General features: G+C 41.9%; 1 protein-coding gene across 1 annotated transcript; it reads left to right on the top strand.

Moving 5' to 3' along the window:
* Positions 1-10,566: 10,566 nt before the first annotated feature.
* SLC1A2 (solute carrier family 1 member 2) lies at positions 10,567-59,503 on the top strand. The gene is made up of 10 exons (XM_056850878.1): positions 10,567-10,702; positions 17,302-17,454; positions 20,272-20,522; positions 28,817-28,979; positions 30,453-30,579; positions 35,856-36,089; positions 39,181-39,375; positions 39,708-39,842; positions 51,423-51,654; positions 59,353-59,503. Exons 1-10 carry the CDS (start codon positions 10,573-10,575, stop codon positions 59,425-59,427), a joined length of 1,695 nt encoding a protein of 564 aa, XP_056706856.1. The 5' UTR covers positions 10,567-10,572; the 3' UTR covers positions 59,428-59,503.
* The last annotated feature ends 8,816 nt before the right edge of the window (positions 59,504-68,319 follow it).

A 68,319-nucleotide genomic window follows, 5' to 3' on the forward strand; every position in this document is an offset into this window, starting at 1 on the left:
CCCAGCTCCTTCAACCTTTCCTCATAGGACTTGGTCTCCAGACCCCTCACCATCTTTGTTACCCTCCTCTTGTGAGCTCATGTTCCTTTTTTGTGGCATACTCTTTGAATTGAGTGCTTTGTTTACAGTGGTTAAGAAGGCAATGATATAAAACTTGATTAGTAGTTTTCTATTTTTAGGATCTGATTACTTATTCTGCAGTGAAACCCCTTCTCTTCCCAATGGCATTTTGCTTACATTGCCAGCTGTTTACACATAGAACTTTATTTGGGATTATATACTCTTTATATATTTATTTTAAACATTTATTAGCCACCTTTCTACCTTATAGAAACTCAGGGAGCATTACAATACAAATAATAATAACATACAATAAAACACATAAATTAAACAAAAACATTAGTTAAAATCAACAATTTAATATTGCCGGTAGGCAGTAAAACTAATCAAATGCCATCATGAGTAAAAGTGTGTTCAGCTGCCTCCTAAAGATCAAGGGTGAGAAGGCTTAGGAACACATCCCTGGGGATGTTGTTCCATACCCATTGGGCTGCCACTTAAAAGGCCCTCCTTCATGTACCCACCAGACAAGCTTCTTTGGTCTATGGGATAGTCAAGAAGACTTCTACCTTTGATCTTAGTTCCCAGGCAGGAACGTATGGGGCAAGATGGTCCTTCAGAAACCCTTGTCCCAAGCCATGTAGGGATTTAAAGGTAAAAAACAACACCTTGTATTGCACTCAGGAGTGGATTGTGGTCACATGATCCTGTTAACTGGCCCCAACCAGCAGTCTAGCTGCAGCGTTCCACACTAGCTACAGTCTCTGAACATCCTTCAAGGATAGCCCCAAATTCAGCACATTGCAATAGACCAGTCTGGATTAACGAAGGCATGGATCACGACAGCTAAATCAGACTGAGCTAGGAACGGGTGCAGCTGGCACACCAGCCGAAGCAGTATGAAAGCACTCTGAACCATGGCAACCATCTGATTTTCTAAGGCGACCACCGTGTAAAGCAGCACTCCCAAACTGCGAACCTGACTTTTCAAGGAGAGTGTAATCCCATCCAGGACAAGGAAGATCTCAAGTTTCTAATCTGTCTTTCTACTGACTGACAGAAGCTGTGTCTTGTCAGGACTAAATTTCAGTTTGTTCACCCTCATCCAGACAATTAGTGACTCCAAGCACAGGTTTAGAACAGCTTCCCTAGAATTAGGTGGAAAAGAAAGGTAGAGCTGATTATTATCTGCATTTTGTTGACACTGCAGCCCATCTCTCCTGATGACCTTTCCCAGTGGCTTCATGTAGATATTAAATAGCATGAGGGATAAGATTGAACCCTGTGGGACCCCACAGGCCAATGACCATGGGGCAGAGCAGGAATTCCCCAGCACCACCTTCTGGGACCAGCCTCTTAGATCATTCATGCATGGTCGCTTTACCCTCCTTTATTCCCTGTTTCAGCCAGGATCAAATTTTTCAGTATGGACATCACCTAATTCCTTGGAAGCTCAACACTGTTTCAACGCAAAACGAACCCGGCTTTTCCCATTCCTCTTCTAGCCCAAATTAAACTGTTCATCCTGGCTCATTCCAGAGTCACAGACTATGCATACTCTGTTCTCGAGTTGAGCTTCACCCCACCCTTTTCCAAACCCCTCTTCAAGGCAGCATGCAGATAGCCAAACAAGGGAAGCACAGAAGATTGACTTCTCTCACAGCCAATCACAAAGCAGTGTGTAAAGAGGCAGGGATTCAAATGCTTCCTGCTACCTCAGAGCTCTTTCTGAGCAAAAGAAAGTATTTTTTAAAATGAGGCTTGGATTTCTCCCCCCACCTTCTTTCAGATTGCTCCGTTTTTTGTTTTTTGTTCTTAAAATGCTTTTATATGGGGCAGTTGGGTCTGGGGGGAGACCAGTCTTTAAATGAATCAGTTTTTAAAATCAACAGTAACATTTCATGATCCACACAGTTAAGAGCTTTGTTAATCTATGAAACACAAGCTAATTTTTGGTTTTTGTAGGTTATCCGGGCTGTGTAACCATGGTCTTGGTATTTTCTTTCCTGACGTTTCTCCAGCAGCTGTGGCAGGCATCTTCAGAGGAGTAACACTGAAGGACTGTGTCTCTCAGTGTCAAGTGTGTAGGAAGAGTAATAGTCAGAAGGGGGTTGGGTTTGAGCTGAGTCATTGTCCTGCAAAGTATTAAAGGTAATGTGCAAATCATTGTCCTGTAAGTATCAAGATAATGTTCTAATGAGGGTGTGGTATGTTAATGTGGAACCACTGTATCCTGAAGTGATCTGTTAACATATGGAATCCAAGGCTAATCCGTATGGCTATTGTGGACTGTAGTCTTTGTTAGTCTGGAGGTTTTCAGGACAGGAAGCCAAGCCTTATTCATTCTTAAACTCTCTTCTTTTCTGTTAAAGTTGTGCTGATGTTTATGAATTTCAATGGCTTCTCTGTGCAATCTGACAAAATAGTTGGTAGAATTGGCCAGTCTTTCAGTGTCTTGGAATAAGACCCTGTGTCCTGTTTGTGTCAGTCCATGTTCAGCCACTGTTGATTTCTCAGGTTGGCCAAGTCTGCAGTATCTTTCATGTTCTTTTATCCTTGTTTGTATTCTGTGTTTTGTGGTCCAGACGTAAACATGTCCACAAGGTATACGATATACTCCTGCAGAGGTGAGGGGGTCTCTTTTGTCTTTTGCTGATCGTAGCATCTGTTGTATTTTCTTGGTGGGTTTAAACACTGTTTGTAGGCTATGTTTTTTCAAAGGTTTCTCCATCCTATCAGTGACTCCTTTAATAAATGGCAAGAATACCTTTCCTAAGCGAGACTGTTTTTCCTGAGTTTTCTGAGTTTTGTTTGGTTTAATGGCCTTTCTGATTTCATTTCTGGAATAGCCGTTTGCTAGCAGTGCGTGATTTAGATGATTAATTTCTTCCTTGAGAAACTGGTTCACAGATCCGTCTTGCACGGGCCATTAATGTTTTGATTATTCCTCTTTTCTGTCGGGGGTGGTGGTTGGAGTTTTTGTGTAAGTAGCAATCTGTGTGAGTTGGTTACCGGTAGACCTTGTGACCTAACTGAAAGTTTGTTTTACGGATGACAAGTGTATCAAAAAATGGGAGTTTACCCTCAATTTCTTTTTCCATGGTAAACTGAATTTTTTGATGGATATTATTGAGATGGTTTAGAAAGTCCATTAATTTTTCTTCACCTTGGCTCCAAATAGTAAATGTATCATTCACGAACCTGAACCAGACTGTAGGTTTGTAAGGTGCGATTCTAATGCTGTCTTTTCAAAATATTCCATGTAAAAGTTTGCTATTACTGGACTGAGAGGACTTCCCATAGCTACTCCATCAATCTGTTCATAAATTCTTTATCCCATAGAAAATAACTTGTTGTCAAACAATGGTAAAATAAGGCTGTTATATCTTCCGGAAAAATCTGGTTAATCAATGAGATTGTGTCTTTTACTGCTAGCAATATAACACGCAAGGAGAGAAACACCATCAAGACCCTCAATGCAGATCCAGAAATCATTATTCTACTAGCTGAAAAAGGCAATGCCACGGTGATCATGAAAACAGAAGAATACAAAAAGAAGATTGAGGAACTTCCGGACCCTGCCACATACAAAAAACTAAAACGAGATCCAACTTGCAAAATTACCAGGAAAACTAGCCTACTGATCAAGAATTCCACTCTTCATCCAGACATACACAGAAAACTATGCAAGACAGAAGCACAACCACCACGATTATATGGACTACCTTAAATTCATAAGGATTCCCTCCCACTCCGACCCATCGTGAGCGCCATTGGTTCCCCAACATATGAATTAGCTAGATATTTGACCACCCTCCTACAGGACCACATTGGAAAAACCACTTCTTACATCAAAGATTCAATTCATTTCATCAACAAAATCAGTCCGTTGAGACTCAATCCACAGGATATATTAGTCAGTTTTGATGTTGTATCCCTCTTTACCAAGGTTCCAGTAAAAGACACAATCTCATTGCTCTCAAATGCAGCTTTCACTTCCTTTTCTAAAACTGTAGGTTCTTCAAAAGATTCTTCTTGGAATGAATCTGTCTTTTATCTGTTCTGTGTGTAGTTCTTCAGTGTATTGTTCCCATCTTTTCTTTATTTTGTCCTGTTCAGTTAATGTTTTTCCATGTTGATCTTTCAGCATACCTAACCATGCTTAAAATTTCCCTCTGATTTCTTGGATCATATGGAACAGATCTCTTGTTAACAGATCCCTTAGATTTCTCAAAATACATGAGCATTCAATTAAGGCTTATGTTTTTGTTTTTGCTCATTGAGGGGGTGAGACTAGTGAGAAATGATATAAAATGTCTAAGTACAACTTTCCTTGACCTGGATAGCCCAGACTAGCCTGATCTTGTCAGATCTCAGAAACTAAACAAGACCCATCTCTGAATGACTCCTGCCTTGAAAACCCTACAGGGTCTCCATAAGTTGACTGAGATTTGATGGGGGGAAAACTCCGTTCTTTTGCTCCAATACTTTTGACAGGCCAAATTTTTGAAATGTAACAGAAATATGATGCCATGTTGCTGATATCACTTTTGACTATTTCAAACGAAATTATTCTGTGTGGGTTCCACTGTAAAACAAAACAACAGTGAAACATTGTAGGGTAGTAGTACATTGTGTTGGAATCAACCCTGTGTAATAATGATTTCCAATGTTATCCTAACACGCCTATTGTGTCTGAACTGTTTCTTGGAACATTTTCCATTTTCTTGGAACTTGGGGTGAATTTGTTTTACAATATTTTATTTTTCAACACAACACTTACAAACATATAAAGATACACATATAAACATAAACAATAAGATTATTACATTATATTGGGGCTTACTTTGCAATTACATTTCAATTCTTTACCTTTTTGACTTACACTTCTCTATACTGGAATCGTATTTTCATATCTAATAATACATTTTCTATTCTTAAACATTTGTTACTGAGATTTTTGTATTCTATTTAGGGTTGCCAGGTCCCATACCCGTTTTTGGGGCGGAGCCTCAGGAGGGCGGGGTCTGGGGAGGGGAGGGACCTCAATGCCATAGAGTCCAATGGCCAAAGCAGCAATTTTCTCCAGGTGATCTGATCTCTATCAGCTGGAGAGCAGTTGTAATAGCAGGAGATCTCCAGCTAGTACCTGGAGGTTGGCAACCCTAATTCTATTCTGAATTTTTTACTATAAGGTAAAAAAAAATCCATTTTTCATAGAATTCAGAGGTTGATCTATTATGTATTAAAGATATTAATTTTGCCATAGTTGCATATTCTGTTAATTTGTTTATCCATTCAATTAATTCTGGATACTCCTCTGCTTTGCACTTTCCTGCACTCTTGCCACTGTCACCATGTACCTAAATAATTCATTATATATTTTTGGCATGTAAAAACCTTCTAAAGAGAAACAACCTTCTTTAAGAAGTCTCTGAAAAAAAGGACATCAGAAACCATGAAGAAGATTTGGTACTGAAACAACCTAATTATGAATACTTCATTGTTGCCATCCAACCTTATTTTCCCCCAAAAGTTACTTTGGTTGGAAGAGGTCTTTTTAGTCCCATGGGCCATATTATTTCAGCTTAAATGCCCCCAAAAATCAACCATGGTCTCTCTCTATCAGATACCCTGCAGGTCATAGTCTTAATATAGATTCTCAGTAGACAGCTGGAAACTGAAACCTTAATCATAAGTAGGTCATTGGTGTGCAGTGGCAAATAATATAATGTTTTGCACAAATGCATTTTGATGTTGCTGTTCCAGAATAAAAGAATATTATTTCATAGTGCTTGTTGAAAGAAAAGGAATATGCAGAAATAGGAAGAAAACTACAGTAAAACATATAGCTGTGGATAAAAATGATGGTCTTTGATGGACTTAAACTGTAAGGAATCCTTTTGTATGGTGCATTACTAAGGTGAAGTAGCTGTTCCGACAGTGCATTTGGAAAATGTTATGATTATACCATGATAGGGTTGCCCACTCCCTCTTTCTGTGGTGCTGGTGCTTTGTGTGGCTGCTGGGTTCCCAGGCTGCTAGTGCAGCAGCCAATCACCTCCCACCTCCCACTAGGCTTACCAGGTCCCTCTTCTTCTTCAACGGGAGGTTCTTGGAGTGGAGGGGGGGTCGCGCGCTCCCAGAAGTGCTGCACTGCAAAGTGCCGGTTTCCACTCAAACTCCCAGTTTGAGTGGTAAAGGCCTGTTGCAATGCGGCACTTCCGGGTGTAAAATGCACCACAAGGGGCTGTTTTCCACTCAAATTGCCCCTTGTGATGCATTTTACAACCGGAAGAGCTGCATCACAACAGGCCTTTGGAAACCGGCCCTTTGCAATGCAGCACTTCCGGATGTGAACCAGAAGTGACCTGTCCCTGCCTGCACAGATTGCCAGCCAACCCTCAGCTGGTCAGCGGGCGGCCAGGTGGATTGGCGGGGGTTTGCCCGCCACCACCTGGCACTTGGCAACCCTACCTCTCACACACACACCAATTGTAACTTTGTACAGCTGCTGGTCTCCTGGGCTGCTCCCCCTACACATAAACAATGCTCTGTGCTTTGTGCAGCTGCTAGGCTCTCGGGAGTCTTTGAGCACAACCCTCACTAACTTATGTGGTGATGCTGCAGCTGCTGTACCCCCCCCCCCCCCACTGCAACATGGCTGCTGGCCATCTTAATGCTGAAGAAGCACAGCCTGGACCTGGCAAAGGCCTAGGCACTTGGCAGCCATTGGTGTGCAGCAGAATTGATTGCTAAATATAACCAAATGCCCTCCCTGAATTCCCCCACTCACAAAAGCTCATGCCAGTATTCCACACTCTCTATCAAGACTTTTCAGATCTACATTCCTTCTTCTCCTCCTCCAAACTCAGGGCCGTTTCAGATTACCATTCTAAAACAGATATTATCCATTGTTGGCCTGATTCCAAGTAAAGCGATATAGGGACAGATGTTTCATATAGCTCCTTTCAATCTGTGTATAAGCCATATCTAAAGTGCTCTGAAGTGCTCTGGTATTTCAAATAGTGCTTTGCTTTCTGCCCTGCCTTTTTTCGGGGTTTTTTTTTTTTTTTTGCTTTTTAAAAATTGTTCTAAGATTAGTGCTATAGCGCTAGACCACCATAGGAATCCAATGCATCTGAATGCTGGTGATGTAGCACTGAATTGCTATATCACTAGAATTCAGATGCATTGGATTCCTGTGGTGGTCTAGTGCTATAGCACTAATCTTAGAATGTTACAAAAACAAGCCAAAAAAGAACCCAATGAGAAAAAAGGTGGGGGGGGGAGTGCGATCTTTTTTGGAAGCGCTCCAGACATTTTAAACAGCAGACTTCAGCGATTCAGAAGCACAAAGACGAGCATAGAACAGGAGAAAGCAGTTTACATAAAAACGGGCCTGAGCCCCGCGTTGCAGATGGGACACAAGCAGCTTTGTCTGAAAAGGTTAAAAAAGTCCGTTAGCCGAAATGGTTGTGTCAGAAATGGTCCAAAAAAATCTGTTAGCCACTGGCTGCTAAAATGGGTTTTAAGAGCAGTTTGAAAGGGGCCTCATACCTCTCCTCCTTCAACTGCTCTACTGCACTTGTTGTGTTTCACAGTCCCTCTCATTGCTTTCTAAACCATCCACAGTATTCGAAACTGCTCTTCTCTGACAAGATCTTTCACAGTTTCCAAGCTTGGTAAAATACTTAGTTTGCAGCAAAAGACTTCAATAAGATAGCACAGGCAACCGAAATAGCTGCTCCATTCCCTATTTAAGGGGGAAATTGCCCAGCCAAAGCCCAGTAGTTATTTTTCATTTTCAAGTGTGCACACCGTTATGCCCCTACTCAAACAGAAGGAAAGGTTTCGTAGGAATGATGGTTCCTGGCTAAGATATGTTGGCTGTTTAAAGAGACAGGTCCTACAAGGACCTCAGGAGCTCCCCCCCCCCCCCCGCAGGGCCGGATTTAGGTTTGATGAGGTCCTAAGCTATTGAAGGTAATGGGGCCCTTTATATGTCCAGCTGTCCTTTGTCAACAACAAATTGTCGCTGTTTTTTGTGTTGAATATATGCTATATGGTAATTTATGGACCTAATAGGTATCTAAAGCCATTTGCACATAACAAAATATGTATTTTATCAAAGTAATTGATATTTTAGGGAGCAAACAAGTGATATTTCAGGGAGCAGGCTAGCAGGCGGGGCCCATTACTTACATCATAGGAGCCTACACAACACAAAACACTGTTGCTGAATGTAGTTTTTATTTTATTTGTTTTTTTTTCTTATATTTTGGAAATGTACATCCAATTTTTTTCCTTTAAATTTTTAGGGGCCCCCCAAGAGAGTGGGGCCCTAAGGTATAGCTTGTTTAGCTTATACGTAAATCTGGCACTGCCCCCCCCCCCCCCCGCCTTTAAACAGGAACGTTTGTGTCTTGGGAGAAGCACTGGGAGAAGCAGCAAGCAAGCATTCTGCAAATCATTGTCGAAGGCTTTCACGGTCAGAGTTCATGGGTTCTTGTGGGTTATCCGGGCTGTGTGAACGTGGTCTTGGTATTTTCTTTCCTGACGTTTCGCCAGCAGCTGTGGCAGGCATCTTCAGAGGATTAACACTGAGAGACACTGTCCTTCAGTGTTACTCTTCTGAAGATGCCTGCCACATCTGCTGGCGAAACGTCAGGAAAGAAAATACCAAGACCACGGTCACACAGCCCGGATAACCTACAAGAACCGATTCTGCAAATCATTCCCAAGATGGGCTCAGATCACTTGGGAGATGGCAGAAGCATTTTGAACAGAGGAAGTTTTCAGGAGCTCCTGTTTGAAGTACATTAGCATCATTATCTGAAGCTAGATATTAAGACATCGCTAAGCAGAAAACCTAGACAGAGGAAGCCTGGACACAGTAGCAGTGTTATGTTCCTTGGCTATCAATTCAGTCACCTCAGTATTATCTTGTTAGATAGATATAGATATATACAGAAATGTGTGTGTGTTTTATAGAAACAGTGCAAGGAAACATAAATGGCATGAAAATAATTACTAAGCTTGATTTGCACAATGGAGAAGCAAAATCAAAATGTAGATTTGGGGGTTGAAATTGTAGGTATGAGAAAATCAAAACCATGCCAAGGTTATACACAATCCACAGAAACAGAAGGAACAGCAGTTTACTGATGCCCAAATGGTCACAGTTCTTGAAAACATGAATGCCATGATTTGGTGCATAGTGTCAGGACAGTAGTCAACTACTTTGAAAAGAATGAGGTAAAAAAAGTTTAAAATAGTGTAAACGTAGAACCATAGGGCTAGAAGTATCACAAGGCTGCTGGCTGCAGTGATGATAGGTCTGAAGGGAAAAATAGGGTGCTTGCAAGTGAACTCTGTAATGCTATTTTCTTAAAAAGTTGGAAAGTGCAGGGAAAGTAGAATCAGGTTTCTCCTCTCACTCTGAACTCCCACGCTGTAGTACACATTTCTTCTGTTTCTGTGGATTGTAGCTAGGGCTGTGCATAACCTTGAGATGCTGTTGTAGAGCAGTATGAGTGAGCTTTTCAAAGGGATAGATGGTCACACTTAAGCCTTTTATGCATGGACGTTTCCCGCGGTCACCCCCCACCGACTACTTCTGGGCTTCCTTTTAATTATGCATGCCTTTTCCATTTGTCAGAGGTTGCCGCGCTCTCCCCATGTGTTTTGCCTGCATTTTCCAGATTCTAGCTAAAACAGCAACTGGAAAACACTGGCAATACGTGCAGGAAGAGCGAGGCGACCTCTGATGGTCAGAAAAGGCATGCATAATCAAAAGGAAGCCCCAAAGCAGTCGGCGGCGCTAACTACTGGGAAACATCCCTGCATAAAAGGGATCTGCATAGGCTGAGAAAGGATATTATGGCTGACTGCCCAGAGGGGCCATGCTTGTGGGTGTGTATGAATGTGTGTGTTTGCCTACTCAGCCATGCAGGACAACACCTATTTTTATTACTACTAATAATGTAAGCCTGAGCAGTAAATAGCCTAAGAAATTAATACTAAGGCTGCCACATGAAGTGGCACGTTTGGAATTGGCAAGCCTCTCACTGTCTCTATTTTGAAACTCATAAAAAAAGTTTTTGTCTAATTAAAGCACATATTTGGGTTTCATTAAAAAGTTAACATTGGGATAGCAGCTGCGATGAGGCAGATGGCACTTGCAGTAGAAAGAAGAGGCTGCACCTCAGTCTGTTAAGGAACTGGTAAAAGAAATGCTTTGAAGGGAGCCAGGCTGTCTCCACATCATTCATGCAGAAAGCGCTGGGCTTCAAAGCGCTCGTTATGTTAAAATGAATAAGATGGAGAAGGAACTCTGGAAGAGAAGCAATATCAGCATTTTTCTAGCAATTACTATCCAAGTTTGCTCCATCATTTATTTGGACTCATTTTTAAAAGAAAAGAAAAGTTTTAAAACACATGTATTTTTCCTCCCCCCGCCCTCCAAATTTACAACAGTTGAATATTTCTTTTTTCCCCAGTGCCAACAACATGCCAAAGCAGGTAGAAGTACGGATGCTTGAAAGCCACCTGAGCCCAGTGGAACCTCGTCGGAGAAATCTGTGTGTACGGCTTTGCTATTCACTCCGAAAAAATCTGCTCCTTTCACTTACTGTATTTGGTAAGTAGGGATACCTGAACTTGTCCATTTTCAGTTCTTTTGTGACCCTTTAATGTTCAATAATCCTGCTTCATCCCTCTCCTTAGTTACATCACCTTCCAGGACATTCAGTTGCTGATTTAAGATTAGCAGCTCTCTTACAAAGGGATTTCAAAGGGAGATTAGAGAGACTGCTGAATTACAACTAACAGTGAAGCTCAAGACAATGCATTCTCCTGGATTGAATAGGGACCTGGGATTCCTGTATGATTACCAATGCTGATTTCTCGATGCCCTCTGCATATCACGCCTGATCCAATCGCACCTGCTAATGTCATTTACCTGGTATTGACATTTACATGCTATTGCCATTGGGTGGCTGAATTCACTCTTCTCTACTTAAGGATAGATGGACTCACATTCTAGCTGTATCTGAAGAAGGGAGCTGTGATTCATGAAAGCTCATACCCTCCCAGAATTTTTTTTAGTCTTTAAGGTGCTACTGGACTCTTGCTCTTTTCTACTCCTCCGGTTAGTTGTTTCCTTAAAAATTCAAGTCTGACTATTTTAGACTGCTGCTTTACATTCCTCTTACACCTGCCATTTTTAGCATGTAGGGAATTTCTAACCAATGCTAAATTGTATAAACTATTGTATAATTAATTATTAAATCAACCAGCAATCAGCTATTCAGTTTTTTTTTTAAAAAAAACAACGTTTTTTATCTTGTTGAATGCTCAAAGAATTCTAAAAGGAAAATGAAGCCAAAGTTTCCCCTTTTCAAATGCGCCTTAGAAAATTTAACAATTGTGGGATCATACTCTGGTGAAAGTGAGAGGAAGTGTCAGGGTAAGGCGGTCTATTAGGTGTACCTAGGCAGTTGCCTAGGGTGTCAAAGGTAGAAGAGCACTGAAACCAACCCTATCACCATCCTGCCTGCCCTCAATGTTCAATGTGCTGTGGCAAGTGGCAGCCCCGGATGGCACCCCTGGCCCGTGACCCAGTGAGCAGCCCGCAGCAAGTTGGCGCCTTCCCTCCCTCCCTCTGTCGGGGGTTGGATCTGTTGGTGGGCCAAGGGGCAGGGCCCTTTCTGCCTCCCAGTCCACCCATGTTGGGAGGTGTGGCACTGTGGCAAGCCTTAGCCACACCCCCTTCATCTTTTGCCAAGACTTAATTTCTCCTTGAGCATTTATCATATCTCCATATGTTATAAAATCATTTTTTCCCTCACATTCTTATCATAGTATGCCTCTATGGGAGACAAATAGGCACCATTATTTATGTCTGTTTTCCTATCAAAGTTCATCTGTTCTGTAAGTTCAACAAGTTGAGTAGCCACTGTTTCATCCCTCAGCTGAAAATAAATCTGGTCCAATAAAGTTCAAACGAAAACAATGAATGTGAGAAATTTTGCATTCCCATTGTTAAATTATCCTGGCAAACTTTTTAAACCCAGTTTGTGAACATATTACTGTAAAAACAAGAATATGTAGTTAATAATGAAAAGATGGTTGTCAGCCTTAGAAGCAGCCGAGAGAAACCTTGATTCATCTAACACTGTGGTGCTTTTAAGGCTCCTATGATACCAAGTGGCGGGTCTGTCTTTAATATTCTCTGCCCTGTAACAATAGGAGCTGTTCATATGCTGATATTGATGATCTGGTCACAATTTAAAATGGGTAGTATTTCATCTGTATTTCTTTGCAGTTTGTGGCACTCGTCATCATAAGGGCAAATGGCTTGTGGCCACTTCTGATGAATGTTCAAAACTTACTGCACCCCTCAGGTTCCTTAGCAGTCTCATTCAGTTCAGGAGATTGTGAAAGCTATAATTCCCATCAATCCTGGCAGGAAGGAATACTGGGTGAGATTGGGAAGAGTGATTTACAGGGGAAAAATAGGCCCCAGTAAGGGCCGATCATCTGTTTAATGAATCATTTTCTGCAACTATTACTCCACCTCCTGATTCAAAAAGGGTTTGTGGCTTGGAAAGGATTAAGAAACTGGCAAGGAAAGGAGTGGGGCACCTGTGGGGTGAATGTGAATGAGGGCAGGGAGTAGGGTTGCCAGGTCCAGGTAGGGAAACTCCTAGAGATTTGGGGAAGGAGCCTGGGGAGGACAGGCACCTCACTGGGGTACAATGCCATAGAGCCCACCCTCCAAAGCATCCGTTTTCTCCCAGGGAACTGATCTCTGTGGTTTAGAGATGAGCTGTAATTCCGGGGAATCCGCAGGGCCCACCTGGAGGCTGTCATCCCTGGGTAAAAGGTAAAGGTCCCCTGTGCAAGCACCGGGCCATTCCTGACCCATGGGGTGATGTCACATCCCGACGTTTCCTAGGCAGACTTTGTTTATGGGGTGGTTTGCCAGTGCCTTCCCCAGTCATCTCCCCTTTACCCCCAGCAAGCTGGGTACTCGTTTTACCGACCTCGGAAGGATGGAAGGCTGAGTCAACCTTGAGCTGGCTACCTGAAACCGACTTACTCAGGTCATGAGCAGAGCTTGGACTGCAGTACTGCAGCTTACCACTCTGTGCCACGGGGCTCCTCTCCTGGGAGGGAGACGTATTTTCTGCACAGAGATAGGCTTGTGTTTCCATGTTGCTCTGTAGCTGCTGGCACAGTGCAGCAGCAAAGAAGCTTCAATATGATTCAATATGATGACTGGGGCAGGGAAACAAGGTTTCCCCCTTGTTTCCCTGCCCCAGTCATCTAGCACTGGGTATTCCTGCCCCTCCAGCCACCAGGGCTTTTTCATTGTTAAAAAATTTGGTAACTGAATATTGTTGTAATGCTACAACAATCTGTGTATCAGGGTCACCAAATCCCCAGCTTTCCATTTGTCAGAGAGCAGAACTTCTCCCGGAGTTGTCTGGGCCCCAGCAGATGGACAGGGCCCCAGCCCTGACCTTTGGGCTGCCAACTGCTGATATGGCTGCCCTAACTGCACAAGGGCTAACACTGCCTGGCCAGGCAAAGCATACCCCCTCCACATCACTCAGCGGCCTCTTTAAGGACCCACCAGCAGCTGGGCCAGGCAAGCCAGACTATCAAGCAAATGTGCAACAGGTGTGGGAGGTCAGGGTGGGCTGTTGGTTATGCGCGTGATTGAGCCTGCCCCATATAACCATGTGACCAAACACAAGCCCTGGAGGAAGCTCCACATCTTCTCCAGGAGAGACTTGGGAAGATTGGAGGAAGAGCAAGGAGCAGTTAACCCTCTCCTCTTTCTGCATCTGATGCCTTGGCCAGTCCTGGGGTCTCAGCTGGAACCGTGGAAGTTAACAGAGTGGACAAAGTAGTCATAGCACCCCTGGACCCCCCACACTTTTTTAAAAAGTCTCTAGCTACTTTTGTTGTGGAGCTTAAGAGGGAAAGGTATATCTCTGCAACAAAAGGGGCTAGAGACTTTTTAAAAAAAATGGAAGCTGGAAATTCTGAAAGCCTGATACACAAATTGTTATAACGTTATGACAATACTGTTACCAATTAAAAAAAAAAAACACTTTATGGAGGAGGGAGGAAATGGACGCTGCAGGTACAGGGGCAGGTGAAATGGATGCTTTGTGGGTGGGACTGGCAAATACCTGAATTTTCTCACCCATACATGGCGGCAAGATATATTTGGGAAAGATCAAAGAAAGACCAGGGAAACCCCAGGAAGTGCACGAATGCACCATAATGTTGTGGAGAAGCAGGAAAAACACTCGCTTCCCACCAACGTTGAACCCAGGGCAAATATACCATATAGAAATGGCCAGAGAGAGAGAGATCAACCAATTGAACCTTTCACAAATGAGTTTCTGATGATGAAAATTACAGAAATAATTTAGATTGAGCACAGTGGTGTTGTCCCAAGTGTATTTTTTTTAACCTCACACAATATCCAACAGGTATGGATGTGCATGAGAAATAGTCCCATATGGTCTGAAGTATAGGGTTCCTTTCTAAATGATACAGCTTGACAATCAGATTTCAGAAAGTCATGGCAACAATAGAATCTTGTACTTAGCTACTCTCCCCTACTCACGGACGAACCCTTTAACATCAGAACTAGATGAGCAGTCCTAAAGCTGTAGTATTTGCTGTTTTTAGATCAGAAGAATCCTACAGTATAACAGCATGTACCGTGTATCCTCTCTTGGAATCAAGAAATGTGAACTGGTTCTCTTTCTTCTGTCTCTTGTGGGGAGCTGGGAGAAAGACGTGTGCCTCAGATTTTCCTTACAAGCTGCTGTTACTTAGTTCTTTCCTTTACTGTGCACTGGATACTCTGCCAATGATACAGTGAACTAGTTTTCTCAGTTGCCTTCTGGGTATAACAGCTTCCAAATATGGAGCAGTTTGACATTTCAGTGTGGTTCACTGGCTTCATATTCAAGCTTACAAGTAGTACTGTAAGCTTAACAGCCAAATGCTTGGCTTTCATAGAACCTGCCTTTATTCGGCAGAGGATGAATGGACAGCTGGACCATTAGTACAGATTGCCCTAATTCACTAGTAATTCTGTCCCAACACAGATTTATGAAAGTGTGGAGATATTTTGGGCTTTTGGCTCTGGTAGAAGATGTCTTAGAACCTTACCCAGGAGAATGAAACAATTTTTTGAAGGTTATTTATTTCATTTTGATAATACTCTGAAAAATCAACACGTTATTTTAATGGTAGTGTCAATGCAACTGAGTTGTGCCTCTTTGCAGAAGATATTGCATTTTATACTTGTGAAGGAGAAGCAGCGGCAACACAGATGCAAAAAAATAAATTGTTTGATCGGTGAGCTTTCAGAACAGGCTCATTCTTTTTTCATACATATCTTTTCAATTTTTTTTCCAAATATGGATCACATGGCTAAACACTTACCACAAAAAAACTCTTTCAAGTCTTCATAGGCCTGGGTTCAGCCTGAGTCAGATACAGGATCCATGTGGAATTCCAATTCAGACTGGGGCAGATATGCAGGGGAAATAGGATTTAATTCCTCTCCTGGTGGACCTCAAAAAGGTATAATGCCATAGACTCTGCCCTCCAAAGTAGCCATTTCTTCAAGGGGGTTGCCAAACTTCAGGCAGGGGCTGGAGATCACCTGGAATTACAAATAATCTTCAAATGACAGAGATTTAGTTCCCTTGGAGAAAATGGCTGCTTTGGAAGGTGGATTCTATAGCATTATACCATGCTGAGGTCATTTCTCTCCCCAAACCTCACCCTCCCAAGGCTACACTTCCAAATCTCCAGGAATTTCCCAACCTGGCAAACCTATGGGGAACTGATCTTTGTAGTTGAGTGATCTGTTGTGATTCCAGGAAGATTCCTGGCCTCACCCTAGAAGGAGAGAACAAATCCAGTAAAGGGGAAAGGCGATGGGGGGTTTCAGGAAAGGGAAAGAGGAAATAGCAAAGGAGAGGGGAAATGAGATGCCTCGAGTCGTTATGGGTTCCTGCTTGTTTGGCTCTACTTTCATACATATTCCCATTGGAAACTCAGCCCAGCAATAGTATCTCAGCCCAGAATTCTATTTTGTTGTGGTATGTTTTCTTGTTGTTTAGTGAAATCCTCACAGATAATGTATTTCTGTTTCCCCAGCGTCTCTGGAATCACTTAGTTGAACATCCCAGCAGTAGTTCTGCATACCTATGAAAATCTCTTTCTCTGCATAGCAGATGTCAGAAAGGCGATGAAGCATAAATGCATAGCCACTCTTACTGATGCTTTTATCTGTAGTTCCAGGGGGAACTGTCACTGTCATTTATCTGAAGTTATAGATCACAAAATGATCAAAACGACCTATTGCTGTTCACTTTTTCTGCGGGTAAAAAGAGACACTTGTCTATGAAAATGATTTGAAAATGGCCACCAAAAACATTACCCCACAAATGGCAGTCTTGGGCTTGGGAAGGGCAGAATAAAGATATTTTATTTTATAAAACATTATAATAAAACATTTCCTGCCCTATAAGTATATCTCAGAATGCAGATAATGCACATCCCAGCCACTTCCCTCTGCTTTAGAATAGCTACTCTGCTATCTATCAGTCTTCTTCCTGAGATTTCAAATAGAACCATTTCTCCATAGAGCAGGAAAGCACTTTAGGAGAAGAAGGCAGATGGATGCATCGTCACACATTACAATCTTCTACAGATTTCTTCCAACTGTATATAAACAAATGATAAAATTAATAATAATGAGGGTGATCAACATTCGCCATGATTTCTAAGAGCTAAATAGACATTTTTTTAAATGATTAGATATTCAATCTCTTTACATTCCCACACAGTTGAAGGGGGAGGGGGATGTGCTGAAATGGCTTCTTCAGCCATTTGATTTGTGGCAAATTATAAATGCCATTTTAGAGTTTTTATGATTTTTTGAATTTTAAATAAGAGCAAGACATGGAAAGTTGGTAAAAAAAAATCCCACTTAACCAAAGTATCTTCTGTAGTCTGCCGCTCATGTTGATTGAGAACATTGCCCACCTGTAGTTTATCAAAATTATTTGTGGTCCAAATCTGTGTGTCCTCGGGATTCTTTTTCTAGATAGTGAATAAATGCTTGAGTAGTGACTCAAAATTTCTTCCTGTCTCCTCTTTTTTAAATTTCGTCTTCGTTTTTTGTTCCTTCAGGTGTCATCATGGGTGCCGTATGTGGTGCTCTCCTTCGAATGGCAACACCTATTAACCCTGACATCGTCATGTTGATAGCCTTCCCAGGAGACATCCTTATGCGAATGCTAAAAATGTTGATTCTCCCATTAATTATTTCAAGTTTAATCACAGGTGAGATATATCAAAAAGAATTAGAACGCTAGTCATTTGTAAGAAAGAAGAATTGGGGAGTTGGCATCTCTTCAAAATGTAGTAATCTAGTATTTTGTTTTGTTTTTAAAACTCATATATCACCATTATCCTTGTGATGCCCTTATTCATTATTGTGTCTATCTATTGCATTTATTAGGCTGAGAGAGAATGACTGGCCCAAGATAGGGATGCCAGCCTCCAGGTGGGACCTGGGGATCCCCTGGAATTACAGCTCATCTCCAGACTGAAGAGATCAGTTCCTCTGGAGAAAATGGATGCTTTGGGGGGTAAAATCTATGGCATTGTACTCCACTGAGGTCCCTGTCCACCTCGGGCTCCATCTCTAAATCTCCAAGGGTTTCCCAACCCAGATCTGGCAACCCTCCTCCCATCCTCCACCAGTGGCCAGGGGGAACCTAGCCACTCTAGCCCAGGGTCACCCAGTGAGCTTCATATCTCTGTGGAGATTTGAGCCTGGATCTTCCAAGTCCTAGCCCAAAACTCTAAGCACTGAGACATGAGAACATAAGAAAAGCCATGCTGGATCAGACCAAGGCCCATCAAGTCCAGCAGTCAGTTCACAGTGGGCAACCAGGTGCCTCTAAAAAGCCCCCAAACAAGACGACTGTAGCAGCATCCTGCCTGTGTTCCACAGCACCTAATATAATAGGCATGCTCTTCTGTTCCTGGAAGGAATAGGTATGCATCATGACTAGAATCCATTTTGACTAGTAGCCATGGATAGCCCTGTCCTCCATGAACATGTCCATTCCCCTCTTAAAGCCTTCCAAGTTGGCAGCCATCACCACATCCTGGGGCATTGTGTTCCACAATTTAACTATGCATTTAATAATGAGACATACTCTCATTATTCCACATTCAGATTTTTAAAATTTCAGTCATTGCTTTAGAGTTTACCATTTCCTAAGGCTCCTTTGTCTCTTAAATTATGAGATCCCTAACTGTGAAATATATCTGATAACAGACAAACTCAATCTTGCATGTTAAAATTCTTTACTATAATAAAGGTCTTTAAGGAAATAAAAATCCTTTGTTTTGCTGCGAGAGACAGACATTGCTACCCTTTTGCAGTTTACCTGGGGTGGCACTGGTGGAACAGAACTGAGATGTCATTTAACAGTTTCCACAAAAATTGAATATGTCAAAGCATGGACCTCAGGCCTATTACCAAGGTAGAGCAATTCAGAAGACTTCTCTTTGTGCTTCCTTCCTTTAAGAAATTGATTAATTGCTATTTCTGGTTGGAATACACACATTTTATTTTTGTATAGATTTTCATTGGGTTGAATTGGTCTTGTGAATGGCTAATTTTTTTCGGCCATCAAATCACAGCTGACATGGCGACCTTGTAGGGTTTTCAAGGCAAGTAATGTTCAGAGGTGGTTTGCCATTGCCTGCTTCTGCATCCTGGTATTTAGGGTTGCCAGGCTGCTCCTCACCACCAACAGGAGCTCTGCAGGGGCATGGATGGTGGCCACGATTGGGGTACATGCAATCCATGCGATGTGCCGACATCACTTCCGGGTTTACCCGGAAGCAATGCAGACGATCTAGCAATCGCCTCCAGAACTGTATGGTTTCCATAGAGTTTTGGAGGCGATTGCTAGAATGTCCGCGTCCCTTCCGGGTAAACCTTGAATTGACATCAGTACATCATGCGAGTCACGCACTCACCGATCAAGGCCCCCCTCTGCTGGCCCTCTCCTGCCAACTGACCAGCTCAGGGTTGGTGGGCAGCCGGGTGAATTGGTGGGCTTTTGCTCGTCCCCACTGGGCAGTTGGCAAGCCTACTGGTATTCCTTGGAGGTCTCCCATCCAAATATTAGCCAGGGTCAGGGCTGAGAATGTGTGACTAGCCTGAGGTAATCCAGCAAGTTTACATGATGCGAGTGGGGATTTGAACCTGGACTTCCCAGGTCCTAGTCAAACACCTTAACCACTACACGATGCTGGCTCTCAAATGGTTAACAGGAAACCACAAATATGACAAGAATTGTTTGCAGAGATTGCATGTTTTACTCTGCAGCATGTAATGTTTCCACAACATTTTCCACTTCTGAAAAAGATATGTCTGCTCCAGTATGATGTAGCATCTGTCATCCTTGTGAAAGTTTTGTTAAGCTAGTCTGCAGTCCAGTATCTCTGGTTCCACATTTTAAAGATTTGCCAAGACATGTTACAGCTTGATTACATGGTGCAGCAGGGTAGGCAGCATAAGGCCCAAAGGACAAATCCAGCCTAGCACTGTTGCAGTGTAGAGGAAAGAGTCCTTGCATGTGGCCCATGAACATTACATTAGTTACCTCTATAATGAAACATTCAGCGTATTCATGAAAATTCCGTTTATCTCAGCTCAGAAACAGTGCTTGGGTCAATAAAATCTTAGGGCAGATGTACAGACCCATTTGTTTGACTGTCATTGCTTCCCATGAAGAATCTTGGGGATGGCCATTCAGTGAGGATTCTATATTAAAGATTCTTATACCAACTCTGTCATGGAAAAGAAACAAAAATATGCATTTAAAAAAAAACAATTACCAATCATGTTTCTATGTGAAACTTAAGGTGCTGCATAGAAAAGATAAATATAAGCAATTACAAAGTTCAAAAGCCTAGACCTAATAACAAAAACATCAAATCCAACAGCAATGGGAAGGAAATGATTTTTACCTACTCTGTTAACATTGATCATAACTACCTTTGGCAGGTTCTGCAAGCCCCTTGAGATAATCATTTGCATAGTAACTTTTCTCAATGTGTTTTTCACAATTGCAGGTCTCTCTGGCTTGGATGCTAAAGCTAGTGGACGACTAGGTACAAGAGCCATGGTTTACTATATGTCTACTACTATCATTGCTGCTGTATTGGGGGTCATTCTGGTCTTAGCCATTCATCCTGGCAACCCCAAACTCAAGAAGCAGCTGGGAGAAGGAAAAAAGAATGATGAAGTGTCCAGTCTGGATGCTTTCTTGGATCTCATCCGAAATTTGTTTCCTGAAAACCTTGTCCAAGCGTGCTTCCAGCAGGTACATAACAGTTTTCTTGCTTTATAAGGATGTTCGGTCTGCCACTGACTTCTTCACTTTGACGATACAAGTAAAAGAAAAATTTAGAGGGTATTTGTGAATTGAGTTTATTCATTACTGATATGTGATACTGTAGTTTATGTGTTGTTGTTTTTAAATAATATAAAAACACAAGACTCTGTTGGATCATTCCAGTAGTCCATCTAAACTAGCAGCCTGTTTCACACAGTAGACAACCAGTTGCCCTAGAACAGTGGTCGGCAAACCGCGGCTTGCGAGCCACATGCGGCTCTTTGGCCCCTAAAGTGCAGCTCTCGAGGAGGAGGAGGAGGAGGAGGCGGCGCGCTGCGGCTCCTCCCTGCAGGTGGAGGCGGCAAGCGGCCGGCGAGCGGGTGGGCAACTGTCTCCTCGCCTCTGCTCCCCCCTGGCTCGCGGCCCTCCGCCAGGGGGCGGAGGTGCGGGGTCGCGGCCTGGGCAGGCCGGGCCGGCTGGCCGGAGGAAGGGCTGGGGAAGCACGCCCCCTGGAGCCGGAGGGCGAGGAGCCGCGGGGCTTTAGGCTGTAGGCTTTAGGCAAAGGCAAAACCCACCGCAGCTCCACGTGTGGAACAACTGCCCTGTTCCCGTCGCCTGGAGAGATCACTTCCCCTTTTCCTCATTTTATGGGCATGGAGTAGGGGTCACTGGGGGTGTGGGGGGGAGTAGTTGTGAATTCCCTGCATTGTGCAGGGGTTGGACTAGATCAGAGGGCGGCTGAGAAGCACAAACCGGAGCCCGGCCAATTGCGCGCCGTCGTGTCGCCAAGATGAAGCCTCCCACGCGCCTGGTTGTTGTGTACACTTTGGGAAAGATCTCCAGGGGACCCGAAACACCGGGAGGCAGACGGAGGGAGGCGGTGCGAGAAGGCGGGGGCAGGGAAAAGGCTGAGCCGCTGCAGATCCCAGCTGGGGAACAGCCGACTCACCAAAAGCGAGGCGCAGACAGGGCAGCGCTGTGCAAAAGCTCTCCAAAAAGAGAAGGAGGCGTAAAGGAGGGGGGGAACTACAATTAATAGGAGGGTCACAGAGCGGACAAAGGGGTTTCGATGCTGTTGACATGCGGCACCGAAACCGTTCCAGCAGATCGGGAAAGCTCCTTCCTTGGGAAGGGTTCGTTTAGTCCTCGGAGAATGGATGGACTCTATAAAGGAAGCCATGGCCCTCAGTTTGCAAGATGTGAGCCAGGCTGTTAAGGATAGGACACTTTGGAGGACATTGATTCATAGGGTCGCCATGAGTTGGAACGACTTGACGGCACTTAACACACACACACACACAGAGAGAGAGAGATGCACATTTTCCCCCATCCAAATTCTCAAAACTCTGCAGGGGGGCTTAATTTTGAGTTTGGAGGACGCGCATGGGGGAAGATGTGCATCTACAGAGCGGCAAAGCTTAAGTTTAAGTTTAAGAAATTTGGCTCTCAAAAGAAATCTCAATCGTTGTACTGTTGATATTTGGCTCTATTGACTAATGAGTTTGCTGACCACTGCCCTAGAAGGCCAACAAACAGGGCATAAAGGCCAAGTTCTCACTTGATGTTGCCTTCTGACACTGGTATTTAGAAGTTTACTGACTCTTGATGAGGAGGTTCCCTTGACCAGTAGGCATTGATGGACCTATTCTCCATGAGTCTGCCTAATCTCCTTCTAAAGTCACCTAAGCTAGTGGCCGTCACTGCATCCACTTGCAGTGAATTCTACAATTGAATTGCTTGTTGAGTAAAGAAGTACAACCTTTTGTCCATCTTGAATCTGAATGCTAATCAGATTCCCAGTCAGTGCTAAAAAGTTTTGTTACTACTGTGTTTGGCTTTTTGACTTTGCTGAATGTGTTAGATCCAGTAAGATCCAACTTCACTGGGAATTATAAAGATGCATTTTAAAAATATATTAACATAAATTACCATTATCCCCCAGGTGGCAAGCTCCACAGTCATAATCACATTAACCGAAATTTGGAAACAAATTTGGCTGACTCTTATTTTATAAACTGTAATTGGATATAAAGTTGTAATATTGGGAACACAGTTTCAGGTGGTGTACATTTGTTTAGAGTATTTACCTTTATATGACCATCATATTTGATGAACAGCTGATTATTATTTTTTAGTTTTAAAGTTATATTTTATACTACTTTTTAAGACATGATCGACTCCTAAAATGGCTCACTGTAGTGGGAAAAATACAAATGGTTTTTGGAGGGGATTCTTGGCTGGAACTGGAACCAGCCATGACAGAGGGATATTTGCCTGCTTCCTGGCTCCCCATCAATAGCAGTTCAATGTTCATACCAAAGTACTAAATCCAAGATGTCACTCAGTTTTACTGAGACAGTGTGCATAGGATCAAAGCCATTGGGGGAAGGTACATTTAAAATATGATATAATTTTTAAATATAACCTTGGCCTCTTGGGCCCAGACCAAATTATAATGTTCAGCATGACTGTAACCTATACACCCGTGACACCCCCTCCCCAAGTAGTCAAGTCAAGTTTATTAATACAGTCGACTGACCAATCACGTGCCAACACATCAAAATTTCCAGACACAATAGTTTTACACCGCAGAATCACAGACTGCCCGTACATATAAAGGCGTACGGTCAATAAAAACAACCCCTGGTTAAAATTATCACATTAAAATAGATACAATTGTAAAATATTCTAGCAATCATTCTCTAATAAAGCTCTGCGTATTTTAATAGCAACCATGCAGAACTTGGCAGTTTGGAGCGTAAGCTGAGGGTCTTCTCCTAATAGGAGCTTCTTTGACAAAAGCTCAACTGACTCGTCAGGGAATTTACCAAGTAGGGGGGAAATAAGCTTTGATCTAACTTCGTGGTAGAATGGGCAACATATCAGTGCATGTTCAATGATTTCAATGTCCCCTGTTCCACACAGACATAACATCTCTGATCTAGGAATCTTCCTATATTTCCCTTCTAAGACAGCCGATGGTAGGGCCTGGCATCTGGCAAGGGTAAAGGCCTTCCTATAATTCATAGACTCAAGATGATAAAAATAAGCTGCAGGTGTCCTCCCCAAGTAAAAGTGGAGATGTTCAGTGGCTGCCTGTCATCTGCTTGCTTTATTGGAGCTGCCTGTATGGAGTGTACATACCCTTTCACAAACTGTATGAGCGCTCTCTCGCCAAAGTTACTTTTAAAATCACATTGATTTCAGTAGGACATAATTCTGCTTGTAATTAGAGCTGAGATGAAATTGGCTTTCTAGTTCCATGTTTGCATTATTGAAAAGAACCTCAGCTTTGTAGTGTGGTTTTGGTTGCTTGCACAAAATTTCATCTCTTTTTTAAAACCAGCTTTTGGAGGCCTTTCCATAGCTCTCCATCAGAGTCTGTGACATAAATGAAAAGGAAAGAAATACTTGATTTCTATCCTATTTCTTTGATTTCAGTGGCAGCAGTTTCACTGAACATACAAATTGGAACTCACAGAAATTCAGCTTGGTTCTGATTGAAATCAGCGCGGCATAAAGTGCTTAACTATGGTTGCATCATCATGACTATATTTCCATGTGGACATTTGCTGTTGAACTGTTATAGTTTTTAGTGTGTTCCATGCCCGTGGGTTGGCACAAGGTATATTACTTTTCTCCAAAATATTATTTTAAAACCTGAAACATTATGCTGATTACTTCCTTCAGCCCAGTCTTCAGAGTATATATGAGGAATGTCACCAATCACCATTGCAAAATGCAAATCAACTGGCTGTCAAAAAGAGAACTGCCAAGAACAATCAGAGTAATAGCTGCCAGAATGCAGAACTGCCTTTCGTGGGTGTATTCTCCTGGTTAGGACTGAAGAATATCATTGGATCAGAAGTGGGGAGAATAAGAAAATTCCCTGTTGCTTATTCTACAGTTACTCATTGGATAAACACTTCAGGCTGTAGTTATCCTTTATAAGAAAAGTATATGAACATGACTTTTAAGGAATATATAAAATGTCTCCACATGCATGTGCTTCCTCCTGTACTCATCAAGAGATGGGCATGAGTTCTCCCCCCACCCCCCGAAGCTACAATTTGTGGTAGTTAACATGACCATTTTTGTTAATGAATCAAAAAAAGATCCATTGCCAAAACATTTCTTAAACATTTATAAATGGTGTCATTTATAAAATGTATAAGATGTTATCTGAGGCACGGACTGGAGGCTATAGAGTGTGGGTGGGAAGTCAAGGTAGGGTGGGACCACATGGAGGGGAAAATGTCAGCAGCCACCAAACTAAGTTAGCTGTTATCTTTCCTTCTTTCACATTTCAGCCAAACACACGCTTTCATCCTGATCTCAGTCAGGCTTTCTCTCAAGCAAATTAAATTGATTTGGTTGGGAGTTTCTTCCAAGCGAGCATGCCTAGAACTGTAGTAAAACCTCAGTGGTTTTAAAAGATCATGTTTGTTCATACTGCCATCAATAGAAGAGTCACATGATAGTCAGTAAGCTCCAAAAATTAGAACAGTGTGTGTTAAACACTGAACTGCTTTCTTGCATTCTGGATATTTGTTCTTAACAGGATGTGGGAATCATGGTCCCTTGACTGTTACAGAGCTGAAGGCCGGGAAAATGGGCTGAATGGGAGTTCAGCTACTAGCTTAAATTAGTGTTCTCATTTCTTTTATAGTTCTCCCGGTGGTTATAATGTTAATGCCTATTGGCAAAATGCAGTTTGCTTCAGTAGCTTCAGTATTTTGCAGCTTTCTGTTTCTCATTATAAGCTTTTATTGTAGCCCTGAGTTTCATCCAAGGATATCGTATGGTGATGATGAGAATACTTCCCCAGTACCCTGTTTCTGATCACATATGATCATGTATTATGAGTGCCTGTTTTGGAACCTATACACTGGTTCCACAGTGTTTTCTACTGTGGAAATCTGAAATGGGGCCCCCTTATTTCATGTAAGGAAATTCAAGCTTCTGGCAACACTTAAGCATCTGACGCTTCCAGCAACTAAATGGGATAGAAATAAGTGACCAGAGAATCCAAACTAACCTGGCATGCCAGTACCAAGGCAGCCAGCCAGACCGGGCAAGACACTGACAGACACATTAACATCACTTCACCAAATATCTTGCCAAGCAACTTGCCAAAAATATATAATGAATTATTTAAGTATATGGTGATGGCAGCAAGAGTGATATATGCAGCAAAGTAGAAAGCAAAGGAACATCCAGATTTAACTGAATAGATGGATAAATTAACAGAATATGCAACAATGGCAACATTAAAATGCTTAATAGATCAACTTCTGAATTTTATGAAAAATGGAATAACCATATAATCAAAAATCAAGAATAGAAATACAGTATTAAAATATAGGTAACAAATGTTTAAGAATAAATGTTAAAGAAGTTAATACTTGAAATGTAAGTTGTAACCCTATTGTTTATGTTTCTATGTTAATGTTTCTATGTTTGTATGTGTTGTGTTGAAAAATAAAACTTTAAAGCCTCAAACAATAATTTTTAAAAAAGTAAACCCTATGGTCTAATTATTTTTAAAGGACCTGGCTTATTATTACTTTGGAAGACTAACCAAAGAGACCCTGGTCAACCTGAGACCCTGGAGAGCCATTACCAGCCAGAGTTGACAAGAGTGTCCTTGATAGACCACTGACCTGATCCTGTAAAAGGCACCTTCAGGGAGAGGCCATGGCTCAGTGGTAAAACATCTGTTTGGCATGCAGAAGGTCCCAGGTTCAGTCCCTGGCATCTCCAGTTGAAAGGACCAGGTGGTTGGTGATGTGCCAGGTGGTTCTGCCTGAGACCCTGGAGAGGTGCTGCCAGTCTGAGTGGACAATACTGACCTGGAGGGACCAATGACCTGATTCTGTATAAGGACCAAGCCCTATGAGGAAAGGCTGAGGAAGTTGGGAATGTTTAGTCTGGAGAAGAGAAGGTTGAGGGGGGACATGATTGTTCTAAGTACGTGAAGAGCTGTCACTTAGAGGAGGGCAGGGAGCCGTTCCTGTTGGCAGCAGAGGATACGATTAGCAATAATGGGTTTAAATTGCGAGCAGAAAGGTACCTGCTGGATATTAGGGGAAAAAAAATTTACATTAAGAGTTGTTCAACAATAAAATTGTTGGCCTGGTACTCTAGTCTGACAAAGGAATTTTGCCAAAAATTGTCTGAGGCATCTTGTTTGGAGAATATCTGGGCTTGGATGACTTTTGAGGGAAAGTCCTCTAGTATTGCAAGGTCATATTTTTCTCTCATCATGGTTTCATTAAGCTTTTAAAGTTGTAGACAGATATGTATTTCCCCATTTTTAGAAAGTGTTCATTTCTAGCCAGTCCTGCACATGCTAGGCCAGTGCAGATAGCTACAGGAATATATTTTTGTTGTAATGTATGGTAGTATACTAAAAAATAATTTCAGATGTGATGCTGAGGATACATGGTAGGAACAGCATATCCTGGCATGACTGGAAGTCAGCATTAACTAAGCTTTTCATATGGTTGTCATATGCTGAACTGGCTTTGAGAAAACACAATCAGTAGTATTTACATGCCTCGTAATTTTGCTTTGTTTTTGACAAGGACCACAGCCATTTATTTATTTTATTGTTTAATTACAAAATGTACTACACAACAGCTTTCTGCCTTCATAAGGGCCATCGAGTGACATTCGATTGTCCAGTTACATTCAATTCTGATTTTGTCAGGGCCTCTCATAATGAAATGAAATGGAAAAAAAAAACTTAGATAATAACCAAATCTGATTTTAAAAATATGCTGGAATGTTGGCTCAGAACTTCTGACATGATTCCCAGTCATTGGGTTGCTGTATTATAAAACTGAACATTTTTAATGAAAAGGAGTATAAGCAGAAGTCTTTAAAGAGACCAACACAGAAGAACAGCATCAAGCCAAACAGTTGGTGTAACTGTATGATTTGCTCTGTCTTGATGCCTCTAGTAGTGCTAGGAAGTAAACTAAGTTTTGTACTAGGACATGTACCACATAACTCTATGAAACTGATTAAGAGCAGCTTATGCAAGATGTAATGCTTTGTTAAAGAAATGTGTGATAGTAATAAGAACCTTGTAAGTATGTGTTGTTTAACTACCTCTTATGTCAGGAATCATCAGACTGTGGGTTGGAGAATGTAAAACATGTGGCAGAAGAGACACAAAGATTGAGGGATGGATATTATCATGAGACAGGTGCAACCTTCCTGATTCACCAGCTATGGGTGGTAGCAGACGATCCTCATTGATTCACATTAGACTTGTAGGCATCTGCTGTCATTATTGGATTGCAACACCATACGTCTTCACCTGATTTGGGAGCAGCTTTCTCTCATTTGGTTTATGATTTTAGGGGGGGACCAGAGATATTATCAATATATCTGATTCTCACCATGGCACTATCTATGGATACTTAAATCCAGAGATTGGAGCCATGAACAGACAAGGAATATTTTTCTACAAACCTAAGGAAAGCACCATGTTTGCAGAAAAATCTGAAATCTTAAAAAAAAAAATTAAGATGCCACACAACTTACCTGGGTTCAGCAACAGCTTCCACATAACTTGGCTGGGCCTGGCAGTGACCTCCACACAGTTTAACTGAGCAACTTATTACTGCATGACCTTTGCAACTTAGCCAGACTTTTCCCAGGGAGAGGCTGCCAGGGGGAGGGAAGGAGGGAACACTGAAAGGCAGTATGATGTAGTGGTTAGACTGTTGGACTGGGGTCTGGGAGACCCAGATTCGAATTTCCATCTTGCCATAGAAGTTGCTGGGTGACCTTAGGCCAGTCACTCACTCAGCCTAACCTACCTCACAGGATAGTTGTGAGAGTAAAATGTAGGCGAGGAGAATGGTGTAAACTGCTTTGGGTCCCCATTGGGGAGAAGTGTGGGGCATAAATGAAGTAAATAATAAATAAAACTAAAGCCTGGGGGGCAGATGACAGAAAAATTGGTTAGTGAATGGGAAGGAGACAAATGGGGAGAGGATATGGGTTGCCAGGAAGAGAGAAAGAGGAAATAGTATTGGGAAGGGGATACAGGGGGGAATGAAGTGATTCCTCCAAGTCCTTGTGGGTTCTTCACTTGTGTCATTCTGTTCCCTATTTCTGTTGCTGGTGTACTAGTGGCCCAGTCCTTATATCTTTGCACAAAGTAGTAGGCCCCATGTAAACAATGGCATGCAACCAACCAGTGGAAAAGTATAAAGTTATTTCTTATGTAACAAAGACATGTGCAGTCTGTCTTTTGATTTTGTCAGATTCAAACGGTCACTAAGAAAGTGCTTGAACCTCAAGAAACTGAAGAACCAGCCAATGTTACAGAATCCATCTTTGCCATGATGAATGAGACAGAAGCAACTCCAGAACCCCAGATGGTTATTAAGAAGGGCCTTGAGTTTAAGGATGGAATGAATGTTTTAGGTAAGGAAATGGTTTTCTACCAGTATATATTGAACCTGATTCCCTTTATTAAATGTGGAACAGATTAGTTTTTCAAATTCTTTTTAGCTTAACCTTTGATTTAATTTCCTTAAAATAAACCGGATAGGTTGTTTTCTGTGAACATTGTTACATGAAAAGTTCACACATTCACACTCATTCTGTTGGAGAGAAGCTCCCCCACCCGAAGTTGTCCCTCCCAAAAAAGACCACCAACGTCTGTACATATTTTCATGAAATGTGATCAATGTATTTTTAAAATGTTTAAATATATCTCTTTTGGAAGCAATATAATGCAATATAACTGTTTGATTCAATATAGGACAGCTTCATGTGTTCAACGATTATGGAGTTTTAAACCACTAGTATCACAACGAGCAGCTAAACTCATATGCAGTTAAACTGATTACACTCCATGCCTAAATTTAGAGGGGAGTTTGGTTCAGCTCATAATTGTGGTGGCTTCCAGATAGCTGGAGTTCATTTTGAACACCCCAGTTTCAAAATTTGACTGTATTCTGTTAGGTCATTTATGCATGGGAGTTTTACCTGAGGTTCATTGCTCAGTGGACTCACACTTTTCTGTTGGGAATCTATATACCAGCAGTCTCCAAGCTCAAATCAAGAAGTGTTTGAGTCCTTGCCCCGTGAAATGGTTAGATATCCAGTGTGCTTTTATTGCGTAGCCATCATGGTATGTCCTGGTTTAATTTGGAGCCACAAGAGATAGCAGTTTTCATTTACTGGATGGTAAATCAAATATATTTGTTTTTTTCTTTATGGAAGATGTATGGAGTAGCCCATGGAGTCACAAATCCTTGACAATTTATATTTAATATGCAGTTCTCCCACATTTTTACTTGACTCCTAGGGATGATAACTAGTTATAATCAGTTACTATAAACCAAATACCACTTGCCTGTTAGGATTTATGACACAACACCTTGATTTCAGGATATAATTTGGTTTATGAATTAGGCAAAAAAAGTCAAGATTTTTTTTTCAACAGCAGTAGAATACATCCTTTTAACATGCATATGCATATCTGTGAATGTGAGGCAAATACATTCCTGTTTGGGGAAAAACATGTCAGTTTGTCATAACTGTGTGTTATCTAATCATTTAATAGAAGCTCAACTCCAAAATAATAACCATTAATCAGTTCCTATGCATTTCTGGTATAATTTAATAGCAATCTTTTATATATCTTATATGAAAAACAAAACAAAACATTGAATTAACATTGAACAAAATTATTATCTTTTTGTACAAAAAGGGATAATGTCTCTGGGGTTCCAGCAAGGTAGTAATAATATAAATTGCATTTCAGTTAGAATACAATGATGTTGCTTTTAAGATTAGATAATAACTTTACAGGAATGAGTATATGAGGTTAATGGAATTCTTCACTTTGATAAAGCCTCAGTACTTTCAATTCTAGTATTCTTTCAATAGGTCTCATTGGGTTCTTCATTGCTTTTGGCATTGCAATGGGCAAGATGGGAGAACAAGCCAAGATGATGGTGGATTTCTTCAGTATCTTGAATGAGATTGTAATGAAACTGGTGACCATGATCATGTGGTAAGTCTAAGTCCTCATCTTTTGAGACACACCAAATCCAGTTGTACTGTGAGTCTCATTTTGTATTTTATTCATTTTTTCTTTCTTTTTAATTTTTATTTAGGCCCCTGTTTTCTCCCTAATGGGGATCCACAGCAGCTTACAACATAATTTTCCCCTTCTCCATTTCATCCTCACAACAACAACCTTGTAAAGTAGGTTAGAATAAGAGTGAGTAATCAGCCCAAAGTCACCCTGCAAGCTTCCATGGCAGAGTAGGGATTTGATCCTGGTTCTCCCAGATCCTAGTCTGATATTTTAACCACGGAAAGCCAGTGTGGTGTAGTGGTTAAGAGCAGTGGTTTGGACTCTGATCTGGAGAACCGGGTTCGATTCCCCACTCCTCCACATGAGCGGCAGATGCTAATCTGGTGAACTGGATTTGTTTCCCCACTCCTACACATGAAGCCAGCTGGGTGACCTTGGGCTAATCACAGCTCTTAGAGGTCCCACCTACCTCACAAGGTGTCTGTTGTGGGGAGGAGAAGGGAAGGAGATTGTAAGCTGGTTTGAATCTTCCTTAAGTGGTAGAGAAAGTCGGCATATAAAAACCAACTGTTCTTCTATACATGCTGCCTCTCTAGTAATTCCTCTGCAATGACAGATTTTACTGTAGGTTTTAAACAAATACTATTTACATTGTAGTTTTTTTTTCCCAAATGTGTATCTTATGCTGCCTCCAAAGAGCTCATGGTAACCACATAGGAGTTACCCACTCTCTCACACACACACAACTCATGGAAGAAACAGGAGAGAAACTGGCTGACTACCTTGAAGTCACCCAGTGATCTTAACAACTGAATTGGGATTTGAAATCAGGTCATCCTAGTCTAGTGTGGCCAGGCACAGCCTGGCTATCAGTGGGAGATGGGGAGGGGACATGGGGGTAGCCATTGTTGATGATATGATGTCACTTCCCAGGCAAACACCTCTCTAGGCATTGCCAGAAACTCTATCATAAAACCATACAGTTTCTAGTGATTCCTAGAGAGGAAACCCCCAGAAGTGACATCATGCCATCAGCCCAACTGCCATTTTTTTAAAAAAGTCTCCACTGCTTGGAGTGGTGGTAGGAAACCAGAACCAGATTCAGGGGATCCCCTGCCTCTGGTGGGTCCTGGAAATCTTGTCCTAGTCTGGTATTCCATTCACTACACCTCGGCAGCTTATTGGACAGCAAAAAAAAGTCCTTCCTTAGCTTTTGTGTATTTAATTTAGTGCCCAGGGTAATGCTCATTTCAATTGATAAGATTCGCCTCAAGATCATTCTACAGCTGCTGCCCTTGCAGTAGAACTGGCACCCAAATCCAGCCCTTAGCGCTGATGTCGCTAGAGCTACTGGCACATCGTTCTGCCCAAATCTCTTGGTCATACTTGCTTAAAAATTATTTTTAAAGATTAATTATATATAGGGGAACATTTCTTCTATAGAGACAGATCCCTTTCTTCTGTAGGTGCATTATGTCCAGTTATTTATGGCTTCTCTCTAAGGAAAGATTCATCCCCTCCAGCAGCCCCAGTGATTTATGAAACTCTTGTGAGTACCATGAGAACATAAAACAAAGCTGGGCATCTGGTAAGGATGTTGTGTGAACTCTTCTTGTCAGGATTATTCTGAGTGAATTTTTCAGAAAGCAGACTGAATGGCACCTGAGGAAACGGTATGCAAAGGAGGGAAATGTGAGAGGCCTATAGGTAACTGATTGATTGCTGTTACTGGGGGATGTTCAGGTAGTTCATTGAAAGGTCAAAGGGAAAGCAGAGGTTCTTTCTAAAAATTCTCCACTCAGTTATCTTTTTGAGATGATTTGTCCAAAATGGAAGTTAAATATTAAAAAATAGAGCATAACTGTAGGGATCCCTATTATTGAGATCTTTTCCAATTGCTATCTCAGCTGGACTCCAGCTGGCTGTATTCAGCAACCTGTGACTGTAGCCATGGGGAGGCATGGGAGCACTGGATCTTCCTTTCGTTATATTTTTGAATTTATTTTAAAGAGTTGTACTCTTCATTTTTACTAGTTGGTCTTCAAGGCTGTTTATAAATAACAAATATCAAAACAGCAGTGAAATACATCTTTAGATCCCATTAGGGTTGCCAACCTCCAGGTACTAGCTGGAGATCTCCTGCTATTACAACTGATCTCCAGCCGATAGAGATCTGTTCACCTGGAGAAAATCGCTACTTTGGCAATTGGACTGTATGGCATTGATGTCTCTCCCCTCCCTAAACCCTGCCGTCCTCAGGTTCCACCCACCAGTGGCAAATCGGGACCTGGCAACACTAGAGCCTATCCCTCCAGAAGCCTGGGAAAACAGCTTTCATGTGTATGTTCAATAGTCAGGGTACCACCACAGAGAACGTTTTATTGCTGGCAGCCACCCAACTAATGAGTGGCTCTGGAAGCACCCAAAGCAGGGATTCAATGGGAGATGCGGACCAGCCTTCCATTCACCCTCAAGGGAGAGTACCAATTAAAACTGCACACCAGGAAGTGATGGTTCATGGCTTTGACCCGTTTAAAGAACAAAAAAAGCTTACTTCAAAAATATTATCAATTTATTTTAATGTCTCTCCATCATGCCTTTCCACTAAAAAGCTTTCTAGGTGGATAAGAGAATAGAATAGAAATTTTATTTATATCCCCACCCTCCCCTGGTTAAACTGGGCTCAGGGCGGCTAACATCATCGGTTTACATTACATTACATAAAAAACAATTTTAAAAGACATTTTAAAAAATGCTGAAATTAATACATTCAATAATAACAGACAGATAAAACCACAAACAACAAATAAAAATAAAACGACTGCATTAACACAACAGGAGAGCTTTTTAAAAAAAAAAAAAAAAAAACCAGCTAGAAATAATTAGCAATGAACAATACTAAAAACTACTCAGTCAAATGCTTGAGAGTATACAAATATTTCTAAATTTTCCGTCTAAAGGAGCTAGTAAACTAGTCATATTAATATTGCTGGGAAGGAGAATCCCTCGGAGAATGCCCTAGCCACTTGTCTAATGCTTGGAACTTTCGGCGGAGGGGTGTCCAAGGATGAGCTCAGATATATATTAGGGCTGCCATCAAGCAGTGAGTCTCCATACCCTTTAATGTCTGGATTTGTTGCTGGCATAAGCAGTTAAAAGTTTATTCTCCTGAGGCAGCCAGGCAACCCTTCTGCCTGCCTTGATGGAGTTGTCATCAGTTATAAATTGTCGTAGAAAGCCTGGCCTCAACTGTCTTTCTACTGCTTCCTTCCAAGAAATCATCAGAGCTCTGATCATGCTGCTTCTGGGACAGTGCTCTAATGGTGTTCATCATCAGGTGGTCAAGGAGTTAAGGGCTTGTTATCCTTCTAAATTTTGTAATCCTTGTTTGGAATTATAATTCTAAGAGTGACACAGATGCATAAATAGCTACACAATTAGCTCACACCCAGCTGTTGGTGATGAATAAGAATCAACTTTAGACAACGTGGTTGGGATACATTTATAAATTAGATAGCTTTTTCCCCCTTCAGATTTTCCGCACCACTACGCATATGAACCAATCAGCAGTCAGAATTGATTTTGGCTAGTAACTTTTGTCAGTTTACTTTCTAGGCTTAATATATTGTCAAGGATTTTTTCAGAAGTCACTTTTTCCTCTTCTGGTCTGCTAGATAATCCTTAGAAGCATGGACTTTTGTTTGAATTCTACTTAATATTGTGTATAAGGATCCTATTAATTCACACCGTTTTCTGCACTGTGTGATCAGGGTACTTTGCCATTGACTTGGGATTGTCACTTGCATCCAGAACCAATTCTTCTTGGTCAATAATGAAGATCATGGGAAATTCCTGCAACAAACAAGTAGAGAGAGCGGCCGTGGTTATCAGGCCTAATTTGATAAGACTCCCATTTCAGTAGTGAATAATGTCGCTGGGCAGAAACCAGTTCACTGCTAATAGACAGAATTTATAAAAACTCAAATGTGGACTTTATTATCACTTTACATGAATATTTAGGCAAGGTTTTTGTCAGCAACATTACCCTGATTACATAGTCTGTACATCCTTCAGGCAACTATTATGAACGTATAAATGTGTCACGCCTCCCGGGCGTCGCCGTCGCCCCCGGGGTCTCTGTCCTGGGGAAAGGCCCGGCCGGAGGAGCCTCCTCGGCTTCGGACCAGTCCGAGGGGGAATCTGAGCTGGTCTCCCCCTCGGAAACAGCCAGGATGACGGGAGACAGCTCCCTCTCTCCCACCTTCCTCCTGCTGTCTCCCGACGAGGCTCCTCTCTGGCCTTATATCTCCTCCAGGCCAGAGAGGTCCCGCCCCTTCCTCCTCCAGCCCCGCCCCCGGAAGTTCCCTATAAAGGCGGCGGGTGGTCACGTGGCTGCCGGTGAGGCCACTGATCGGCGCGCCCTCTCCTGCCCCGCCTGGGCTCGCCCGACACTCAGCTGTTGAGCGGGGCGGGGTGGGGTGGCGCGCCTCTGTCGCGCCGCGGCCGGTGCTGGGGCCAAGCGCCCGAGGCCGCCATCTCCTGGGGGCTGCGCTTCCGCATTGCCTCGTTCAGCCCCTGGGGAGGAAGACAGGGATGAGCAGCCGGCACCGGGCCTGTCCTCCCAGGGCCTGGCTTCCCCGTCGCCCGTTTCCCCCCCCCCCCCGAGGTGAGTGGCCTTTGCTCGGCAGGGTGGGTGGGGGGCTGGCTACGGCCCGGGCAGCCCTGAGAGGGGCTCGTCCCAGGACAAAATGATAGGGAAATATAGGGATACTTGAAGGTAGAAGAAGAGCTGGTTTTTATAACCGATTTTCTCTGCCTTGAAGGAGTCTCAAACTGGTTTATAATCACCTTCCCTTCCTCTTCCCACAACAGACACCTTGTAAGGTAGAGTTCAGAGAGAACTGTGACTAGCCCAAGGTCACCCAGCAGGCTTCATGTGTAGGAGTGGGTAAATAATCCTGGTTCACCAGATTAGAGTCCGCTGCTCATGAGGAGGAGTGGGGAATCAAACCCAGTTCTCCTTATTAGAGTCCACCACTCTTAACCACTGCACCACACTGGCTCTCTTAAGGTTTTGATCTTAAATCAGGTAATCAGGAAGCTCAACTCAATTTTTAGTGTATTTACGTTTGTTGTAAAAATGTGATGAGTAGATAAATGGGGTCATGCATTGTTTTGAGCCAACTGCCTCTATGGTGGCATTCCTGCATCCTTTCAAATTGGTTACCTTTTCTATTTTTGTCTTTTAGGTATTCTCCACTAGGCATTGCCTGTCTCATCTGCGGGAAAATCATTGCAATCAAGGACTTGGAAGTAGTTGCTAGGCAACTTGGCATGTACATGGTAACTGTGATCATAGGCCTTGTCATCCACGGAGCGATATTTTTACCTTTGTTGTACTTTGTTATAACAAGGAAAAATCCCTTCTCATTCTTTGCTGGCATCTTCCAAGCATGGATTACTGCTCTGGGCACTGCTTCAAGGTATTCAATCTGAAATGCCATATATTGGTATAGTTAACAAGGAGTTCAGTTCCATAGTAATACTTTGTTTACAATGCATACCCATGTGGCTCAAAATCGCGCTGCATGAATTTTAACCAGAAAGCATTAAGTTACTGGGTACTTTTAGAAATATAAATTATTTTATTTGGGGTTCTTTTAAAAAAAATCAGTTTGGATGAGCAAGCAATAATAATTTACAGTACATTTCTAAGAACTCTTCCCTAGGAGGAGACTTCATTGAATCGAACTGCATAGGATTCTGAGAACTTAAGGACTGCTGAGTGTTTAGGGTTGCTTTCTCAGAAAATACCCCATTACATAATATTATTAACAATTGTCACTAGCTAATCAGTTCATACCCCAATGTGCTGTATTTGTTTAAAAGACTAGATCCCCCCCCCCCAGATGTGCCATCAAAACCTTTTTGTGTATAACTTTTTTACGGGAAGTTGCTTACACTGAGTGTCATCTTACTTTCAGGTAAATATCGTATAAATCAGACAACACAGTCACTCTCCCATTGCTTCCCAACTTCTTTCACCCACCGTGCATTAGGGTTGACAACCTCCATGTAATAGCTGGCGATCTCTTGCTATTACAACTCATCTGCAGCCGATAGAGATCAGTTCACCTGGAGAAAATGGCCGCTATGGCAATTGGACTCCATGGCATTGAAGTCCCTCCCTTCCCAAAACCCCGCCTTCCTCAGGTTCCACCCCAAAAACCTCCCACCGGTGGCAAAGAAGGACCTGGCAACCCTACTGTGCATGCATGTATGAATATATCTGGTTCTCTTTGATGGTTACGGTTGCAACTTTTGAGCTCATCTGGCAATCTTCCTCTCAGAAGCAAATAACTTCTTATGTACTGAACCTCACTGGTAGCCTTGCCATGATGTTGCACTCTATTTAGGCCTTCTCTTCAGCACCACTGTAGCTCCTGGCTCTTCCTGGCCTCCATTTCCTACCTAAAGACTTGCAAGGCCAATATCTCTCTTCTGAATATCAGGCAAGATTTTTTTCCAGCTTTTCCAGCAGAACCCAGCAGCAGCATAGAGCCTCATTATGTTTCAGATTTCTTCCCCAGCAACCAGTTTTCACTTCCCTTTTTACTGGGGTCTTTCCTAGTTGACCTCTCCTCTGAGTTAGCTGGTTCCTATGGCTGGTTCCTATGGCAACTGGAACTAGTGAGCAGCCAGCTTTTTCCTTGGGGTTTTCTCACACAAGGTTCACAGCACCACTGAATAGCTGTTGTTCTGTTTGGTATTTTACGATTTGATATCCAGACAGCCTGTTTTCTACTGTTTTATGAGATTCAAGTTAGTTTGAAGTCAAAGGACAGCAGCACACTTGAAAAGTGAGAAGCTTCTCAGTTTAGGGATACCGTTTCAAATAACAAAAAGGCTGAGCATTGCCTGCCCATTTTCATTGGCTCAATATACTATATTCTTGTAAGAGCCTTGTTGGACTAAATGTCCGTGTAAATCTAGCAACAGTTTTCCTACTGTGGTCAACTAAATGCTCCCTGGGAAACCTTAAGCAGGGCAAGAGGACAATAGTTCTCCCCTACTGATGCCCCAGCAATTAGTATTCAGGGGCATACTGCTTTCGATCATGAACGCTCCATGCTGAACAGCGTTGTATAGACTGATCCACCATGTTTTTTTTCTAATCCCCTTTTAATGTCATCTAAACTAGTTGTCATGACCGGATATCGTGGCAACAAGTTTGTCATAGTCTTAGCACATCACACTGATGGGTAATTGCGCATGTGCAGATTCAAATCAGAGAAATGACTACATAAAAATATTTTTCAGCTCTGGCTCAACCCACTGAGAGCACCATGTAGCAACATGCTTGCCCAGGGTGGTGCCATGCTTCCCACTCATAATGAGGAACTTCTCTTAACAACTTGCATGAGCTGGGAGTAGAGCTGCCAGCTCTGGATTGAGAAATACCTGGAGATTTTGGGGGTGGAGCCTGAGGAGGGCGGGTCTTAGGGAAGGGAAGGGACCTCAGTGGTATATAATGCCATAAAGTCCACCTTCCAAAGTGGTCATTTTCTCCAGGTGAACTGATCTATGTCGCCTGGAGATGAGCGGGAGATCTCCAGCCACCACCTGGAGATTGCACAGAAAATATTTCTGTGCAAGTTTTGGTAGTATTACTATTTACACAGAAGTGTCTACATTTGGATACCACCTGGAGGTTGGCAACCCTAGCTGGGAGGGGGAATACATAACGATACATAGAATACATGCATGTGTGTAAAGTGTCATCAAGTCACAGCCAGCTTATGGTGACCCCAGCAAGGAGCTTTCAAGGCAAGTGAGAAACAGAGGTGGTTTGCCACAGCCTTCCTCTTCAGAGTCTTCCTTGGAGGTCTCCCTTCCAAGTACCAAGCCTGCTTAGCTTCCAAGATCTGGCAAGATTGGGCTATACCATGCTACCTTCCCTCCAACCGTAGGATACATAGCAAAGTTTAAATTTCAGACACAGAATTCAGGGAACCTGAACAGCATATCAGTATAACACTGTTCAATCATTGATTTTTTAAAAAAAAGGAAGAATGCCCTGGTGACAAGAAGGAGATATGGCTGTTGCAGGGAAAAATCCAAACATTCCCATCCACATGACAGCCATACAGGCTTTGCTGTGATCTTTCCCCAAATTTCTCAACAAAGCAGGTTTGAGAAAGATCGTAGAAAATCCAGGGAAACCTCGGGAGGTGCACAAATGTAATCAATTCGGATCATTATAAGAAAGCTAAGTACCTACCTTAGTCTGTATTTCGGTTTTGCTTTGTTTATATTTCTTTATGGTCTATATAAATTTTATATTTAGTTAGAGAGCCGGGGTGCTGTTTTTTTCTTCAACTAGTGTTTACACAGCACACGTATCAGATTGCTGAGGAGTACCTGGAGGTTGGCAACCCTAACTTCCAACATCAGAATCCGTGTCCATCACCCACGTGTCAATCACCCATGTACCCTATGTAATATTGTCCGATGGAGTAAGAATTTAATAGGTAACTTCCCTCTACCCCCTCTTCCTTTTTCTTGAATGATCAGTGCTGGTACATTACCTGTTACCTTCCGCTGCTTGGAAGAAAACCTGGGAATTGATAAGCGCGTGACAAGATTTGTTTTACCTGTGGGAGCCACCATTAACATGGATGGGACTGCCCTTTATGAAGCAGTGGCTGCCATCTTCATAGCACAGATGAATGGAGTTGTCTTGGATGGTGGGCAGATAGTCACTGTCAGGTGAGTTTCTTGCTCTGTGATGGGAGACAGTAAACGTGACTGGATTACCATTTGTTGTAATGCAGGCAAATGGGAAGCATTTTCATTAGGCTAGTTTTATTTAAATAAATCACATTAAAAATAGAAAAATTGATTAAAAAATAGAAATAAAATCCTTAAGCGCTATCTCGAAACACAAACATTTGCAATAATTGATATTCTTTTGTCATTCAAACAACTAGTGTGTTACTCAAGAACCATATTTCAAGCTCTGCCAGATGACTGTGTAGTATATAAATGCTAATAGAAATCTCTCTCTTTTTTTAACAAGCCAATGTTTTTCCCTTTTACAGTCTGACAGCCACCCTTGCAAGTGTTGGTGCTGCCAGTATACCAAGCGCAGGACTGGTCACCATGCTTCTCATCCTCACTGCAGTGGGCCTTCCCACTCAGGACATCAGCTTACTGGTTGCTGTCGATTGGCTCTTGTAAGTAATATGGACAATGTTGTTTCTTTGAGCTTTCCTGTAGTAGTGACCTACTGTCCTGCCCATGTTTCAGTTCCCTCACAACAAAGCCCTCTTGACAAGCACCCTTAAGTCAGCACCATGTTTTGTGCAACTGACAAATATGTATGCATCGGAGCATTCTGGTAAATGCAGGTGAATTGTTTCTGGTGTCGGTTTGTAAGATCGGAGAGAAAGCATGCAAGCTACTTCTACTCACAGTTCTTATATCTTGTTTCAAGGCCAATTCATATGTTACATATGCTTCCTGGGTGTGTGTGGACCCCATTTTGGTCAGGACCATGGTGCATTCCACCTTTCCCACTATACAATTTTCCTAACCTGAATGAGCCCCAGGAAGTCACTGTTTGCCCTGCTGGGGAATTTATGTGGAATGATGGCTACATGTAAACTTCCACAGCAGGGCAAATAGCATTCTCTTGGGCCATTTCATGTCAGGGAAACAGAATGGGAGAGGATGCTAAAGCTTCTTCTCCTCTTGCACCATGATCCTAGTCCAAATCAGGCCCATTCATTCCTGGGAAGCACAGAACTGTCAATGAACTTGTGATTCAAACTCCTTGTGGTAGCCATGAAGACTTTGTAACATATAAAGTAGACTTTAGTCTGCATTGTGGAGAATCATCTCTCGTACATTCTGAATTTATTTGCCCTCGTGGAATGGTACAAAGTTGGCATAATAGTGACAATTTGGCTCCAATCCCAAATGTATGCAATGTTGCATATATTAGTTATTCTCTGAGACACAACCACATCAGAACATCATTTGTAGAAGTACATATTTACCCCAGTGGACTAAGAAAGTATACCATAATCCTGACTTCACAGGAGTGCCAGGTCTGCATTTCACAGGTATGGTCGTAATTATGTGCTTATACATATAGTCTAGTCTATATGTTGCCTTAACCACCTCTGTTAGTCTCTTGCCATGAAAACCCCCACACATATGTTGCCTTATCTATAAAGGCTAGTCTTTTTAGCAATGACAGATGTCTGTATAGGCCCTTTTTCATCCCATGGAGTGTGGATTTTGCAGAACAGCTACATATTTGACCCAGCACTTCATTCTTTGGTCTACACTTCCTTGCCAAGTTCCTAATCAGCTGCATAATTAAGATGATTCCTTCCAGCCTTCTACAATAGCATATTGAACAATTCCCAGGAATGAATATATTGTGATGATTTATCTGTTGTTATCGCTAGCATACAATTCTGCCTGTTGTTGCTCAAATGCAATGTCTTTATCTAGGTATATAGAAACCACTGCTGTATATAGAAACCAGAATGGAGCTCAACAGCAGGTAGAGCTGACAAAAGGGGGGGAACATATTCCATGTTGCAGCAATATTTATAAAGTTATAACTCAAAACAGGAGGAAAACATAAGGATCCATGGCATGGGCCCATATTTGTATTTTGAATAAATGTTTATCTTGGAGCAAAAGCAGTCTTACAGCTAGTAGGCGGATGTTAAATGAGTGCATGTGGTTGTTTGTTGTTTCAAGGAAATGTCATCTTAAAATAAATTGCTTGACAGAGAAGCCCTGCCTGTATGGACAGACTACCAAATCATAATTTCCCAGCAGAAGCAAAGAGGACAGGTCTAAGGGCTTACTGTAGTGTTATCCAGTCCTGCTCAGTGTAAGACTAAGTAATGTTGTAGTAAAAAAGAAGAAGAAGAAGAAGTCCTCTAAAATAATTCCTGTGGTGAATTGAGGTGATGACATTTGCCTCTATAAAAAAAAAAAATTCATGAGTAGAGCAGGAGGTTCTCAAGGCAGCGGGGTGGGGGGTGGGGGCAGTTCAAGCCTGAAGAGGATCTGATGACACACTGTGATGACATATACTGTGGAAAAACAATAAATCCATATCTTAAGTGTTAGGTAAGAGTTATTTCAAGTTGAGTCACACAACTTTTCTTGAAGCTGATTTCAAACTAATTTGAATTTTACTGCTTTTATTGACTAGATAATAAAATAAGTTATATGGTACATTTAAGGCAAAATACTATAAATTCTTTATCTTTTTTACTTGTGAAGGTTACTTCACCCCTTAGATAAAAAGGCCTTTTGTGAATAGTTTTTTTTTTTAAATGAAAGGATCTTGTTGGCAATGCCTTCCGTGATAATTCCAGAGGGGTAGCTGTGCTAGTCTATTGTAGCAAGGCTCACCTAGGGTTGCCAGCTCTGGGTTGGGAAATACCGGAAGATTTTGTGGGTGGAGCCTGAGGAAGGCAGGGTTTGGAGAGGGGAGGGACTTCAATGCCATATATTCCAATTGACAAAGCAGCCATTTTCTCCAGGTAAACTGATATCTGTCGCCTGGAGATCAATTGTAATAGTGGGAGATTTCCAGCCACCATGGAAGTTGGCAACCCTAGACTCACATCATGGTGGAATAAATGTTGTTAGATTTTTAGGTCAGGTGTTACTGGACTTTTCTCATAGACAGACCACTTATACGCCTATTTTATAGGCAAAAGAAACTAACCCCAAACCCTGAGAGTAAAGAGTAATAACTTACAGTGGATCTTAAATATAGTTACATCCTTTAAGTCAGTTGATGTCAAATGGTTTAGAAGAGTGTGATCTTTTTTAGGATTGCACCATGTTCCCAAATGTATAGATGGTTGTTGTGAGACAAGAAGTCTAGATTCCAGTCTCATAATCCATTCCATGGACCATATTTTTTTTAATTGTCTAATTTGAATCACACATCCACACTGACTGGTCATGTGAATAACTTCATTATTTCCTTAGATTAGTTGTTTGGGGATAGTGAAAGAGCACTAAAAGAATACATGATGAACCTAAACACAAAAACAGTTTCCATGTACCATGATTCAAAATGGACTTAAAGGAAATCAGCTTGGTTTGGAGGGGGGGGGGACCCTTCTCCCAATGGCCACATGAACTGCTAGCACATAGGAAGTTACTTTATTTTGCAACTAAGAAGTAACTCATAATACTGTTTAAAGATCCAGTTTATAAACCCTTAGATTTTGTGCTATTATGTATAGAGTAAATAGCTTAGCCCTGACCTGGATGGCCCAGGCTAGCCTGATCTCATCAGATCTCAGAAGCTAAGCAGTGTCAGCCCTGGTTAGTATTTGAATGGGAGACCACCAGGGAATACCAGGGTTGCTGTGCAGAGGAAGGCACTGGCAAACCACCTCTGTTAGTCTCTTGCCATGAAAACCCCAAAAAAGGGGTCGCCATAAGTTGGCTGCGACTTGACGGCACTTTACACACAAGTAGCTTAAGCTAGAAGCACTTTAGAGAGAATGAGTAGCATCATGGCTTTTCAAATTCAATATGAAGAAAATCTTGCAAAAATGGCTACTCCATTATGTTAGAGAAGAAACCTTAGAAAATCAGCAGTTTAACAAAAGCAGGTTTTAAGGAATTACTTCTTTTTTTTACATTGCTTAGATCTTGGCTCAAAATTGCTGGAGTCTTGGGTTATAAATATGGTAACTGAAACGCCATAGCTGGAGAATATGCTGAATGTATTTTATCTTCTGATCTCTTTAGAGGGAGGATATAGAAAGGTTTTTTCTTTTTTTTTTAAACTTGGAAGTCTCTGAAAGTTTTTTAATGTCTTGCAGTTCTTCCAAAGTGGACAAAATGTGAAGCGGCATTTTAAAAAACAGTGCTATTTGCCAACAGCTGGAATTAATCCAGTGTCATCAGTGGTAGCCAAGAATGGTATACTTTTAAAAGAGGAAGCTGACAAGCTTAGCAAATGTCACAGGAAAGGTCTCCAATACAGAGATTTTATGCTTTGAGAACATGGATTACAATGAACAGACTTGTGTAACTTGTTCAGATTCATCTTCTAAAATACTTGCTGAAATACAGTCATCCTTGCAAATTTAGTATCACACTGGGGAAATGAAGGCTGAGATCCAGCCTGCTCTTCACTCATTCTTATCCAGTTCTCTTCCTTATTATAGCTCACACAGCTTTTTTAAACATATAGGTTCCATGATCCCAGATCATAGTCTTTTGTATGGTGAAAAGTAGGGTTGCCAACTCTGACCTGATAAATTCCTGGAGATTTGGGGGTGATATCTGTGGAGGGGGAATTTGGGGAGGGATTTCTCCTAGAATCTGTGGTATACCATAGAATTTGCCCTCTGAAACTATCATTTTCTCCAGGAGAACTGGAAAACCCAACTTGCAGGAAAAACGGCAAACTACCTAGTTTTTTCCAGTCCTCCCCACCCCCCGGCCGTTAAAAGATCTAGGGATATGCAGTTTAACTGCCCCACTACCTATTTCCATCATGACACACATTCACAGAACACACACAGAATACCAACTATCATCCTGTCAGTTTCTGTGTGTTTATCCTCCGTAACAGAAGTACAATAAGCAGAGATGCAAAGGAGAAAGTTTGAAAATAATTGTACATCATTCTGAATAATAACAGATAACCTAGGTATGGAATTTTGATCCCATCAGATTCTGAAAAGAAATGAAATATCTTAAAAAGGCATTTCGATTAGTCATTTCAAGGTTCATCTTAAATTATTATTGTTCATCTGCGTGGCTTCTATGCAGTCCCACATTGGGGGGACTGCGCAGGCACAGGCCAGCCACGGATAAGATTTGTCAGCTTCTAGCAAAATCGAAAGTGAGAGTGCTCCCCCTCCCCTTGGGGCATGTAGCCTTCCCACCCAATGGTCACATGACCCAGGGGGAGGGAGAACTCTCCCCTCCAATTCTCTTTCTGCCGCCATGGAGAGAGAACGTGTCTTTAGCTTCTCTTCATTATGGAGTCTATGAAGTCTTCTCTCTTCAAGAAATAATTAAGTCCGATTGTCACCGAGAAACTGACTTCCTCATGTAAGAGCTGTGCTACATCACTCAGAGGGCATTGAAGACTCAGACTGATCACTTTTACATGGAGTCCTCGGCGAGGTTACCTCCACCTTGAGGAAAATTCCCCGTTCGGAAACTCGGCAAGACATCTGAAGTACGTCTGGCCGAGACAAATCCTCCCTTTGGACCTCTAATTGGTGAAAACCGGACAAGTTTTCTTTCCCCCGTCACTCGGAACGCGGAGTCGCCTCGGCGCCGATCCGCGCCAGCACCACCTCGGTACCGATCGGCATCTAACTCACCTCGGCATCTGCCATCGTCGTCAATGTCTCTTGGCGCCGAGTGACAATGTCTATGGAGCTTGAGGATATCTCATGATTCCCTGGATAACCCCTCTGCTCCTGTTCAGAGCGGGTCCCAGGATGAGCAACAGCTCCACACTCAATTCCTTTTGCAGCCGCATAAGGGTGTTGCTCTTCCGACTCTGGACAAGCTGCGCCTACGGTCTCTCGGCGCCTACAGCCTCTCGGCACCTATGGCTTCTCGACGTCCACGGCCTTTCGGAGCCCACGGCCTCTCGGCACCCACTGCCTCTTGGCGCTCACGGCCTCTTAGCGCTCACGGCCTCTCGGCGCCTACGCTCTCGGAGCCTACGTTGCTGAGGCAAAGATCCCCCTGGAGACTCTTCCAACCAAGATCTCCTTCTACATTAAAGGATATGGTCCATTCCGAGTCCGATGCAACTGCTACTCAGGTCTCTGACTCGGAATTTCGCACCTCGCAACCCTCACCTGTGGACATTGCAGGAGATACTAAATCACATCCCCTCCGGTGGATGTGAGATTATATGTAGAATTGATCCGTCTGGCTAAGGGACACAGACTGGAGACTTTACCCAGAAAAGTTTATACTTCCAGTTCCATTGGCCTTCACATTTCTATTTCATGGCAATCATGGCCAGATATTAATATGCCCTCTGGGATGGAATTTCATCTCAAATTAGTACCCTACCGGAGGATCAACGCCCATCACACTACACTGCTTGGAGCATAAACATGACCTTCGACAGACAGCAGTTTATTGTGGCACGTCATGTTGTCGACCCTTCCAGCAAGGTAATGGCCTCGTCCATAGTCCTTCAGAGGCATTCTGACTTAACCAGCCCACCCTTCCGTATGACACTCAGTCATGTATCTAGCACCTTGCCCTTGAGGGCACCTCCGTTGCGTATTGGGAAACCACCCCTTGAGGGCACTTCGCTCTTCAGCGACTAAACGATGCCTTTCTTGATCGTCTCAAGAAGGATAACCACTAAGTCCTTGGGCATCGCCCCACTGTGCCAGCTTATAGCCAAGATACTTTGGCAGCCAGTCTTAACCATCCCGCCTATACAGGTACCAAGGTACCTTCCACCTCCATTCTCACTTCTGCCCAGCAGGATAGAGAGTTTTTGGGCACACCTAGACCCAGGAAGGGTCCTAGCCCATTTCTCAACTGCCTTACAAACCTAAGCAGGCATAGCTAGACGCTCAAGTGCTTTTCACAGACCGGTTATCTTATCGTTACAGTATATGACATCCATCACTGATGGTAATTCGCTTCTCAAAATGATAAAGCATGGATGCTTTATTGAGCTCGAGTCGCTGCTTCCCTACCTCTTTCCGGCTTGCACTACGTCACCGGCTCCCGCCCAACTCCTACAGGAGGTTCGGGAACTTCTACGAAAAGGGGCCATCCGGGAGGTCCCCTCTGAGGATTGGGACTACGGGTACTATTCCCATTTCTACCTAGTTGACAAAAAGAGGGGGAGCCCCCCTCTCTAGACCTGGGGAATAGACGATGCTGTCAAGATCCACAAATTCATATGTTGATCATATGTTAAATACCCAAGGTCCTGCCACTCCCAGATGAGCAGATCTGGTTTGCCGTGATGCATATTGCACATTGCAATCCACAAAGACTGCAGTCTCTGTTGCGTTTTCTCTGCAAGGGCAAGCACTATGGATATGCAGTTCGCCCTTGGTTGTGCTACGGCACCTTGCATCTTCATGAAGTGCTTATTTGTGGGAGTTACACACCTGGCCTTGCAGGCATGTGTCATTTTCCTTACTTAGATGACTGGCCAATAGTCGGTTACTCAGAGCTTGCCTTTGCTAGTCAGGCGGAAGTTTTTATTTTCCGTCCTAACCGACCTGGGTCTCCTGGTCAACTATAAAAGTCTCCATTGACCTCTTCTAAGGCCATAGATTCATGGTAACCACTTGCACTTGGCCACAGCTAGAGCTTACCTTCTAATACAGGGAATACGCTCCATTTGAAAGTTAGTTAACCTGTTCTAGACAAGGTTCCAAACGACCCCTAAAATTCACTACTTGAGACTCATGGCTTTCTCCACTGCAGTTGTTGTCTTTGCTCGTCTGCGGTTGTTCCCCTTGCACACTCGGTTTTCTGACAGCATTCCAGCTGAACATTGACCCTCAATACAAAGAGCTGTCTATCCCTACATCGGTTATTGCCTCTTTGGACTGATGGTCCTCTTGGCCAGTGTTGCCTTTTCAAACACCTGCTGCACAGGCTCATTTGTTCCTGACACCTCCTTATCAGGATGGGGAGCTCATTGTACAGCTCTTAAGGCCCATGGTGTATGGCCTGCTCAAGAGTCTACCTTGCACATTAACTTTCTTGAGCTTCATTCTATTAGGCTTGCTCTCTGTTCCTTTGCAGGGGTCCTCGAGGATCGACATGTTCAGGTCACAACGGACAGCACCGCCCATCACAAACAGGGTGACACAAGGTCCACTTGCTGTGCACAGAAGCCATTCCAGTCTGGGACTGGCCATAACACATGGCTCTACTGTCACTGCCATTCACATCGCACGAGTAACATTCTCGTAGACTTCGTAAGTTATCATCCTGACGATTGTCACAAACTCACTGTAGACTCACGTTGTCTCTGTTATCTCTTCCTCATCTGGGGCACCCCACAAATGTATCTCTTGTGACTCAGCACAATTCAGCGTGTCCTCAATTGTGCTCAAGAGCGGGGGAGAGCCCAGGCTCCATGGGGGATGCATTCCAAATGACTTGGTCGATTCCCCCCCTTCCCTTTCCCCTTGCTGGGCAAGGTTCTGGTCAAGATCTGGACAGACAGGACAAGTGGCATCCTGGTGGCACCATCCAGCCCAGGTGATCTCAGTTCACGATTCTAATGCCCTGACTCAAGGTAGTACTGTTCCTCCTCAAGATATTTCTCACATTCCTTCCAGAATCAAGCTGGCAGCATGAAGAATTCTATGTAATCTATGGTCAGATAGGGTGGCTTAGGTGCTGCTGCACCCCATTAAGTTGTCCACGAGACGTTTTTCTTGATGCCAAGCGGAAACGTTTTTCCCTGTGAGCTGCTGACAATGGTTTGTCCGGAGCTGCTTCTCTCCTGTTCTCAATTTTTGACTACCTCGTATGTTTAACGATGCTGGACTGTTCAATCCCTCGACTACTGCTCGGCCCTTCACACTGCGTTGGACTCTCTTTTCTGGGTTTTTTTCACACCCAGACTCACAGAAGTTTTTTTAAGGGGACATATCAACCTCTATCCCAGGGTATCTCCACCTGTTCCTCAGTGGAGCTTTCCCTTCAGGTTGTGCCAACTCATGAAACACTGTTTGAGCCTTTGGCCACCAGGGGCCTCTCTTTGCTATACCTATGAGACTGCCTGTCTGGTCACAATCACCTCGGCCAGTCATGTCAGAGATTTAATGGCTCTTGTCGTTCCTCACCGTTTACTAAGTTTCACGCTGATTAAGTGGTGTTGAAACCCGAGCTTTCTTCTACACAAGGTATCGTCTTACCCGTGTTATTGCAGACCCCTTCTTCCGATGTGGAGAGGGCTCTATACTTTTAAATGTACGGAGGGCCCTCCCTTCTTATTACAACGAACCTTGCTTTCAGGGAAAACAGTAATATGCTGTAGCGACCACCGTAAGGGTCACCGAGCCTCCCAGCAGACCCTGTCCAGGTGGATTACCTCAGCCATTAGACTGTCTTATGAGAGAGCACATGTAGATTGCCCAGACACGATCAAGGCACACTCCACAAGAGCTTACGCTGCCTCTGTCGCCTTTTCGTCTAAAATCGACCTCCGAGACATCTGTCGAGAGGCGACGTCGTCAACCCCTTCTACTTTCATGAAGCACTATGCGGTCGATGTGGTTTCATCTAGAGAGGCAGCAGTGAGACGTGCCGTCTTGCAGCCATTGTTTCGGTGACTGTCCCACACCCCCATCCGGGCAACCAAGCTTGCTACTCTTCCAATGTGGGACTGCATAGAAGCCACGCAGATGAAAACAGAGTTTCATTTACCTGTAACTGTTGTTCATCTGGTGGATCTTCTATGCAGGCACACATCCCTCCATCCTTCCCCGCTGTGGGACCTCTCCGCTAGACAAGTGGTTGGTTCCGTGGCGGCAGGTTGGAGAACTGGAGGGAAGAGTGCTCCCTCCCCCTTGGGTCATGTGACCAATGGGCGGGAAGGCGGCATGCCCTGAGGGGACGGGGAGCACTCTCACTTTCGATTTTGCTAGAAGCTGACAAATCTTATCCGTGGCTGGCCTGCGCAGTCCCCCCAATGTGTTACTGCATAGAAGATCCACCAGATGAACAACAGTTACAGGTAAGTGAAACTTTCTTTTCTTCAGTTTCCCATTCCTTTTTTCTCAGGAAGGGATTCTAACCTAATCTGCATTTAAAATGCCGCTCTGATGGTGGTGGGTCTCATTTATTTGCTGGGGCAGGAGCCTGATTCTTAAACAGCTTGGTTAAATAAAACTCATTGTGGTGGTTCAACCTAATTTTTATCTATCCAGACACATAATCAGATTATTAACCTGGTCTGATTAATTAGTTGACCATATTGATTATGCCTTTGAGGATCATGCAACTCTATCTTGTGCATATTTACTTGAAAGTAAATCCCAGTGATGTCTTACCATACTGTGAATAAAATTGTAGCCTAACAGTGCAGCAATCAAAAGAACACTTTCTTGGGAGTAAGGCCCACTGGATAGACTTGAGTGGGATTGCTTAGACCAGTTTGGAAGTGTTCTCTTTGTCTGTTCACTTTAAATAAGCTGTCCGGACATAATGTGCTGCTTTGATAAAAATGATCTACCCCAAAAAGAAAGGATTCAAAAATCAAGCATGGCATAACCAATCAGCTATAGGAGGATTTGGCGGGGGGGGGGGGATCATGTGGGCTCATCCTGGAAGACCTTCTGACTAACAGATGATCCTACATAATAGACAAAGAGCTTTATTTAGAATAAATTGGCCGGGATATAGGGCGGGATATAAATCTAAATCAATCAATAAATAATACTGTTCCCCATGGTGGCTACATGGATGATATTTTCAGGGAACAATCCTAAAGAGGTCTACTTGGAAGCTAGTTCCATTTTATTCAGTGGGGCTTACTCCCAGGGAAGTGTTTTTTGGGGTTGCAGCCTACGTCATCAATATTGTGATGGCTCATTGGTCTTAATAAAAAGCATTACTCTGTTGTTTCGGGAATTTTTCTATGGGCAAACCAGCTACGTTTATCACAAGCTTTGTTGCTAAGATAAAATAAGAACATAAGAACTTAAGAAAGGCCCTGCTGGATCAGACCAAGGCCCATCAAGTCCAGCAGTCTGTTCACACAGTGGCCAACCAGGTGCCTCTAGGAAGCCACTAACAAGATGAGTACAGCAGCACCATCCTGCCTGTGTTCCACCGCACCCAAAATAATAGGCATGCTCCTCTGATACTAAAGAGAATAGGTATGCAGCATGACTAATATCCATTCTAACTAACAGCCATGAATACCCCTCTCCTCCATGAATATGTCCACTCCCCTCTTAAAGCCTTCCAATCTGGCAGCCACCACCACATCCTGGGGCAGAGAGTTCCACAATTTAACTATGCGTTGTGTGAAAAAATACTTCCTTTTATCTGTTTTGAATCTCTCATCCTCCAGCTTTAGCAGATGACCCCGTGTTCCAGTATTATGGGAGAGGGAGAAAAACTTCTCCCTGTCCACTCTCTCCAAGCCATGCATAATTTTATAGACCTCTATCATGTCTTGACATATGCTTGACAATTCTATCTTTAATAATGCTTTCCATTAATTTACCCGGAACAGACGTTAAGCTAACTGGCCTGTAATTTCCTGGGTCCCCCCTGGAACCTTTTTTATAAATGGGTGTTACATTGGCCATTCTCCAGTCCTCTGGTACAGAGGCTGATCGAAGGGACATATTACATATCTTTGTTAGAAGTTCAGCAATTTCCCATTTGAGTTCTTGAAGAACTCTAGGATGAATACCGTCAGGTCCCTCAATAACATTGAGGTATTGCAGATTTTTTTTATTGCATTGTATTGGGATTTCTTTGTAAAAAGAGAATGGTAAGCTTTACCAAGGATTGTTAAGAACAGCAAGATTAGTCGGGTTTTAATTTAGTAGAATCACAGCCATGCAAATTGCTAGATCTCTTGACTTAACATTTTTTAACATTTTGAACAGAAAATAAATAAAAGCAAAAACCACTATGACATGAAACTTTCATTAAATTCTTATCCTTTTGTTGTTCACACAGTAGGATCTCCAGACACTCACACTATAATCTGGCTTTTCTTTGCTTCAAAGCTTTCATATGTTGTGTTTTTCCTCCCTTTCTCACAGGGACCGAATGAGAACATCAGTCAATGTTGTAGGAGACTCATATGGAGCTGGCATTATCTATCATCTGTCTAAGGCAGAGTTGGACGACTTAGATTCCCATCACAGAGGACTTGAAGATATTGAAATGACAAAAACTCAGTCAATTTATGATGACCTTAAAAACCACAAGGAAAACAGTTCAAATCAATGTGTTTATACAGCTCACAACTCTGTCATAATAGATGAATGCAAGGTACCGTTCACATTTATGGATATTGAGACCTGCATCTAGCCAGCAGCACTTCATCTTCCTTCCTTTATTTATTTTTTTACCTGCATGTAATTATTTTTTAATTTCTCACTAATAATGTGACTTCACTGGACACCTGATGTTGTGCACATTGACTTGGTTTAAAGTTTTTCCCCCCAGCATTGTTTAAACTGCTTTTGCGCATGATGTTTACAAATAACATGCCGTTGCACAGTATATTAGGGCAGGTGAAAAGAGAGAATATAGTGTCATAATCTGTTTTGGCATTCATTGACATCCCAGAGGCAAACAAGCACTTCCTCTAATTGAGCAAATGTGGAGTTATTGGCAAGGGTGTAAAACAGACCCTATGGCAACAGGGCTAGGTGTATTTATCTCCTGAAAAAAATCTAAATGAGAAGGGGCCCCCTTCTAAATCTTTCCAGTAGCAGTGATTGAGTTGATTTTAGTTATGACGTGGGTTGCGAGTGGTCACTGAGGCAATGTTAACAAATAACTGTGCTGGATTACATGCTGCTATTACAAAGGAAGCATGGGGAGGCAGAATAGAGTCTGAGATAATTTCTATTACTTCCCCTCCACCATCTCCCTTCCCCCGGAGTGATCCATACCAATATTTGTTTCACAACCAAAGGAATACATTTATTTCCTCTTCTTTAGAAGGGCTCAAAAGGATAGCAGAAGGTCTGCTTTAGAACATTTACAATTTCACACACTCACAGCTTAACTGAAATGACAGGCTGAACCTGCCAGAGAGAAGGAAAGAGAAAAAGAGAGAGAGAGAGAAAAAAATATTTCACTTGGAACTTTTCCCTAAAGCCAGCATGGTGTAGCAGAGTCTAATCTGGAGAACCGGGTTTGATTCCCCGTTCATCCACATGAAGCCTGCTGGGTGACCTTGGACTAGCCGCAGTTTTCTCAGAACGCACTCAGCTCCTCCTACCTCACAAGGTGTCTGTTGAGAGGGGAAGGGAAGGTGATTGTAAGCTGCTTTGTGGCCATTTATGCATGGGAATTTTAATGTGGGTTCGACGCTCTCTTGACCCTTACTTTTCTGATCCGAATTCTCAAAATCCTAATCATGGTGATTGTTTGCCCCAAAGAAAATCCTGGAATATCAGGAGTACATTTTTGTATTGCAGAATCACCAGCAAAAATCTGGAGCGTCTGAGTCCCTGCCCCTTGCAAATGCTGCTTTGTAATTGGCTGTAGTGTTAGAAAAACATCACCACCACCACCCCCGCCAGCTCCCCTCTGCCCCAATGAGTGGGAACTCTGAAATGCTTTCACAAAAGGGGGGGAAGCCAGCGCTGCAGCCTAGAGCTCAGCTACCTGTCTCCTATGATTTCCTAGGAGTAAGCCCCATTGAATAACATGGTGCTTACTAACAAGTAGACCACTTCCAAGTCTTAACAGGGACTGGAGAAATAAGCAGCCATATGGCTGCTTACTTCTCCGGCCATCCTCTGCCTGTTTTTTTCCCCTTTGGAAATTCTAATTTATCACTAAATAACTAAATGTATAAATAAAAATAAAAACTCATTACCCAAATGGTGGGGAGAGGGAGCACCAGATCTTCCCTCAGCTGCCTCTCTCTTCATTTTTATTTATATATTTAGCGGTTTAGCGATAAATTAGCATTTCCAAAGGGAAAAAATGGCAGAGGGGGGGCCAGAGAAGTAAGCAGCCACATGGCTGCTTATTTCTTCAGTCTCTTAAGATGGCTTCCCGGGGTTTCCTGGAGTCCCAAACATAAAGGAACCTACTGTTAATCTGCCAAAACAAGCAGCCTCATAGATAGCTTGTGTCCTCTTGATAATCCTGATTGGGGGAGGGGGGAAATCAGGCGACTGTTCTTCCGGAGTCTGCAAATGCTGGCAGCTATGGGGGGGAATCTCCATTCGCTACTGAAACTGACTAGAGAAGACGCTATACGGAAGGGGGATCAGGTGGCTATGTTGGTTCCTGAGCATGCAAACACTCTCTTCCTCCCCACCCCTTTCATCCCGGCCCACAACTCCTGTGCACTGCGCTGGCTGGAGGATGAGGGAAAAACCCAGAATGACTTATGCCTTATGCACACAAATGGCTACAATTTGAACTGAGTTGATCTAGGAGCAGACTTTAAATCTGTGGCAAAACAGCATTGGCAAAACCCAAGAAAAGCATGGGGTGAGAGCGAAGTGAACTCTGAGGGATGAAAAAATCATGTGTAACTCCAAGGGAGAACCGAGTCAGTCTGGGGGTGAATGTGATTCAAAGTACCCATGCATAAATGACCTGAAACTCCTTAAGATAGAGGAATGTGGGGTATAAATATCAACTCTTCTAAGCCCAAGTGTCTCAGCTTATTGAAACAGGTTTTGCTTGGCTCAGTCCCCTCACAAGTCACTAACCCACTCTTACCCTAAGATAACACAGAATACCTACTCTATTCCTGCCTTTCTAATGGTCCCTGACCACTGTGTACCTATACTATAGATGTCTGCGTTCTTTTCCTTCACCAGGCAGAGCCTCACTATCTAACTAATCTCCTAGTTGTTTCCCCTGTTTCTCTGTAGCTTACCAAAGCCCTTTCTGGGGTGATAACCCACTTTTTCTCTTCCTCCCCACACCCTTTCCCAGAGGTTCCACAGCTTCCCACTGGCTTATTTTTTTATGCCACTGTTCTTGAGAGCCAGTGTGGTGTAGTGGTTAAAAGTGGCAGACTCTAATCTGGAGACCTGGGTTTGATTCCCCACTTCTCCACATGAAGCCTGCTGGGTGACCTTGGGCTATTCACAATTCTCTCCGGACTCTATCAGCCCTACCTACCTCACAAGGTGTCTGTTGTGGGGAGGGGAAGGCAATTGTAAGCTGCTTTGAGATTCCTTAAACTTAGAGAAAAGCTCGATATAAAAACCAACTCTTCTCCTTTTTCTTTTGTTTTTGGACCTTGTTTCAGCATTATCTAGACAAAGCATCTGCAACCACATTTTCACATTCTGTCAGATGAATAATGTCAAAGTTAAAGTCCTGGAGTGTCAAGCTCCACCTTAATAAACTGCCGTTGTGCTCTTGACGTTATTCAGCCAACTTAGAGGGGAGTGGTCTCTGCAAAGAATAAACTTTCTTCCCCATAGATATGGTTTCAAATGGTATGGACCCCACAATTGCTAAGCATTCTTTTTCCTTGTGGACGGATGCTGTTCCCTCTCAATTAGATTTCTGCTTAGGAACAGGACTGGGTAAAGCCACCGATTCAGCAAAGGATTTTGAAACACAAAGGTCACAATCCACCATCAAGTTTTTGAGTGCAGCTCTAATTGAAACAAGTAGGAGCTTCATAGGAGCTATGCATTCCAATGTGGCTTGCTCGGGAGAACTTCCCAGTGCATTGTGGTCTACTCATTTATGAAAATGGCAGACAAAGACTGAAATCCTATGCATACATATTAGGTAACCAGTCATATTGGAATCAGTGAGTTGGATCCTACCACCTCTTCTGCATGATCATGCCTGATTCCCCTCACTGCAGCCCCCAGACCACACATGGCGTTTGTCCACCTTCATACCCTGTCCTGTCCTTTTTTGTGTGTTTAGAAAGGGCACCTCCTTCTTTTACCAGTGGAAAAAATTGGTAGGATCTAACCCAACCAGGTTTATTTCAGAGCAAACAGTAGTTATGATTGGAATGTAATAAAGTAAAGAGGAAACTATGAGACATTTCTAATTAAAGTTACAGGGGGGAAAGAAAGTACTTTCCTTCACTTCACCAACATCTCTGATTCTGAGTAAGACGTCAATCCACTGTTTTTATAGATTATTGCTTTCTGTGACACATTGTACAGACACCCATGTGTTGTGTACCACTTCCCAATCTGGAGGCTCTTGAACTCACCTGGCATATCTTTGCTTTGTTTTAAATGTCACATTGGATCATCTCTATGCAAATGCTATTGTTTCTGTATAATCCACTGTGCAAATAACTTGGTTTAAGAAAGTACCATAACAAGAATTTTCCTGACCAAGAGTGGGGTGAACTTCAGGAAACTGGTCGTTTATGCATGGGAGTTTTACCTGAGGTTCGTTGTTCGCTGGACACACACTAGGCTTACCAGGTCCTTCCTCTGCTCCATCAGGAGGCTTTGGGGCTGTGGGCGCAATTGCACGCATGCGTGCGAACGCTGTCTAAGAGGGGCCTTTTCCTCTTAGTTTGAGTGGTAAAGCGGCCTTTTACCACTCAAACAGAGAGAAAAAGGCCCCTCGCAAGGCCCCTCGTGCCGGCGCACATGCACATTTGCCCGCTGACCCTCAGGTGGTCGGCGGGCAGAGGGGCAAATTGCCGGGGGTTTGCCCACCACCACCAGGCACCTGGCAACCCAAACCCACACTTCCCTGTTGGAAATCTATGCACGAATAGTCTCCAAGTTCAAATCAAGACCCCGCCCCTTTAAATGCTGCTTTGTAATTGGCTTACTTTGTAGCGTTTACTGTGAGAGAAAATCCCCCCAAAACCCAATTGCTGCATAAAAAAGCCTTTTAAGAACAAAAAACAAAGCAATCTGAAAGGGTGGGGGGGGGGAGAGTCCAAGCATTGGTTTTAAAAAGTCTTTCTTCTGCTCAGAAATAGCTCCCAGGAAGCATTTGAATCCCCGCCTCTTTACATGCTGCTTTATAATTGGCTGTGAGAGAAACCAAGCCTGTGTGTCCTGTGCTTTAACTTATGCATGTGAATTTCACCTGGGCTGAGCTCAGGAGAGAGGGAAGAATCAGGTTAACAGAGGAACGGGAAGTCCCGGGATTTGTGAGGGCTGGCAGCAAGATCATCTCTAATGGATGGAAAACTCATGCATAACTCCAAGGAACAACCGAGACAGACTGGGCCAAACGTGAGTGATAGTACCCATGTATAAATGGCGTGTACCAGCCAAATGAAATCCAGGATTGGTCCTATTAACAATGACTAGCCTGGGCCTGACTGGAGAAATTAGCAGATTGAATTGTCTTTTGGGAATCAATGCTTTCTTTAAATTAACATACAGATGCAAGTTGACACAATCAGCTGTGTGTCAGGGGCTTGACGTGACCATTTGCATGTTAACTCCTATTTCAGCTGGGTGGCCATTTGGCTCACTTCCTGAAATTGATATTTCTAAATACCAGTTGGTAAACCAGAGGAGATGAACCTTGATGGCTCTGTCCCATATTGGGTTTCTGAATTGGAGGAGTGCTCTCTCACACAGGTCATGTCATACATTGAATGTTATGCATGTGACTAATAACATCATGAGAGACTGATTTCATACATTTATCAATGTTACACCACAGTTGTGGCACTACGAGTAGGTTCTTCTTTAGGTTAGGCACATGCCAAATGTTTTTTCATTTTAAGTATGGTCATTTAAGTAGCTCCATAATTTAAAAATAATTAGCAGGGATCCAGCCCAAATTAAGTGCTTGCCAGATTGAGGCTTAAAACTGCTCCATCTCTTCCAATTAAATAAAAGTAATGTAAAACTTTTAAAAATTTGTCTAAATAGTTCTCATTGACTTTGATACATGTGAAGTAGCACTGAGAAGTATGTATGAATGCAAAAAATGCAGATAGGGGAGGAGACGTTTGCTACAACTCTGGTCAGGTTTTTTAAAAAACCCAGTTACTAATACAATAATATTTCATTACCAGTAATATATTCTGCATGGCTTCCTAGTTTGCACTTCATCAATGTATAATATATAAGAGACTGTTAACTTGTTATTGCATGGATTTTTGTCTGTGTTTTTTTTTTAATCATGTTTCACATTATTTCTTTTGTAAATTAACCTATAATTTCAGCTCCAAATGTGTGTATCGTTCTTTGTAATGCATGTGTTTCCCTTTATAATTAAGAAAAAGGCTGGCTTTGTTTTCAGACGTAGATGCATTTTGTCATGTCTTCATGTCCCAATGCTTCCATGCATCCATCATGTGGAATATCAATCCTGTCTTTAAGTTTTCATGTGAAGCTGAGGTCAGAACATGGAAGGTAAGCTAGGTGATAATGGGAATCCATTTAGAATAAGTGGAAAGGCACCCTTACTGTGTAAAGGTCCAGTTTATTTCTGCCCAGTCTGACAAATATAATAGCCATTTTGGCTCACCCAGTCATGTATAGTGCATCTTCAATAGATAGCTGATATATGTGGCTGGTTTTCAAAAATATTGACTGCTGAGATGTTGCTTACTAGCCAGTATTTCCCATGGAATGAGTGACCATAATTGGTCTTCCACTATTATTATCAAGTTAACTTTGAAATGTGAAACTTCAGCTGAGGCTCTGATATATGTCCATTGCAGGTTTGTGTATAAAATGCAATCTTGAGAAGAATTCTTTGACTTGATTGTAATTGCATCTTTAACATACACAACGTAACACACACACACACATATGTATATATACGTGTATATGTGTGTGTGTATCCATATGATAAGAACAAAGTGGCAACAGCCAACTGTGTAATGGGCACAAAGAAATAAATTGCCAAACAACGGATGATAAAATATGTTATTGTGTCTTTAACAATGTAAATACATCAAAGGTAAAAGTCTCAAATCTTCAAGAAGTGTTGCATAAATAACAGGTCTCCTACAAATGTGAAGCCTGCACAAACATACAAATTTTAATAACATTTCAAACTGCAGTCAGAAGATACAATGTTATAGTAAACATGGGAATTCCTAAAGTTGAATGGAAAAGACAACGGAAAGCGCTATCTTCTCGTTTCAAATATCTTCATCAAGTCTCTCTTTTCCTTTCCCTAGATTTAACAGCCACTGGCTATCCATCAGCCACTTCACACTTTAAAAAGGGAAATTAAATTATTATTTTTCCTTGATACTATAAAGAGAACAGTTGCCACATCTCTCACACAATTGATCGATCTATTTGACAGCAGATAACGCAGCATCCGCTTCTCAGAAAGTGTCTTTAGCTGTTTTATCCAGGGAGTGATATATTTATTTCGTGCAATATTATTTTGTGGACATGCTAAAACAACGTGGGCTTCAAGTCTCTCCTCATACAAAATGTTTCCCAAAGAGCACTCTATTATAAAGGCATAAAAATAAATTACCACCTGTACAACATGACTTAGTACTTATAAATTCCCATGTTTATTACAACATTGCATCTTCTGACTGCAGTTTGAAACATTAACACAATTCCTATGTTTGTGCAGGTTTTACATTTGTGGAAGACATGTTATTTATGCAACTCTTCTTGAAGATTTGAGACATTTACCTTTGATGCATTTACGTTGTTAAAGACACAATAACATACTTGTATCATCTGTTGTTTGGTAATTTATTTCTTTGTGCCCACTACACAGTTGGCTGTTGCCACGTTGTTCTTATCATTTGTTACTGTGTAACCCTTTTTCTGTTTATGTATCCATATGCACAATGGAATTACAAGTCTAATTTCTATGTACTTTACTGTCTGCTTTTGTAATTCTATGTCCTTTCTACAGATCACAAAAAAATTGAAAGGGCAGAACTGATTCAGTACAAAATACAAACAGATTTACATGTATAGTTAGATTCACACATGGATTTAATGTAAATCTTGTAAATATTCTGATTTGCTGTTTAATTCATGATTTTTCCCCTACCAAAGTGCCTTGACCTTTAAGTTAGATGTTGATGGTAATTCCTTGCAGGTAACCTTGGCAACCAATGGCAAATCTGCAGACTTCAATGCTGTTGAAGAAGAACCTTGGAAACACGAGAAATAAGAGAGGAACAATCAATGTTCATCTTTAATAATTCCTGAAAGTTGTCTGATGGTAAAAGCTGATGTTAAGATTCCTGATTTTTTTTCTCTTTTCATGTTGCATCAAAAAATATCTGCCTACTTAGTACTGTTAACTTAGAAACGGTCTCATAAAATCATTGTTCCTTTAATACCTTTGCCAAATAATACTGTATAACCATCTGTCTCACTTGTGTTACCATTCGAACGGATGCAGCTGGAAGATACTGTGTTGGTTTTAGAAATACATTTTTGCTGGGCTTCCCTTTCTCATTCAAGACACGGAGAATGTAGATGCTGCAATAAGGAAAAAAATCATAAAGCCAAGATGACCGACTTGCTCCAGGGACTTGGGCTAACAAGCATTAAGTATTGTGTAAGCCGTTCAGTATTTGCATCGCCTCTTATCCTGCTGTACATATGAATGAGCACTTCAATGCATATTGAACGCAGTTATCATTGTGGCACTGTGATATATAGCACGGTAAATGTTTTACATGTGCTTTGTTAATATCATGTGGCATTTTGGATTCTATGTTCTCTAAGCCAACTTGAAATGGATTGTTTTATACTGCAGTCCTAAATGTATTCATCATGACATAGACCCCCATGCATGTCTGATGGATGCATACAACCAGGGATTCTTAGTTTGGGCCCAGCAGTCCCCATCCCAGTTCTGTGACCTGTAAATCTTTTCTTAAACTTGAAAGAGAGAAGAAAGCTGCTTCTAGTTTCATGGTGCATGTGTGCACCGTTCCCAGAAATGGATTAACTTCCTGAGGCTCTACATGTAACGGGTTTCATTGATCTGTGCTCATGGAAATTAATTCATCTCATAATGTTTATGATTGTGAAACTAGACAAATAGTGTTTGACCATTCAGCTTTCAGAGCAATAACTGATCCCAAGAAATATGCTATTCACACCAGTTGGGCACAATCCTAATGCCACGTAGAAGTGGAAACTCTCTGTATTTGAATCTAGTGGTATCCAAGATGCCCACGATAAGAACAGTGCTGTTAATATTCCAGTCCAGCTGGCTGGGCGAGACAACTCTCTGTGAATAGTATCTTACTACTCACGTATTGATTGGAAAGGAGGTAAGGTTCTTCTGGAATAACTCTGCCTACAGATACTTATTTGACATTATTTTGTCAAGAAAAATTTTTTATATTTCATTTCAACTATGTCATTTAATATCCAGCAGTTCTTTATTTACTGGTTAAGAAGCTTTATTTGGTATAACAGTAATTTCCTTCTTTCACGTCTGGTTCTGTAAATTGAACATTCTGTAAATTGTCCTGTAGGGTAAGCACAAAATGGCACATTATGCCAAATGATTTGGGGCCAGTCACACTCCCTCAATCATCATGAGAACTGAAAGTTGTAGAATACCACTTTTAATTTGCAATAATACCTAGTCAGTGTGCCACAACTGTAAACCATTAGGAAAAATCTACAAGCAGGAATGGGTTCTGTTGAATCTTTTGCTGGTGCGTGGTTCCTGCAAAATCTTATATGTACTAACCTTCCATGAGAAGGGATCTGCTTAGGCCCCATTTCTCTCCTCCTCCACTTGGTATCCATGAGCAGGTGCACACATAGCAGTCTTTAAGCAGCAGCTGCACAAACTATTGTTAGAGATGCTCTAGGCTGATCCGGCATTGAGCAGGGGGTTGGACTAGATGGCCTGTATGGACCCTTCCAACTCTGTGATTCTATGCAGACACTGACACAGGCCATAACAAAGGCTGAAGTTCACTCATGCCTCCTACATCTCCATCTAGCCATTCTCTTTTGCTTGGTCAAGTTTCATAAGCTCTGGAATTTCTATAATTGGACTGGGCACAGGAGGAAGGCTGGGTAACGGGAGGTGTGGACCACCTTTCTTTCCAGACTGGCCTGCCACATTGCATGCTTGTCTACCAAGGACAAGCAATAAAACAGAGTTCTGTTGAGCTCTAAGGAATTCTCTCTGCAAGCAGGCATTGTCAGAATTTTTGTACTCTAACATACAGTGCAATCCTAAATAGGGCCTACCCTTCTAAGCCCATTGACTCAAACGGCCTTAGAAGGTATGTCTGTTTAGGATTGCCTCAATAATGTTTTTCATGAATCTTAGTTGAATTATTTACCCATCCTCTGTACTTATTTAGGTATACTTAAAAAGGTAAAGGTCCCCTATGCAAGCACCGGGTCATTCCTGACCCATGGGGTGACGTCACATCCCGACGTTTCCAAGGCAGACTTTGTTTGCGGGGTGGTTTGCCAGTGCCTTCCCCAGTCATCTTCACTTTACCCCCAGCAAGCGGGGTACTCATTTGACCGACCTCGGGAGGATGGAAGGCTGAGTCAACCTTGAGCCGGCTACCTGAAACCGACTTCCGTCAGGATCGAACTCAGGTCGTGAGCAGAGCTTTTGACTGCAGTACTGCAGCTTAATACTCTGCGCCACGGGGCTCTTTTAGGTATACAAGTAAATAAGTGTAAGTAAATAAGTGTAAGTAAACGTCATAGAGATTGCTTACATGTGCATGCATGTACAATGAGCACATACACAAACATATTCCACCCCATATTTTAAAATGGTATTAAATACAGAATTGAGACAAAATAATAATAATAAGATAACAGGATTCCCAGGCCATCTTCTATGCTGACACTTTTAGACAAACTACTTGAAATTCTCCACTGCTGTCTGTTTTGAATTACTGTTCAAACTCAGAAGGGAGGTATAGGTCAAAGGTCCTGTTTCAGCTGAAACAGGGAGACATTCCACATGTGGTAGTACAGAATTAGAGTATTGGAACTGATAGAGGTAAAAAGAATTAAAAGACTTTGTGGAAACACTTTTGTATTTGTAGCAACTCAGGGAGGTTTAAACTTAAGACATTCCTTGTCTCAAAATTTAAAAACAGGGAGGGGAGACCAACAATTGCATTTGGTGCTTGCTCACATTTTTAGATCAGTTGTGCCATATAATTTTGCAGTGTTCGCTGGTTATTTTGGGCATCAAAAAAGTGGCCTTTTTTCTTCATTTCATATGTGAGAGGATAGAGCTTACTGGGAATACTGTCCTACTCTCATTATGAATATTACACTTTTTGTACTTGCTTGGATCATGATGATACCCACTCCCCATATTAAATCTTTATCATTATGAAGCTTCACTTACCAAGAACCACAGACAAGTCAACAATAGTGTATGTAACTGAATGTCTCCTCTTGTTTCCTATCCATGCTGTTCATGCTTGTAATAACTATATGGAAAATGAGTAACAGGAAACAATTAGGATGATGATTACTTGCAGCACTTTAAACAAAAAACAGTGACATTTTAGAGCTGGTTTGGCCTGTTTTCCAATTAGAAGATGTCCTTGTTCTGCTGCTTTTCCCATTTTGCTCATAAACCATTTCTGTTTCATTCCTTTCCTTGAAGTCAAACGCTGTAGCTAGTCAATGGGATAAATTTACCAACGCAAATCTTCCCCTTGAAAAGCTAACTTTGCACCAGCACTTTGGGTGAAAGAGTCCTTTGCTTGGGTACAGTTTTGAGAGGTTCTGTATAATGGAAAGGATCTTGCTGATTTTCCTTTTTAAACTGTTTATTGAAAGGATCTGAGTTTTCAAAATGCAGGGTACCTGTCTTGCCCTGAAGGCAATGAAAATTGAGGACACAGTATCTCAGACTGAAATAAGGATTTTGTATGCCAGCTGTTTACAAAAAATATATATTACTCTTAGAGTTATACTAGTTAAAGTTTTAGATCACGATGGGTAACCATGTTAGTCTGTCAATATCCATAGAAAAGAGCAAGAGTCCACTAGCACCTTAAAGACTAACACAATTTCTGGCAGGGTATGATTTTTCTGAAGAAGTGAGCTCACGAAAGCTCATACCTTGCCAGAAATTTTATTAGTCTTTAAGGTGCTACTGGACTCTTGCTCTTTTCTACTGATAGTTAAAGTCTTGTGAGATCTTATGAGAGCTGGCTTGAATTGAGGCCCTCATCTCCATCCTTTCTCCTTCTGCTACCCCCTTCTTCCTGGCCTTGTTATCTTTCTGACCACTGTTTCCCTAGTTGGTTTTTTTTTTTTATTGTTCCTCATTCTCCTTACCTGCTCGTGATTTGGGAAAGGTGGGAAGAAACTCCAGCAATAAAGGGAGCTCAAAGGTAGGGAGAACAAGCTGTTGTCCCACTCTGCTCTAGGTGTGATAGAAGCAATATAGCATGGCAAAAATGCAGTAGAACATTGGATGTCTTTCACAGTTGTGGATCAACTTTTGCAGCTGTTGATTACATTCATTTCCCACCCAATTTCTGTTTCTTTCTGCATCGTTCCAATCTACTGTATACTGCTTTGGGAATGGTTTTTAAGGAAAAACAGTATGTATCTTTTATAAATGAAGATGTGCAAGAAACAGCGAGTAGATATCCCAGATCCTGCAGTCCCAGCAAATTTGCCACCTTAGGTCCCCATTAAGGGAAAGGCAGGGTATAAATGAATTGAATAATTAAAAAAAAAACAATTTATATATAGCATCACCTAATTTTCTACAGGCTGCTTTTTCTTTTACAAATTCAGTTGCTGCTGGCGTTCCTGACCATGAGATACAGTGAAGTCATTGGAAATTGCTGTCTTTTGGAAGCCTTGGATTCCACTGGGAAATACATAGCTTGTTGCTACTCTTACCCATTTGAGTGGTGTTACTAATTTGATTTGTGTCCCAGCCTGAAATCAAAGTGTGTGGTGATCCAGTTTCATGTGGCATATTATCATATTAATTGTGATTGTGTGTTTGTCTAAACTGGATCCATAACTAGACCCATTTCTGTGTTGCTGCTAGTTTCACTGCCATGACAAGAACGACAGAACATATTTTTTCTGCGTGTTTAATTCATTTTATTCACATTGCAATCGAGAACATGAAAACTCCCTGCTAGGAAGCTACAGACACACACTCATTTTTTTTAGAGTGCCATTATACAGTGCGGAGATACTTCATTACTTAAAACTCCTCTTTTTGAAACTTGTTTCCCTCATGCCATTTGCAACCCAGTCTAGATTTTTATTATAATTCTTCCCTCCTATTGCTGTTGAAGTAATGCTTATATTGTGATATAAAAGAGAAAAGACAGACTAATATTGCAATTGTAAATATGTTCACTGCTATCCGGAGGGCCTTGTGAGATATTTTGCTCATGTGGCACTCCTTTATATGCAGAGATTCCTGTTTCTTTGAGCAGATTCCTGTTTCTATACGCTCAGAGCACACAGATAGATTGGCAACCTCCTAACTGCTAGATCAAGATGATTTGGAATTAAGTTCCATATAAATGCCCAAGTCATGTCTTCAGGAACAGGATTGTGAAAAAGAACATATTCTTCATTGTCATATGTCGATTTGAGGTGAAGAAGATATTTTAAAGTCAAGAAAACCAGCACAATTTAATGCTGTGAATCTTTCACATCAGTTAGCCAACAGTGTTTTGTACATAATTTAGAATAGTTCACAAGGACTTTTTTTTTTGTTTCCTGTGGCTTTTCAAGCTCATTTTCTCGGCTTGCTAATGAATTAATTCTTTCCATCTGTACTACAGATTTGAACATTCCGTTTTTTACCTCTTCCAACCTTTTTCTTCAAGTTTTCTGATGAGTTCTACAACATCCCCCCCTTTTTTAGTATGAACTGTAATTTATGGAATGCTTGAGAAAAATAACATACAGCTGCTTCTTAAATATGTGTTCTGTACTAATGTATCCATTTTTGTTTTAGCTTTGTGCATTAGTACCTGTACCACAAACTACAATGTAGACTGGATTAACATATTTAGTATCTGTAATTTACAGAAATACAGATATTTTCTTATACTATTTTCTATACAACCATATAAGACAGAGGAGAAGGGGGAAACATCCTTACAGGAAATCCATATTAAAGGGGAAGTGGTAGATTTTTTTATTTATATAGATGAATGAAAAATAATTTGTTATGCTAAATTAACTTAATCCTGGAAAAATAACCTATAAATAAAGCACAAATAGGAATTAAAGCTGTCTTGAAATGCTGCAGTTCATTATGGAACAGTGTATTGTTACAGCAGTCTTTTAGATTGATCCAAGGAATAGACAACTGATCCATTATTTTTGATATTTGACCTGGTTCACCAGGATAATTTTGAAGGGTCCAGCCTTCAAAATCAACAGTCTGATACAGAATAATTGATTCAACTATCTCTTTTGTTCCCAATACATCAGTCCTAACTACATTATCCCATTGTGTTGAATAGCATAAGTTTCAATGTAATTTAGGGTTGCAGTTTTTGAAAATGAGCACAATTCATCTGTAACAGGGCTCCTCCTTTTATGACAGTGCTCACCAGTACTATCGGTACCTTTTCTTGAGGCTTTTCCAAGTCCTGATCCTTATGTGCTTTACTCAGCCAGAGAAACAGAGAGTAGCTTAGTGGGGTTTGGAGAGGGAGGAGGGAATTGACAGAAATCAACGCAACCTTGTATAAGAGTACTGGCACCTTTCTTTAACAAAAATAGCACTGATCCGTAGTCATGGGCAGCTAGTCAGATATAACAAGTGATAGCCCTGAATTCTTATCTAAGAACACATCTAGCTAGTTCAAAAAGACTGATGAGTATCATGATTGTATGGACATCCAGATGTACATCCAGATCAGCAACGCACATAAAAGCTGCTTATATGCGTGGATATCTCTTTCTGGATCATGGCAGAAGCCTTCTGGGGCCGAGCCTGCAGTTTCTTCACAGTCTGATCTTGTATAACTGTTCCACCAGTTCGCTTTGACTAGGACACTGGATACTCAAGGCCAGGCACACAATCTGAGTTAATCAAGCAAAATGAATGAAAGTTATCCATGTTCAGACAGTGCAAAGAGCTACAGAATTTGGTCCCCGGTACAAAAGGACCAAACAGCATATTGAATGCCAATTGAGTAGCACACACAGAGATATACCTCCTGATTTTTAAAACATTTTTAAAGAAAACAAACTGTATTTTTCACCAGAATGAGTGTGATCTATTTTTAGGAGCAGTAACAAAATACATGTAGACCTATGGCCTTGCCATTATCCAAGCACACTGAAGAAGCAAATAAAAGGTTTTTTTAACACAAGTGACAATTGAGGTACAATACAGATGTTGCCCCTTTTAGTCATCAACTGCATATCACACAACAGAGAATATGTACCAAAACCATCACTGATCTACAAAACAGGTATATTTAATAGTGAAACCTGTTGTACATGCCTTGTGCTTTGGTTAACAAAATGTACAGCAGAAATAGGAAGTGTATTGGTGTATCCTTATTTTGTAATCCTCTTATATTTTAAAGCAGAGTTTTTGGAGTATTCTTGTAATTAGAACAAATGTACCCAAAGTAGCAAGACAAGATTCTAATAATAGCCGTGAAAGCATGTCCCTCTTATAAATACCAGTTTGATGCGTTGTTTTCCGCATGAAGAACAGTGCCTCTCTGCACTTTGTGTAGATAATGTAGCTTATCTTTGTGTAATTTCAGTGAAATTGTGAATATAGTATTAATTGTTGTTTGATTTTAATATAATTTAACCTCAATTGGGTTGGAGTGGATACTTTATAACTCGTGTTTTGAAATGAATTTTTGTTGGGTTTGTCGGTTGCTCTGTTGCCCCCATTCCCAGACATTAATGGAATAATCTCCATAGTTTGATAACCATTTTTATGTTGGTAATATAAACATGTTGATGTGTGTTATATTTGAATAATTATCAGAATTTGACATTGCAGCCAACTCACTGTAAATATCTTAGTCTTTGTTTTCATATATCTAACCAGCAGCATTTGTGAGAGTATGTACGAATGTGTATAAATCCCTGGCATTTTGTGATTGTGATTGGTTGATTTACTGCACTGTGGATGCAATATCACTACTACATTAAGGAATTAATATAGGTTACTCTTATTCTGAGTTTATACTATTAATGTAGCTTCTTCTGTACATTTGAATGGTTGGAAATGTACAGTGCCATCCCTAAGCAGAATTACACCTTTCTGAGTCCCTTCCAATGGACTTACAAGAGTGTTAGCTCTGCTTAGGATGGACTGGTAGTGACATAACCTTAGTAAGTCGCTGCATTGATTAGCACATTGGTCGGAAGGAAAAAACAGCCTTACTGTACTCTGCTTTGGATGCCATATTTATCCTTTGCAATTGCAATTTGAGTTTTTGCTTTGCAACATGGAATCCACAGTCACCCAGCAGAATTTCAAGATCCCTATGATGTCCAGTCATTCTCCGTTGTTCACTGGCTGCAGCACTACAAAGACCGAGCCTGCTCTTGACCTTTACATCCAAGTATAGGCAGTCTTCTTCAGTGGAATGATTTATGTTAAAGAGTCAGCAAACCAGAAGCGCACAAACAACTAACGGCTTCCTTTTTTATGTATTATAAAAGATTGAAACTATAAATCCGAATTTAGTTGCTGTACGGTCAAAAAAGTATAGTGTCTTTGAGGTGTACTTTATACCTGATGTGTTTTTGAAAAACACTGATTTCTCAAATAGTTTTCATGTCTCGTTACTCCTTTCCCATGTATTAAGAGAGGTTTTTTTTTAAAAAAAAAATTACCCTCGGGCTACTAGTTGAAAAATAGCTAAAGTCAATGAAGCTGCGAGAATCAGGACACAAAGATATTCTCAAATTAGTTTATGGAGATTTTGTACAAACATGCAAGTGGCCAGAATTAATAAAGTTAATCCACTTTACATGCAGCAGACAACTCTACATCATTATAGGCCTAAACACTGCAGGGACATAGAGTTGCCCGAGAAATCATTTATTGCTTTTACTCCAGCAA

The sequence above is a fragment of the Euleptes europaea genome, chromosome 6, assembly GCF_029931775.1.
Source record: "Euleptes europaea isolate rEulEur1 chromosome 6, rEulEur1.hap1, whole genome shotgun sequence".
Classification (NCBI taxonomy): domain Eukaryota; kingdom Metazoa; phylum Chordata; class Lepidosauria; order Squamata; family Sphaerodactylidae; genus Euleptes; species Euleptes europaea.

Excerpts from the sequence above, each read along its gene's own strand:
- SLC1A2 (XM_056850878.1), top strand. The coding sequence starts at position 10,573 with ATGCCAAAGCAGGTAGAAGTACGGATGCTTGAAAGCCACCTGAGCCCA. Across the intron at positions 20,523-28,816 it reads TCCAAGCGTGCTTCCAGCAG|ATTCAAACGGTCACTAAGAA; the intron begins GTACATAACAGT and ends TGATTTTGTCAG. Across the intron at positions 30,580-35,855 it reads CTGGTGACCATGATCATGTG|GTATTCTCCACTAGGCATTG; the intron begins GTAAGTCTAAGT and ends TTTGTCTTTTAG.